The 72089-nt window shown below is 41.6% G+C and overlaps 1 protein-coding gene across 1 annotated transcript; it reads left to right on the forward strand.

Moving 5' to 3' along the window:
* Nucleotides 1-19840: 19840 nt before the first annotated feature.
* Nucleotides 19841-51140, forward strand: LOC141600361 (twinkle homolog protein, chloroplastic/mitochondrial-like). The gene is made up of 21 exons (XM_074420585.1): nucleotides 19841-20223; nucleotides 20948-21072; nucleotides 21888-21943; nucleotides 22011-22068; nucleotides 22220-22327; nucleotides 24097-24180; nucleotides 26987-27067; nucleotides 28414-28479; nucleotides 28547-28663; nucleotides 30787-30834; nucleotides 30919-31004; nucleotides 31093-31153; nucleotides 34874-35056; nucleotides 40450-40581; nucleotides 41238-41299; nucleotides 44102-44185; nucleotides 45948-46079; nucleotides 49937-50033; nucleotides 50102-50236; nucleotides 50312-50379; nucleotides 50842-51140. Exons 1-21 carry the CDS (start codon nucleotides 19923-19925, stop codon nucleotides 50873-50875), a joined length of 2118 nt encoding a protein of 705 aa, XP_074276686.1. The 5' UTR covers nucleotides 19841-19922; the 3' UTR covers nucleotides 50876-51140.
* Nucleotides 51141-72089: the final 20949 nt, after the last annotated feature.

The following is a 72089-nucleotide window of genomic DNA, read 5'->3' on the forward strand; positions in this document are numbered from 1 at the left end:
GGACCACTGACTCGTTCCCGGACGAGCTGGACGAGCTGGAGGACGTACTGGTAGAAGGCAAAGAACTCGCGTCCATCCTGCAAAGTATCAAAGGGCACGAATAAGAGAAGATGCTGCTAACCGTGGTTAAAACAACCGCTAACCAACATGTGACAGCAAAAAGGATGGCCCTATTGGTCGAAACAATCGACGTACAGCAATCAAAACCAACAATTCCTCAAAAATTTTGAAGAGCAGCATGTGAGTGGTGATAAAAGATAAAATAATGACCGCTAGAGGTGAATTCAGCATGAAAACCAAATATGGGAGCATGTATGACTCCTAGCAGTTGAAGATCGCTACTCACAGCACGGGATTTCCCAACAATTCACAGCATATAAAGACGACAGGGGATGGTAACGGCAATTAACAACAGTAATAAGTGAGTATGGACTGAAGTTAAGCAAGCAAGGCAACAGAAAACCGTCTGACAGTCGACACATTCGACTCACAGGGACCCTAATCGCGGAAATCGCGCAAAATTCGAATTTAGCATGTAGAAACAGGGAGGAATTGCGAGAATATCATCAACAAGCTAATCAAGGGCAAATAAACACAATTTAATCGAAACAATTCGACTAGACAAGGAATTTTCGAACCCTAATTCAATCACCTCAAGAAATTCTAAATAATTGAAGATAAAATGCAAAGAGTGTGAAAGGAACACTTACTTGATGATGATGATCCTATACAAGCAATTAAACTTCAAATAACAAGCAACAAAGGCGGATTTTTAATTGAAAAACCGCGAAACCCTAATTCCCTTTGAAAACCGTGAAAACGAACACAAAATAAGGGGAAAACAAGGGGCTATTGAAGAATTAAGTGCTAGTGATAGAATGTAGGTGGTGGATTTGATGATTTTGGGCAAAAATTAGGGATTTGGGGGAAAATGGAAATCGCAATAAGGGGGAGGTTAGACGGAAATTATGTGTGAAATGAAATAAAATTAGGGAAATAAAGAGTTTAAGAAAGAAAACTCCCGTTGTCCCTGTTCATCTCACTCGATCGAGTGGTTTTAATCACTCGATCGAGGACTTTTGCTGTCCCTTTTGCTCGATCGAGTAACAGTCCTCTCGATCGATCAATTCCTCTGTGGCCTTCCTCGATCGAGTAGCCAGCAAGCTCGATCGAACCATTTTTCACTCGATCGAGTACAAAAAGTACTCGATCGAGGACTTCCTCGTGTAGACTTCTTTGAATTTCCGTCTTTTCTTCCTTGATTTGCGTGCATCTTCCCCAAACCTGCGTAAAACATATCCAAACATATCCCAAATACCAAATACGCAGCAAACACAGTCTATAGTCTCAGTCTAAGCTAAAGAAATGTCTAACTAATTGTCTAAATAAAAACGTAATAAATAAATTCAAAAGAAATTCAAACGAAAAATCTATTACAATTTGTTACACGGGGCATTTCCCCGTTTAATTCCCATTAGCTTTCAGTAGCCCCTTCATGGGCTTCTGACTGGAGGACGTCACTTCAGCGATACTGACCGTCCTCTTTGATTTCCATGAGCTTGAATTACTGTTTGCAAGAGGAGGAGGAACATAGTTCCAATCTATGTAGGTTCGAACTGCCTTCGTTCTCGCCCCTCTGTCATCCTCTTTGGCATCCTTGGCTCCAGTTTGATTGATAATGGTCGCACCCTGTCCTTTGACAACTCCTTTCTTGCCTTCATCTGTACCTGCAGTAAGGAAAACAGACGAATTTTCCTCCTTTTTGCTCTCAGTATGAGGCGGAGGGTTAGCAATAACAGCAATATTCTCCAAATTTTCATCTGGAGTGTCAATAATAGGGTCAACAGAAGAGAGGGCATTGCAAGGCTGAGCTTGCATGGGAGCCCTCCGGAACTTGGACTGATGAAACGTCAGCTCCTCGTCGCCTACCTGGAAGGTCAAAGTCTTTCCCTCGACGTCTATTACTGCACGGGCAGTGGACAAAAATGGTCTCCCTAAAATGATAGGGGTGTGCACATCTTCGGGGATATCTAAGACGACAAAATCAACGGGAATAAAGAACTTCCCGATCCGAACAGTACGTCTTCGCTACACCTAGTGGCCGTGATAGACTACGGTCGGCCATCCGGGACGTCATGTTGGTGCAACTCGGCTTTGTCACACCAAGTCTCTTAGCTAGAGACAAAGGTAAAACACTTACGCTAGCGCCTAAATCGCATAGCGCATTATCAATCAATTGCATACCTATGTGACAAGGGATCGAAAAACTTCCCGGGTCTGATTGCTTAGGAGGTAGCTTATTTTGAAATAGGGCTGACCCTACCTCAGTCAAAGCTACGGTCTCATTATCATTTATAGTCCTCTTACGTGCTAAAATTTCTTTCATAAATTTTAAATAAGAGGGTACCTTGGTCAACAATTGATGAAACACAGAAACTTCCAAACTCTTCAAAAGCTCAACAAATTTGCCAAACTGTTGATTAATCTTGGTATTCGTAGCGCCTCGGGAAGGGGAACCGTAATTGGAATCTCGAGTCCCTTGTTTCTCGCCTCCAAAGTGTCTTCCGGAGCAAGTTCGGTGTCCTTCGGACGCTTCTTACCTCTCGAACGAGGCCTTTCTGGTAATTCCTCGCTTAAACGAGCACTAGCAGGCTCTCGAATAAGCTTCCCGTCATCAATGTCACTCGATCGACCAATGTATTCACTCGATCGATCACCTTCTTCAAGCAACTTGATCGATCGAGCAACATTCCCACTCGATCGACCATCTTGACTTCAGTTCACTCGATCGAGCGAGAAAGACTACTCGATCGAGGGCTTTCCTCATCAATTCCACTCGATCGAACACCGTTTTGATCGATCGATTGTTTTGTCGTGAGTCCTTTTCTCTTAACAGAACACTGTTGTTCATCATCGACGTGACTTCCTTGGGTCGATTTACATGTACTTAGGACCTTCATAAGAAAGACCGCTTCTCAACTCTATCGGATGCACCGTCTCATTTGGGTTCTTGTCATTTTGAGTCGGTAGATGCCAAGGCTTCCTTGAAGATTGATTTTATTGAGTTGGGCAAGTTGAGTCTCAAGTGCCTTGAATGTCGTGTCCTTTACGTTGTAATTGCTTTGCAATGGACTCGCATCATGGACTTTAACTCACCTATCTCACTCACCCCACTAGATGACGAAGCACCTTGGTTAGGAGGGTTGAAAGACGGAGGCTTCGAATAGCCTTGTTGCTTCTGGTGTGGAGGAATATAAGGCTGCTGCTGCTGATTCGGAGGAGCGGTGGGGTTAAGCACGTTCTGGTTACTCCACCTCAGATTGGGGTGTATATTCGGCTCGTAATTAGTGTTGTTTTGCCTGTAATGTTGAAAGGCAGCACATTGCTCATAAGGACTAGGACAATAATCAGCGACATGTCCATCTACCCCGCACCTCGTACAGACGAAAGGACCGTCTGTCATAGCATTAACCTGGTACATCCCTGGCTTGAGAGCTCCCCCTAGTTCATACTTGTCGAACCTAGCAGTAAGGGCTTCTAACGCGGCCACTGAAGAGGATTCAACGGCTCTCCTTTGGTTTCCTCTTGAATTCCCATATTCAGCCCTGTGAGTGGCTAAATCGTCTATGATTTTCCACCCTTTGGTGGCTCCCAAGTTGTCAGCGAATCGACCGTTGGCTGCAGCATCTAATATAGCCCTCTGATCATCATATAAACCATTGTAAAAATGGTTACACAGGCTCCACTTTTCGAAACCGTGATGCGGTATGGTCCGCACCAGTTTCTTAAACCGAAGCCATGCCTCGTGGAAGTTCTCGTCAGGCCCTTGTTTGAAACTTGTTATCTGAGCTCTGATGGCTATGGTTCTCGAAGCAGAGAAGTACTTCTTATAAAACGCCAATGCTAGCGAATTCCAATCTACTATGCCGTGAGCAGCTCGGTCCAAATCCCTGTACCACTCCCTTGCAGCATCGCGGAGTGAGAAAATGAACATAGTTTCTTTGATCTGATCAGCTGTCACGCCAGTGGGAGGAGGTATGGAGCAGCAGTAATCAATGAAGGTCTCCATATCTTGAGTGCGTCTTGATTGCGGCTCCCGAACCGATTTTTCTCTACCATATTGATGTATGCGAGGCTTGGGCTCGAACTTCCTAGCATCTCCGCAGATTCGAACCCTTTATAGAGATTGTCGGTGTGGGCTCGGAGTGACTAGCAATGGTTGCTTCCTCGGCCATTTCGGGAAAACTGGGAAGTGATAGATTCAAGTGATAAATCGGAAAGCGGAGAAGACGGCGGATTGTCTTGAAAAGCTCGTTCTCGTAAAAGCGCCGCGAGAACTAGGCTCTTCCTCCGCTGTTGCTCTTGAAATAGTCTCCTTTTTACGTGCAGAGATCTCTCAATCTCGGGATCAAAAGGTAGTAGTGGACCACCTTGCGACATGCGCATAAGACGAAACTACAGACAAGATATGAGAATAGTCTAAGGAACGATGTTCCTTAAACTAAAAGAAGAATTAAAAATAAACAGCTAGTAATTTGAACAATTGCCTCCCGAACAACGGCGCCAAAATTTGACACGTGTCATCGCGTGCACTGTCAAAAATAAAACCTAACGGTCTCAACTAAAAATGTAGTAGAGGCAGTCGAGTATCGAATCCTCAGGGAGGTAATGCAACTACAGCTATCTATTTCTAATCCTATGGTAACAATTGGGGTTGATTAAGTTTTTGGTTCTAAACTACGGAGTTGAAAGGAAAGAGAAATAAACAAAGAGCAGTAAGCAGGAAGCGAATTAAAACTATCAATAAGAGGGGGACATGTCGGGAATTCGGTTCACTACGGTAGTTCAACAACTTAGCAGTAAATGACTCAGACGAACTAATGCGAGACGGATATTAGAAGGTCCTTTCGGTCCACTTCCCACCCTAAAATACCACTAACTTAACTTTCGTCCTCATTAGGGTAGTCTACTGTTTATAGCAGGCCTATTTAGTCCAATCTTTCGATCCAGGATTAATTGTAGCCAGATTAATGGGTGACATAGAAGCGTGCACTCAACTAGGTCGAGAATTACAGTTATATTGCTATAGTGACAGTGTCTCTTTAATCAATTCGTCTAATTCATTCACTACGTCGTCATTATTCTACCGCAGATCCCCTAATCCCAACATGAAGGGTTTTAGCTACTCATACTCATAATTAATCTAACAGCATATAAATTTCCAGCAGAAAACATAACGAAATAATAATAAAATGCAATGATAGAAAAACTAGGGCAGAAGAATAAATAAGGACAACAAGAAATTAATGCAACGAAAGGTTAATTATTATTAAAAGAAGAAAGGGAATTACAATCCAGCAAATTCCGGCGTAAAGAACTCGAAATCCGAGTGAAGCAATTCCGGAAACAAGAGTAGCAGTCGAAGGTTGAAGCAACGTAGAAAGTAAAAGTGTCTAATGTCAAACTTAGAGAGTAAAAGAGATGATAAAAGAGTAAAAGATAAAAAAGGTCCCTAATAACCTAGTAAAACATAGGTTAAATAGCCAAACACAAAGTGTTTATGCGGAAAATATTAAAACACGGACTGATTAAAGCCCATAGAGTCGGAAGCCTCTCGATCGAGTGGGTTAAACCACTCGATCGACCAAGATCTCAGCAGAAACTCCTCGATCGACCAGCAGGGTTCTCGATCGAGGACTTGGTCAAATGCAGCTTACTCGATCGAGTAAGGAATAGCTCGATCGAGTCTTGGGGAGCTTAGGGACCACTCGATCGTCCAATAAACAGCTCGATAGACCACTTGGGTCTTCAATTCAGCTCAGGTCTTCACCCAAATGCTTCGTAATGCGTGCAACGACACTTCCAAGTGCAGCATCTCACTCTGGGACAATCCCGTCTCCTCTAAATGCATGCAAAAAGGACGAAAAGGAGTATGGTTCCGCTACTTCCGCGATTATCCCTACAAAAATGACAAAATACACCAAAGTAGCCAATTCGAGGCAAAATACTATAAAAATAGTATAGAAATGCATAGAAATACGTGCTGAAATAGGCCAAAAAGACTATACATTAGGCACGTATCAGTAACAACAACTTATCTCTCTAAGTTTACTGACTTGAGCGTCGGAGTGAGTTCGCTCGGCCAAAAGCCGAGCCCTCAGTTTGCTCATTGTTTCAGGAGACCGCAAGGATGATTCTACCAAAGACGTCATTCTACAAGCACGGGTGGTAACAAATAACTGCTCTGGAATTACACCTGGAACAATTGGCGCCGTCTGTGGGGGAAAGATACTAGAAGCTAGTCACATTCATTCCCAAAAAAAAAAAAAAAAAAAAAAAGACAAAAACCCACCCAAAAAGCTAAGAAGATGTCGAAACAACCAGAGAAGGTGTTGGTGGAAAACGAATTCTACCAAGACGACACATTCCACAACTCAGAAATCGGGCAGTCTCCCACCGGCCGTATCACTGATATGACGAACAGGACGCCGAAGGAACAAGATATGCCGCTGCCCGCCAACCAGGTCACCATCATGGGACATGTGGTTGATGTGGTAAAACTGAAGCTACTCCTGGACCTCATTGGTAGTACGTCGGCTCACACTGTCACACCGACAAGAGCGACGGAACCGTCCGGGAGACCGGGCCGAGAATGTAACTCCAAGAGACTTGAACGAGCTTTGGAAGAAGCTGGCCTGTCAAGACGTCGGGGAGCCCAGGATGCTAGTGGTAGACTGAGTCCTTCCCGCACTCGCGGGAGGACGGCGTCGCCGCGGCAAAGACCGACGAGGCGTCCCCCAAAGGAGTGAAAGAGGTCCGACTCGCCAGATTCGGAGAAGGAGTCCGACTCACCAGAGTCGGAGAAGAAGCCCGACTCACCAGAGTCGGAGAAGAAGCCCTTCCCGCCACGGGGAGAGGAGCCGGACTAGGGATGAGAGGAGCCGATCGCCGCGTGTCGTTCGACACGTGGTCAGACAGCCCCTCAGCGCCTACGTCCTAGATACCCCGGTGCCGACTAAGCTAAAGTTGCCACCCATAGCATACAAAGGAGAGGGCGACCCAACCGACCACGTTGAGGCTTACGAGTCTCACATGTCGGTATGGGAGCAACCCGATGAGGTTTGGTGCCGAGTCTTCCCAACGACGCTGCATGGGATGGCACAAAGTTGGTACAAGGGGCTACCCGACGGGTCGGTGTACTGTTACGCCGATCTAAAGGACACATTCCTAGCCCAATATTCTTGCAACAAGAGGAGGGCCGTTGAGACCTCGGACCTCCTGACTATCAGACAGGAGGGAGGCGAGTCTCTCCGAAGTTATGTGAAGAGGTTCGACGCCAAGGTTCAGCAGATTCGTGAGCTGAATAGCGAACTGGCGGCCTTCGCGCTGATAAAAGGCCTCCCAAGAGGGGACCTAAAGAATGAGCTCATCAAGTGCGGCGGCCAGAGACTAGACTCCGCCAGGAAAATGGCCGATCAAGCCATTAAGGTGGAGGACTACCACAAAACCTGGGTAGGCCCCAGCGAGGCCGAGCACTCAGAAAGAAAAAGCCGCCGGGAGGACAACCCGGATGAAAGACGTCGTGACAATAATGGGTCACAGTCCGACAGGTCCACCAGGAAACAGAACTCGGCGGACGCCGGGGGGAGTTCGGGAACGAACCGCCAGAAGCGGTACAATGATCACACCCCCCTGGCCGTGTCTGCCGCCGAGGTTTTCGCGCTGAGCAAGAACGAGGGTCGAAGTGGGAGAGGCCTCCCGGCCGAGGAGTGACGGTGACACGAGCCGATCGTGAGTACCACGGCCACACCGGTCACCTTATCGACAATCACGCCGCATCCGAAGAATGCCATTGAGGAACTGATCCGGAAGGGGAGCCTCGGCAAGTATGTTGCCAAAGGCCAAAAGACTGATGCCGGCGGTTCAGATAAGAAATCTGTCTTCGAACGGATAGGAGTAATCCATGTTGTCATCGGGGGTATCATCAGGTGTTCATCAGGTGTTCATGGCCGAGGAAGACATGCATAAATGCGCATTCATCACTGCTAACGGCACATACATGTACAAAATGATGCCGTTTGGTTTAAAGAACGCCGGTGCAACTTACACAAGACTGGTGGACAAAGTGTTCCAAAATAAAAAAGGGCGAAACATTGAGGGTTACGTCGACGATGCTATTGTAAAAAGCAAGTCCGACAGCGAGCACTTAGCTGATTTACACGAGACATTTTGTTTACTAAGGAAGTACAAGATGAAGCTCAACCCAATGAAATGCAACTTCGGTGTCCGGGCAGGTAAGTTCCTCGGCGTACTTGTCAGCGCCAGGGGAATTGATGCCAATCCAGACAAAGTCCAGGCAATCCTAGACCTGCCGGAGCCGAGGAATCGAAAAGAGGTTATGATGCTGACCGGGAGGATGGCGGCTCTAGCCCGTTTCATCTCTCGGTCAGCCGACAAGAGCACCCCATTCTTCAAGGTGTTGAAGGGGAATAAAGACTTCGGTTGGGGGAGGAGCGAGCACAGCTTTCAAACAATCAAGGCTCATCTTCGAGACTCTCCCAACCCCGTCCGGCCGATCGGGGAAACACTATATCTGTACATAGCAGCGATTACCTCGGCCACGGTCGGTCGTAATCGTCGAGAGAAGAGGACAAGCAAAGAAGACCCAATCTACTTTGTCACCATACATTGTTGCCCGCCGAGAGAAATTACCCGCTAATTGAAAAAGCGACCTTTCTTTGTCGTCGTCGCTGCAAGGAAAGCGAAACCCTACTTCGACGCACATCCGTGACGGTCCTAACCGACCAGCCATTGGAGAAAGCATTGGAAAAATTTGAGCAATCCGGCAGACTCATCAAATGGGCAATAGAGCTATCCGGCCGGCATTCAAGCACAAACCGAGGCCCTCGATAAAGGGACAGCACTGGCGATTTCTGGCCGAATGCACATACCAAGAAGAGCAAAACCTCGGAGTATGGGAGGTATACACCGACGAGTCCTCCACGACGAACAGCTCGGAGAGCCGACATACTTATCATCGGCCCAAACGGGGACGAGTTCGAGTACGCCTTGAAATTTACCTTCTCGGCCTCAAACAACGAATACGAATACGAGGCGGTGATAACCGGAGTCGAGCTAGCTAGGGCGCAGGGCGGAGCACATCATTTTGAAAACAGATTCACTTTTGGTGGCTAATCAAATCAGAGGAGAGTACGAGACTCGAGACGACGGAATGGTAAGATACCCGGAAAGGGTAAAAGCGACACCTCAAAGTTGAAATCTTTTCGGATACAATACATTCAGTGTTCGAGAACAACCGAGCCGACGCTCTCTCAAAACTCGCCGATTCAACCATCAAGAATGTCACCGAACGTCTTTGGTGGACATCGGGAATGCCAAGAGCATTACTGAGGCCGTCGGCATGGTGGGTAACATAGGGACCGAGACAACGTGGATGACTCCGATAATGAAATACAAATTGACAAATGAACTACCGGAGGACCGCAGTCTCTCGCATAAAATAAAGAGGATCGCGAGAAGGTACTTGGTGTTTGAAGGGGAATTGTACAGAGGTCCGTGACGAGGCCACTCTTAAAGTGCGTCGGTCCAGCCGACGCGGAGCTATCTTGTGACAGAAATTCACGAAGGCATCTGCGGCCATCACATGGGGGCAAGAACACTAGCCCACAAAGCTCTCCGAGCCGGCTACTTCTGGCCCACCATGCTTGCGGATTCCAGAGCCAAGACCAAAAAGTGCAACAACTGTCAAATGCATGCTCCGGTGATACATGCGCCATCCCGAGACCTGCAGTCGGTACTTAATCCCCTTCCTTTCGCACAGTGGGGGATGGATCTACTAGGGCCATTTCCAACGGCATCCGGCGGAAGAAAGTTCTTGATTGTCGCCGTTGACTACTTCACCAAATGGGTTGAAGCTATAGCGAGACTGCAAAACGACGACGGCGGCCGTAGTAAGAAAGGTAACGGGAAAATGTCATAACTCGTTTTGGGTTACCCCAAGTCATGGTATTCGACCACGGCCGAGAGTTTTGGAGTGACACAATAATGAGTGGGTTGGAAGAACTCGGTATCAAATTTGCATACTCCTCACTTTGTCACGGAGAGCAATGGACAAAGCGGAGGCGCCAATAAAACAATCCTCAACGGTTTGAAGAAGACAGTTGAAGACCTAAAGGGAAGATGGGCCGATGAACTACCCGGCGTCCTGTGGTCCCTGCGAACCACGGAGAAAGAAGCAACGGGGTGCGGTCAGTTCCACTTAGTCTGGTCCGAAGCGATCCCGCCAATTGAAGCAACGGTGCGACATTCGGAACGGCCACCTTTAACCCGGTTGAAAATGAGGAAGGCTTAAGAACCTCCCTAGACCTGGTTGAAGAAAGCCGAGATACAGCACGCCTCAACTTGGCGGTATACCAAAACCGAATGAGAAGAGCTTACAACCGAAGAGTCCACAAAAGGGACTGGAAAGTAGGGGATCTAGTCCTAAGAAAGTCGGCCGCCACCAACAAAGGAAACATTCATGGTAAACTAACGGCCAACTGGGAGGGTCCCTACAAAGTGGTTGAAGAAATGAGGCGGGTACATACGGCCGGTGACCGACATGAAGGGTGTGCCTCTGATGAGCCATTGGAACACTGACAATCTCAGGAAATACTTTGTGTAGCGGCGGAGGTGTCCAAAACAATTGTTGGCACCCCAACGCATGTTTACATCTAATGAAGAATCACCCAATTTTTCCATCAAAGTGTTTATCCCCTCCGCGGTCATATCGAGGTAGACGCCTGATGAGTAGTATTTTGGTAGCTTTTACCCCGTACTTTTACTCTTATTCCGACTCGATTTTGCGTGCTTAAATGTTTAAATAGCTCATTTAATTACTAATTTATAATAATTCGTTGTATTAGTTAAATGTAATAATTAGTCGGTTTTATATAATATTAGTATTATTACTATTAATTTATTATTATTATATTTATTTGATATATAGGTGAGGCGGAAAGCAAGACGAGAATAAAAGTGTGACGGGTCAAAGGCGAGTCAAGCAAGGTGAAATAAGTCGGAGTTGAAAACGTAACCAAAAAAAGCTCAATTGCCAATTACAAATCAAAAGTCAACCAAATCCCCAAGTCAAACTCGTCCTTCATCACCTTCCTCCTTCACAGCAAACACCTTCACCATTTTTAACCATCATTCACCATTACCACCAACTCGCATTCATCATCATTCCAATGACCCGACACCGGAATTCAATATCAACAACACAAAGCGACGACCGCATACATCAACATCCATTTCCGCAATTTACATTCACCCACTTCACACCATTAACGACCTGCAATTCAACCATCATCACCATACCCAACATCCATCTCGCATCTCCCCTGAAATTCAGCCACCTCTCTGCCTCGCTCACCTACATCAACAGCAATCGACATTTGCAGCACTCCTCATCTCAACCCGTGTCCATCTCATTCCACCATTAACCACCTGCTTACCATTAATCAAGCACCAAACCCGTAATCAACCCCTTCCCCAATTTACTGAACTCCAAAATCACTCATCATCATCACGAAACCTCCATTCACCATTGTCACCACCAGACCCGCATCAAACCTGTTCCTGCACTCCACCGTACTCACCTTCATCTCCGTCACAACCACCAACCCGTGCTCCTCTTCCCTGCATTAACCCAGAACCGATCTCAATTTGATTGAGCAGCCCAGATTCGCCACTTGCAATTCGCCACCAATTCGACCACCATAGTCGAATAATCAACAACCACCATCTGCCCCTTCCGATTGCCAGCCTCCGTTCAATTTGTATTCGACTCGACAATCCGAATCGATCCACAAGTAGCCCAGGTTGAAGTTATGTCCCAATTGAATTTTAATTGCAGCTGCCGGGTGAATCGTGCCGCCGAGGGGCATAATGATGCCCGGTCGGGTGAAGTTATACCCGGGCGGGTGTAATGATACCCGGTCGGGTGTCTTGATTGATTTGATCGGGTACAATCTTGGAGGAAGCTTTTTGCAGAAGAACACAAAAAGAATTGAAAAGCTGGGGATATTAGCTGTGTGACTGTGTCCTTTGTGTCGTGTGTCAACAACAATTTTGGAGGATTAGATTATTATTAATATTAATATTATTATTATTATTATTAGTGGTATTATTAGACTAGAATAAAAGAGACACTACATTACACACATTACCTTACCATAATTTAGAATAGAAATTAGATTAGATTATTCTCTCTCAAATATTTGTAGAACCCTAGAAAAATATTTCTCCTCTCTCAATTTTCCTCTTATTAAAGTTGTAAACTTTCCTTAATTAGACTTTAATTACTCATCAAATTAGTTTAGATTTAGTCCTAGTCTTAGTATTTTGGGTTGTATTTGAAGATTTGAAGAAATTCATTCTTCCATTATTATCCAAGCTTGCTACTTTCCTCTTTGTTGGTACAATTCTCATCTTTTGTTTACATTATTTTCATTAGTTTACATTTCTTATGTTGTTTTATCATTATTCATCTAAAGTAGTAATCTTTATAATGTTTACAATGTTTACTTGTGTTTTGTTGCAATTTGTTGTTAATTTCTCACCCATGAACATGAGTGAGTAGTCTTATCTAAGGTCATAGGGGGAATTTGGGTAATTAAGGGGATGAATTTGGGTTGTTAACCTTTTGAATTGGGTGATTATGTGGTTTCTACTCTTAATGCATTTGAAGTGTTTGTGGAAATGCCTCAATGAAAATTGGACATCTCATTAACATGTTTGGCTTACCTTGGTGCATTGTGCTATTAGATGGTTATAAAAGTGTTTATAGATGAGTTTTAATGAAAGTTAGAACATCTCTTTGATGCATTCGGTCCGTCTTGGTGCTCATGCTATTGGGTAGTCTTTATGCTTTATTTGTAGCTAGTTCATCTCGATCAAGTGACAACTTATTGAGGAGCTTAAGGTGACTAAGAAATTAGTCTTAAACCCTTGACCACTATTATTACCCTTCTCTTGTTAGACCTTGTTTCTCCCCCTAATTGCCCTTTGTGAACCCAAAGACCTTAGCCTTCCATCAATTGAATACAATCCCATTTAGTTTAATTTAACTTGTTTGCATCTTAATTTAGATAAATCAACATCTTATTTTGTTTGACTAAACTAAAGACTTAAACAAACCAAGTATCTAACCCCCGCCATCTTCGTGTTCGACACCCGAATAAATACTACTTTTATTTGGTTTTATAAATTGTTTTTGGTACCGGAAGTGACGGCAAAACCCGGTCATCAACGCCACGGCCCAAGCCGGGCAGTCACCCCAAGAATGCTGTCGCGCCGTAACCCCTAGTCGCCTCGGCCCGCCGAAGGCCTGGCAGGGGACACAACGGTCGATACGCAAAGAATCTTTGTCGCGCACAGTAACCCCTAGTCGCCTCGGCCCGCCGAAGGCCTGACAGGGGACACAACGGTCGATACGCCAAAGAACGCTGTCGCGCCGTAACCCCTAGTCGCCTCGGTCAACCGAAGGCCTCGCAGGGGACACAACGATCGATACGCCAATATACGCTGTCGCGCCGTAACTCCTAGTCGCCTCGGTCAACCGAAGGCCTGGCAGGGGACACAACGGTCGACACGCTAACATGTTCACAACGGCGGTTGGGAAGCGCAAATCCGACGCCTCGGCTAGACCGAGAGTGAAAGATGAAGCGACCAACACGCTAACATGTTCGAGAAAAAGACGTTAAACGCAGTTGAGATACGCATTCTAGCTGCCTCGGCTAAACCGAAGGTAAAAATGAAAAAGCGCTCAATTAATAACGCAAGAAGACAAGAAAAGACCTCGGCCAAGCCAAAGGCAAAACAAGCAAACTTTCATTAATGATAACAGATTACAAACGAGAAGAATGCGACGACGGCGGTAGTCCCCATAGGGATAAGCCAAAACGCAACCTACCAAAGTTTTACAAAAACGGGGAAAAGAAAAGCAAAAGGTTACAGACATGATAATTTGAAGCGCCAAAAGATGGCAGGGAGGAAAGGCTCAATAGTTAGCCCCGAACACTACGGACTATCCGAGATGCCGGGTGAGTCCGGTGACGACCGCCCGTCTCCCTATGCTAGTTGTCGCCCACCATCGGCAGCAGCAGCATCATCAGCAGCAGCATCGTCCTCGGTGGCCGGCCCAGAGAAAGGCTCGTCATGTTCACGTGCCTTTAACCTCTCAGCCTCCTCATGGGCCTCCTTCACCTTTGCATCGTAGGCCGCCTTGGCCTCGGCTATCTGAGCCGCCTTCGCCGCCTCCACCTTTTCCGCAGCCGCTTTTTCCGCGGCTTCAGCTATCTCATCCAGAAGCTGTTCAAATTTTGCTCACGGGAAGGAGCCTTCAGGAATGAGCTTCTTGATTGCCTCCCTAGTCGCTTCCTCGGCCTGATCCCGGAATTGAGCGCACATGTTAGGCATGATCTCGGTTTGAAGCACCTCAATATCTTTCTCCCTTTGGGCAAGGATATCCCTTGTATCCCTATGTGCCTCCGAATGGGACAAATACAGTTCTTTCCATTCGTCCCTCTTGGCAACAACGGCGTCATAACCGCCCTTATACCTGTCCCGCTCCTCCAGCAACTGGGCAGAGGTGGCATCAGCGGCCTCAACTTTGGCCCTCTCGGCCGATGGCGCTTCTCGGCTTCCTCCGCACGCTCCGAGCAAAGAAGGAGGTCAAGCTTAGGCTTCCCGGCTTCTCCCTTTGCAGCGGAAAGATCAAGCTTAAGCCGTTGGATCAGTGGCCCAGCCTCGGCCATGGCCTGTTCTTGCTCCATAATGTAGGAGCCGACCAGTTGAGTCCACTTCGCCAGCCACTTGTATATTCTTGTACCCTCTGCCACAAGCTCGGCGGGGGGAACCTTCTGGAGTACGGAGTCAACGGTGACATTCCTATCACCCGCCTTCTCAGGCTGCTTCTCTAATTGCCGCTCGAAGAACGGCGGCCATTGCCGACGGCGGATCTACAAAAAATTCACACAGCGCATCCATGTCAACATTCATTGACACATCGAGAGTCGTCGTCGGGAATGCATAATGAACAGCTAAGTCGAACCACAGGTTAGGTCCGTACAGTCTGGACCCTCTTAGAGGGAGGACCGGGTGAATCATTCTTTTCCCCAAGAACAGCGGTAGAAGCCGGCAGTGGCTCTTTTCTCTTCTTCGGAGGAGGAGGGCCCTTTGCAACGGTCACCACCTCCTCGGAGACATCGATGATCTCCACATGCTCCTTTTGGGCCGTTGGGGTTGAAGAGGGAGCTGGGATTGACGCCGTCGCCAACCTGGACGCTGCCTTTGGTTTTCTCTTCGCACGCCTCCGAGAACCCGTGCTTGAGCCGCCGCCGGATCCAGTGCCTTGTTTGCTTATCCATAAGTTCGTTGGGAGTCGATCTACGATCACGCGCGTCAGCCTGAGGGTGCCGCTCAACGACGTTCCCGTCCTTATCAAGCCCTAACCTCTTCAAGGTCCTCTCAGACAGATCCTGGCCAAACCGGTCTGCAAGAAACCAGACAAGAGTTAAATAAAATAAGTAAAACAAAGCTCTAAAAACAGGAGCGTAACAGGCAAAGATGGGTCTCACACCGACCCTACTCACCCTGGTTGAGGGCCGGTATGAGGCCGACGCGGCAAAGCGGCTCATCTCGAAGAATAATCCGAGTCGGGGCACCCATCCCTTCTCAAAGCATCAAAAACAGACGCATCGCCGCTCCTCGTCCGCACCAAGAGGAACCCTACTGGCATCCATCTTGAGCTTACTCTGGGAGACCCATTTTTCACGCTCCCTCTTACTCTCACACCGTAAGTTGACTTGGTGCTGGAAGGACCGGGGCAACGGATAGTCATCCGGCACTTCGACATACACCCACCGCCCCTTCCAGTCCTTGCAGGAAGAAAGCTTATCAACAGAGAGGACGCCCGGCTCCATCTGCACGCTGTACCACCCCACCTTATCGGGGGTCGATGCCCGAAGATGATGAAGCCGGCGGAATAAGTTAACTGTAGGTACCTCCCCCTTGAAAAGACAGAGACACACGAAGCCAACTATCGTCCTAATGGCCAACGGATGCAGTTGAGCCACGACGACGTTCATAGCTTTGATGATGGCCGTGACGTATTTATTCAAAGGAAACCGGAGCCCATACTCCAGATGTCTGATATATACGCCAATATGACCCGGAGAAGGGCAACAGACCGCCTGACCCTCCCCAGGGATAACAATTTTGTACCCCTCACCGAAGTAGAAATGACCCTCGAAAAGAGTTCCACCGGAACAACTGGCGAATTTATTGGGCGAGGCACGGTCGGGACGATCATGCACGCCTCGCCGTGATCCAGGATATGCGGCCTCTCTTCACCAGAAGGAATCCTTTCCTCACAGTCATCATCAACATCATCATCCTCCCAACCCTCCAAAGCTTTTGGATCGACTTCAGGAGACGGAGACCTAGGGCCCCCAAACCTTAACGAGATGACGTTTAGTATCTCCTCCTCATCAAGACGCGACGGGGAACCCCCCGGCGCAGGCTTACTAGGTCCGACACCAGCAGAAGACATGTTTACAACAAAACTTACGAGTTAAAAAGAGAAAATTTATTTGTTTACCTTGAAGAAAAATGCCACGCCGGAGTAATGATTCTGAAAGCTAGAGAGAAGTTTCGTCAAAGAGGGCTAGAAAGAAGAAAATTTTTGAGAAAATGAAATTGGTGCCCAATTTCAGGGATTAACTGCCCTATTTATAGGGGAAAGCCCATGAAGAAGGACCAATCGGGCACGACCCATGAAACGCCGACCAATCAAAGCAAACAGACACGTGTCAGACATGCAACCACGAAATGTCAATCGTTGCAACAGTTGAACGTCAATCAATGCAACAGTGACCAAACGTCTTCAACACGCCCCTTCATATCTCTCTGCCTGTTCATCTTCCTCAACAAATTCCTAAGTATCCGTTTCTCCGCCGGGCACATGATCAACCAAGCCAGAAAGCACCGGCCAGGGGGCAATCAGAAACAACCGGCACTCTCCACCCTGGTCTTAGCCAGCGTCATTGCCTTTTTCCACATCGGATGTCCATTACACATCCATGTGGAGGGGGGATATGGTACGGCCTAAGCAGAGCCACGCCGAGGTAGAAGAAGCCGGGGCAGAAATTTTTTCAAACTTGCGCAGAATACGCTCAACACTCATCGAAGGTCCATACCATGGCATAGACTACGCTGGGGGCAAATTGATGGGGCATATTCTGCACCCGCTGACCAGTCAACATATTGAGCAAGGTCAAAGATATCCACAGCAAGTCAACGGCTTAGACAGCCTAACCGACGCAGCCTGTCGGCCTGTCTCTTGGGTCTCGGCTGGGACAACTAGCCAGCCGAGGCACACATCCGCGAAACTCACATCCAAGACCCCTCGGCGGCGAGTCAACATGGCCCGTCAGCCCGCCATGGGTCCCTCGGCCGAGGGTAGATCAGTCTTTCCACCTGCTAGCCACTTGGTCACTTGGCCACTACGTGACAAAAGATGAAAGTCTATAAATACTCCTCAACTCTCATTGAGGAGGAGATCCACAATTTAACCTAAGAATCACTATTCATTTGGTAATATCTTCCTTATCTCTCTACAATATATACTTCACCAAGTAACAACAACTTATCTCTCTAAGTTTACTGACTTGAGCGTCGGAGTGAGTTCGCTCGGCCCAAAGCCGAGCCCTCAGTTTGCTCATTGTTTCAGGAGACCGCAAGGAGGATTCAACCAAAGACGTCATTCTACAAGCACGGGTGGTAACAAATAACTGCTCTGGAATTACACCCGGAACAAAAGTAAAACAATTGAACACAAGATTTTTGAATTGGTTCGGCAAATACTCAAGTGCCTACGTCCAATCTACCTTTTTATTGCTTTCTTTTAGTGATCTACTCCGACAACTAAAATACCCTTACAATAAAAGACACCAACCTACTCCGGTTGTAAAGCTAGTACAAGAACTACTCCGTTCTTATGACAAGCTAACTCGCAACCTACTCCGGTTGCCAAGAGTTAAAGACTACTCCGTCCTAAACTCTACTAACATACTTAGAATGTTATAGGATCAAGTTTCCACTAACATATTCTTAGCAAAGAATAGAGATGGACAACTTTTACAAGATCAACAATTCTTAAGCGAGAGAGTTTAGTATTATAAAAGTAACAGTAGCCACGACTGTAACAACTTGAAGACTCTTTAAAGGTTTTGCAAATGACACACGGTTTAAAGCTTTGAAAAACAAATTTGCAAACTTGAAAATAATTTCAGAAAGAAGTCTTGAGATTTTATGAAGGAGAGGCACGGTTTATATAGAAGAGGTGAGTGAAGGGGTTGCTAGAGTTTTGAAGGGTCAAAGACCACACATGTGAAGGACATTTGCAACCACCCAAAACTTGCACCAAAGAGGGCTCTTTTGCAAAGGTAAGAATAGAGAAAGAGTGTTTGAAAGATATCCTTAAAAGCTCATGCAAATTCAGAAAACAAAGAGAGAAAAGACAAGTCACATGATGACAAGTTAACACCAAAATGGCAAAAAGCATTCTTTGTTTTCTTAAAGAACCAAAGGGTTGAATTTGCATAAAGAGGAAACATTTTGAAAATAATAATAATTCAAACCACTCTTTATTGAAGACCATCTCCTTAATAAAAATCTGAATTTTATCTTTGAAAAATAAGAGTCACGTGAAAGGCTTTTGAAAGATAAAAAGGTACTTCAAGTTTTACGAGTTGTGGCAATAATCCAAGCAGCTGTTTACTCGTGAAAGCAACAGTCGTCTGGACTGTTTCTATTACTCTAAGATACTCTACTTTCTCACTTGTACATTAGATGACACTTGACTTAATACAATGGGATGATTAACAACTTCAACACTTCTTAATCCATGCTTGATATGATCATATATCCTGAAAAGTTAAACTAAGATAGCACAAATCAAATGGGCATGTCATCATCAACCATAAGGAACCCAACACCTTGCGTTTTCTAACACATTAGTGGTACCCTTAAACTTATTAAAATGTCTTCAAAATATCCAAACTACTAGAAATCACGTTTTTAAACACTACAATTTTGTAAAGTTTTTTTTTTTTGGTGACGAGGGAACCCGCAGCTCTACCTTCGGTGCACACTGGGTAAACCCTCGGGTGATAGCCTGCAAACTACGTATACCAGGCGGGTGTACGTGATAGCCTGCAAACTACGTATACCAGGTAAGTCACCCGAGGGTGACAGACTCGAAGTCTATTAGGCATGGATTCAGGCCAAGATGCTCCACAAGATTTTGCTCTTGAGGAAGCTTGAACCTGGGTCTTAGGAATTTCACCCAAATTTTAACCATAGATTCCATCCGTAAGGGCAAGAAAATATGTTTACGATTGAGTAAATAATGTTTATGTTAACGGCATGACAAATTATTCCCAAGAAATCAATCAAAAATGTTAGGACTAAACATTTAAAAAAGAGGGATTAGAGCATTTTGGATATTTTAAGATATTTTCATTAAGTTTAGAGCACCACTAATATTTTTTCTTGAAGGCTACCCATTTATAGTAGATGAGTTGGTAGGTGGCACCACTAATATTTTTGAAAAACAAGAAATACCACATTTAATTCAAAAAAATATAAGGGTATCATGTAAAATAAGCCAAATTGTATTTTTAAAGAAATTCTTAAAATTTGATTGAAAGTGTATGGATGCGGCTCAAACCTGTTAAAACCTAGTTAAGCAAAGGAAGAGAGGGGCATAGGGCGCGCCCAATTTTGAGGGACAAAACACCACAAGTGAGAAGGCTATGAAGAAGTGATAACCAGAAGTATACACTTGAGAAATAATAATGCTTCGTCTTCATCCTTTGTATCATTCTCACACCAAAATTCTTCACAAAAAACTTCCTTTCTGCTCCTCTTTTCTTGTTTCTATGGCTATTCCTTCCAATTGCAATTCCTTGCTTTCATCCACTAAACCTTTTTTACCCTCTTTTTCAACTTTTACTTGTTTTAATTTTAATAATAATACCCGCTTTCAAACTCCTCCGAATACACTAATTACCTCTACTCATTCTACTAATTCTCACCCTCTTTCCCTTACAACTTCCCCTATTTCTTACGCTGCTCACTCCACTATTCCTCCACCTGGTAATTTTACTTGACACTTTTTCTTCTTGTTGTTGTTGTTGTTGTTGTTGTTGTTGTAGTAGTTGTTTTTTACCTTTGTCGTGTCGCTCTACCTTTAGCATATTAGCCTGTGGGCTGTGGCCTATGTCGCATTGTAATATAAATTTACCATTTAGGGCTTGCTTGGATTGAGGGTAGGGGAATGAATAGGGAAGTGATATGTAAGGTGCATTGTCCTTGTTTGGCATAAAAGTAATGATTCGCCTCCTGAAACTATTACCCTCATGAAAGTTAATACATTACCCACCCTCCCCCGGGTAATGATTAAGGAAGTAAAACATCTAGGGTAATGATTAAGGAAGTAAAACATCTAGTCAGTAATCATTACCCTTATATACCAAACCTATTATCAATAAACTAATTACTAGGTAATCAACTTCCCTAGTAATTATCACCCAATTAAAAGTTACCCCGAACTATTCCATGGATTCCAGGCAAGCCCATGACAAAATGTTGTAGGGAGCGTTATATTGTTGTTCTGGTTACTTTTTATCAAAAACTAGTCACATATTTATTGCAAATAGGTCACATTTTCTCCGTCATTAAATATTTTATTTAGTGAGAAAATGTCGCTCAAAATCAATATGAGCCTACGCCAGGACAGTAATTCAACGGATAATGTGTTTCTATTTGCATCGGAAGCTACGCTGAATATATCTCACATATTACATCTGTTTTCTTACAGTGTCTTTGGAGGGATCCACTCGTCAGACAGAGAGACTAACAAAGCTGATGATGAAATTAAAGGAGCTAGGGATTAAGGGTTACAACCCTATGCCAGGACAGCACAATAAATTATCGTGCCCAATGGTACTCATTATGTTAACCTATCTGCTATTTCAACATGTTTACGTTAAATCGATGTGGTAGGGTTTAGACATTAGCATGTTAAATCCCATTTAACAGACAGGTTGCATTGTGTCACATTCGGACTATAACGCAATAAAGCAATGATTTAGAAACCGTGTGACACAAATGGCTAATTGAAGATACTTTACATAGCTAAAGACCGAGATTCATTCCCTTGCTGTTCATAAGTACTAGTCATTGGGATAAAACCTGCGATTTGGATATAGTAGCCTCCCTGTAAGGCACTTAGTAGGGAGTAAGATCCCTAAATGTGCTAAAGACAGAGATTCACTCCTGGACTATGGCTACACCATTAAATGTGCCGGTTGATCTTCTAAGGTCTACCTAATAACTACTTAGTTGATTATGATAAGCAGCAGCACCCTAGTATTGTCGACCGTTCTACATGTTGCAGATTCTCTCTCTGTTTTGAAAGAGATAATATGTTTAGGCTGTTTGTTTCTTTTCCTTTATTTACGCACAGTATATTAATCCATATCTATCATGTAGGTGCGTGTGTTTGATTTTATCAAGAATGTGTTGTATATTACATAGGGGGCTTACCTATTTCTGACCTTTGCTTAATGAGTGAATTTTAAACAAAGAGTGTGATACTATGAAACTACTTTCTTTTTACTGAATGGTTTTTCTGAAGCATAGAAGCATCTCATTTTCTTTGTATTGCAATTAATGTATGCTGTGGATGTAATACTATTTGTTGTTTACTCAGGCCTAAGTATTCTTACAGTTGCGTGTTTGTACTTTTTCCTTTGCAGTGCAGTGGTGGTGATTCGGGTGAGAAGTCCTTATCTTTGCAAATAAGTGCTGACGGGTATTTGTTTCACTGTCTCTTATCATCACTATTCATTGTCTTCTATGCCTGATTATATTTGTTGCAGAAATAATGCGGTGTGGATCTGTTTTCGTGGCAAATGTGGCTGGCAAGGGAATACAATGGTAGATCTTTTTCCCATTACTTTGGTTTAGCGTGTTTACCTCTTTGGATTAATATTTTGATATTATTTTTTTGTCGTGCTTTGGATGCTTTATCTTTGCAATATGCTGTTCCTTCACCCTTCACTTGTAAATTTGTGCATATTGTTTGCAGGCTATTGGTGATGTTTTACCTACCTCTGGAAAGTCAAAACAAATTATCAAAGCTACCAAGAGAGTACTTGCGAAGGACAGTCTTAGTCTTGAGCCTCTCTGCAATGAAGTAACTTAATTCCCTTGGCTTTTATTGATAGTCACTTATGTTGTAAGGGCATACTAATGTGTTTGTCCTTCTTTGTGGTGAGTTGAGGTCACCGGAGGTAACCTTATCTCCTGTGGAGATTGTGTCTCCGAGAGCTTTCCACCTAGAGGGAATCCTCTTTGTTGTGTTGTTCTTTCCTGTTCTAATCTATGTTCATAGAGTCATAGGTAACTTCTGTTGTCGTTTTGGTGGAGACACTTAAATAATCTTTATAAATGGTTTAACCTTTATGGGGTCTATGTCTCTTAAAGGGTTGAGTCAAAGTTGGATCTAATCATAATGGATGATTTTTATAAGTAAAGGAGTAAGAGGATGATGCCCTCCATATCAACAGGATGATTATGGAGCTGTCTCTTGGTATTAGGCTGGCACTTTTTAGGGTTATTGACAAACGGATCTAGAGTAAGTGGAAATGCTTCCAGAAGCTACTGTATATTACGTTTGGTATAAGCGCGAAGAGGAGGTTATGAATTGCCAGGACGGTGGCAGTTAATAGTGTGTGAGACTGTGCTGAAAGTTGTATGAGGTAGCGCTGGCGCGCAGACATTTGTTAGAGGCTATTATAGACCATATTCATGTGTTGAAATTTTTTCAAAATTCTTTCTAGCTAATACTTCCTTTAGTTCCTTAGAAATGGGGATAAGGGTAACACTAGAATAAATGGGCATACATCCTAGATAATGAGCAAGATGAGTATAACCTCCTTTATGAAGTCCTTAGGTGTCTTGTTTTTGGAGACTCGAGAGATGGACTTCAAGCATCCAAACATGTATTACAACAGATACAAGTATACAACAGGCCACCAAATTAATATGACAGATTGACAGAGATGTGATGGCCAATATTTATCTGGATTACACTTGTCTTTACCAGCAAATAGGTTAAGGACAGTTGAGGTCTGCGTCGTGTACCTACTGTTGTTGAATAGATTTTCACTCAATTGATGCCGTTTCAATTATTTTTTGGTGACTCTACGACAACATTACCTCAATGCCTCATGCAAATTGCGGGGTAAAACTAAATAGGAGGGGGAGGGTCGGATGTACATAGTCTTACGGCAGTGAGGACCCGGCAAAGTTGACCCGACCCGACCCGAGACCCGAAAGCGACCCGAGATGCATCACCCGAGAAAGTGACCCGACAGACCCGACCAAAAGTGACCCGATTTAAGTGACCCAAAATGACCCGAAATAACTTAATTAAGGCAAAATCATGACCCGAAATGACCCAAACGACCAAGATTGACCTGACCCAAAAATGACCCGACCCGAAAGTGACCCGATAAGTTATTGACCTGAAAATAACCAGACCCAATGTCACCCGACCCGAACCTGACCCAATGACCCATTTGCCAGGCCTCTTACTCTTCTGTTAGCAACACAAAGAGACTGGTTCCGAATGACTCGAGATGAAAATTGCGTCGAGAATTGCATCAAAAGAACTTGTACCTCACTAGAGAAAGAAGCATAGCCAATTTAGCGAGCCATTTTGCTTTATTTCATCATAATCCAGAACCAAAGAATACTGAGTATTTGGTTCCATTGGAAATGGAATGTTTTTGTTTTTGGTGACTATGACCTATCAAAGTTCTAAGATATCCTTTTGTGTATTCAGTTAAAATAATGACAAATTTTGTCTTTGTTGTGCCAGCTACTTGCATATGTTGCAGAGAGAATGTTTGCTGCTTCTACTTAAGGAAAATAATCTTACATTTTTTGTTGTTGTGCCAGCTACTTGCATATTTTGCAGAGAGAATGATAACCGCTTCTACGTTGAGAAGAAATCATGTTATGCAGAAAAAAAATGGCAATAAGGTACATACATTTTTGTTCTTCATCAGGTACTTATTGTTTGGCTAGAGTGTGTAATAAAGTATATCGTTTGATTTCTTGAGTGTTCTTTTTGTTTGGTGTCCTTTTCTGTCTTGATTTTGTTATTTCTTGTTATTTTGATACACGGAAACCGAGTTGTTTTTCTCTCTTTGATCGAACATACGACAAACAAAGGATCATATTCAAGAAACAATTACATAAGAAATGCAGGTTCTTTATTCAGAAAAAAGTTAGTTAGACAATTCTTTTGGGAACCCCAGATTCAGAATTTCTGGTACAAAGTCGATAAAACTTAATGTAGATTCCACAGTTTCCAACTTTCACAGTGTTTTCTTGATAATTTTTGTTTTGGATATGTTTTGTCAAATCCATACGTAACAGAAGATTTTACCTCTAAATGCTGGATTACAATGATATTTCATGGTAGCCAACCCCTAATCATTTTGAGACTTAGCTTAGTTTGAGAGGCGCTAAGGGGGCTGAGACGACGAGGCGCAAGGCGAAGGCGCGCGCCTTTTAGACGTGAGGCGCCCTGTTTTTTTTTTATAACAAATTTTTAATTTTCAAATAAAATTTTAGGCAACAATAGCCTTTTTAGGAGTTTTCAAGCTGGTTAACATGTCAATGAGTAAAGTTAGGAATAATGGGGAAAAGAAATGGTGAGCCTTGTTTAAAAGATATGGAAAGTGAGTACTAGTTAGTCTTGTTAGGTGAGCCTTGTCTAAAAGGTGAACCTAAAATGCACTGCGTCGTTTTGGCTAGTGCCTCATTCAATGCGTGCTTTTTAGGGTGTGTTTGGATTTGGAGATTTGGAGGGAAAGGGAGTGGAGGGATTTGGAATGATGAGAGATCGTTTGTTTGGTTATCAAATTGGAGGTGGAGAGATTTGGAAGGAAGAAAATTGGATTCATCCGTTCCCCCCCTTCATGCCAAAATATTTTCTCTCCAACAAAAGAAAGATGGAAAATCACCTCCTCCATTTTTCCTTCCTTTCCCTCCGTTTCCCTTCCCTCCTTCCCCCTCCTCTCTCTTTCCCTCCTATTTTAATATCCAAACAAGGCCTAAGACTTTACTGCTGTTTGTACTTTTAATATGCCCTTAATTAATCTTGAGATAAATTTATGGAGAAAAAACCCCTTTTTCCCCCCTAGACTTCATTAGTTTTAAATATTCTTCGTGCCCTATGGCTTGGATGTCGGAAATTGGAAGGTTAAAGTTCCTCTATAGGTGAGGGTTTTCTGTTTGACTATGCTGTTGGATCAATGCTATTCTTATCATCTATTTCTGCCTAGTATCACCTTTAGCCGCCAAGTTGCATATGTTCAGAGCTATATGCGCACGCCATTTGATTCTCTCAAACACACAGAATTAGCTAGCAATGGTATGTGTAGGTGCTGTGGTTGCTGTTTTTGCATTTCTGAGCAACATCGTCCAATATTATGAACATTCAGCTTTACATTCATGGTTAGTGAAGTTTAAGTGTTCCCTAACTCTATAGTTCTTTATTTACTATTTTTCTCCCCCTTATATAGTGTGTGGGCATAATCTGACTTTTCACCACCTTCAAACTAGGTTTCGTCTATTGCTGTAAATTTTGCTTTGTTCTTTGATGAGAAAGGGACTCATTTATGAGCAACAGTTGCTGTAGCGGCCTGTATGGTGATGGGCAATTGTCGTGCGTGGGTTGGGAATCTTGGGATAAGTGCTGTGGGTTAGGCGACATCCCTCAACTGCAGACATAGGGTGTAGGAATCTTATTTTGTCCTCTATAGCCTAGCTTAGTTTAAACATTTTGGCGATTTAATAGAAGAGAGGTGAAAGGCGGATGACTTACGTTTGTCAATTATCAGGCAGTGGGATCTCTTCAGATGGTCATATATATACTTACTACATTAAGTTATCCTCTGGGACATTTATGAAGAGCCAACCACAGAATTGCATGAAAATTTTTTAACGGTTACATATATGCCGTGTTACCCAGACTATCCGACACGGTGTCATGTTTGACGTTTGTCGAAGTGTCGGATACAGCTATTTTATGTGAAATTTTTATTTTTGTGGTTTAATGTGAAGTGTTGTGTCGTGTCGGACACACGACAGGGCAACTAAGTGAAGTGTCAGGATAACATAACATATAAGTGTTATTTTGACATCGTCAAAGTAAAACTTTTAGACACTACTAAATATGATTCTTAGTTTTTTCTAGCATACAAGAATAGTAGCAAGAACAACAATAACTACACAGCCTTAGTTTAAAATTATTTAGGCTCCGTTAACATGAAGCATCATAAAAAAACGTTTACTAAAAGGAGGCAGAACGGATAGGAAGGTAGAAATAGACAGACAAAAGAGGAAAGACAAGAAAAACAGAGAGAGCAGGCAAAGGAAAAAGAGGGAAAAATGAGAGTAATCAAAATAAAAGTGAATGAGTTAGAGAAAGAAAATCAAGAGGGTAAAAATGACAAGGAAAGTGAAGAAAGAGATGGAAAGAAAAATGGAAATAATAGTAAAGTATAAAGAGAAATAAAAATGATAATACCCTGTTGATCTTCACCATGCCTTTTCCATATACTTAAGAGATGTGTTGGGCGTCAGCCCCTCAATGTCGTATATATTAAGATGCGTGCTTCTAATTTAGTCTTAGAGATGATCAAATGAAATTGCTACAACATCTGATTAAAGTTTTTGTTATGCTACTAAGATACTTGATGTGTTTTATCATAATGCATAAATGTTATGATTGTCATGAAATGTTAATATTCCATTTCTAATGTGGTACTTTTGGCAGGTCGCTGTTGCATTTACATACATGAGAGATGGAGCTCTAGTTGGTTGCAAGTACCGTGACGAAAACAAGAAATTTTGGCAGGTTGCTGGCGTATACATATATATTCTTTTGCCATCTTGTTTGAAGACAAGTTTTGATACTAATTTCAAATTATCATTATCTTATACTTTACGTAATTGATTTTCGTAGTACGATTTTTACTCAACGCAATACTATTTGCGCAATAATCTCCATTTGCATACCCCTAACCCAAAAAAGCTCTAAATTAAATTCTCTCAAATTCCTACGCATACAATATTTCAAATTAATCAAATCTTGATTTTCGTAGTACGATTTTTACTCCACGCAGTACTCTTTGCGCAATAATTTCCATTTGCATACCCCTAACCCAAAAAAGCTCTAAACTAATCTCAAATTCCTACGCATACAATATTTCAAATTAATCAAATCTCTCCAATTATGAATAATATTTTGAATATAAACATGTAGTTGATTCTTTAACCTCAAATTTTAATCTAATTGAATAATATTTTGAATATAAACATGTAGTTGATTCTTTAACCTCAAATTTTTGTTTATGTTTATTTCAGATTTTTTATTTGTATTTGGTAGGGTTTTGGGTTCTTTATAGGGTGTTGCTTGGCGGCGGGGTTGGCAATGTGGGTTGACGATGACAAGAGGAAGGGTCATGGCTTTCCAGTGGTGGGCTAAGGTGTGAGTGCATGGTGGTGTTGAGGTTGTGGTGAAGGGAGAGAGGGGAAGAAGGTGTTTTTTCATTGGTGAGAGAGGGGGGAGGGGGGTGGTTTGTGGCTGGGATGGGGACGGCCGATGGTTGCTGCGGGTGGCCGTGGTCGCTGGTGGTTGACTTGGGGCAGTGGTTGTAGAGGAAGTTGGTGCCTGGTGGTGGGGTGGTTGGTGAGTTTACTGAATATGGTGGCTGTTTTTTCTCTGCATTATCGTAGTACATCGATTGATTTTATTTTTTGTTTTTGTTTTGTGTTTTAAACAATAGGTAGTTTTGTACAGCGCAGTACAATAAATGAATTTTGTTTTTATTTTTCATAAACGTTCTACAGTGTGATTTATTTTACAATCAATGGGTTTTTATTTCTTGTAAAATTTCTATACGCAATGTAGTAGTAGATGGTGGGTGGGGGTGAGATGGGGAGGAGATGAGGGAGTAAAGGGGAATAGAAAGGACAAGAAATAAGGGTGGGAAATGAGAGGGGCAACATGGTAAAAGGCGTACTGCGATGAGTGAAATGCGTACTGCGTAAATCAATACCCATATTTTAGTTTAATTAGACTGATCTATAATTTGGGACATAACATTGTCTTATTATGAATCCATGACACTTGTGTAAATGGAGCTTGTTGCAGAATCTAATACCAGGAGTAACTACTAAGTCATGTCTTATTGTATGCAGGAAGAAGATACAGAGAAAATATTTTATGGGCTTGATGATATACGGAATGCGACTGATATCATCATTGTGAGTACTCAATTGATCCTTCAGGAATAATATTCATATTAGTTCTTTTCTAACTTATTGCGCATAGGTTGAGGGAGAGGTTGACAAGCTTTCCTTGGAAGAAGCTGGCTTTCTCAACTGTGTAAGTGTGCCTGATGGAGCCCCTCCCAAAGTGTCTGGAAAAGACCTACCATCTCCTGATCAGGTTTATATCCTACCTTTTTTTTTTTTTTTTTTTTTTTTTTTTTTTTTTTTTTTTTGTGTGTGTGTGTGTGTGTGTGTGTGTGTGTGTGTATGTCATCTTGGGTGTAAACAGTATTCCTTAGTTTTATTTATATATTGTCTTTTTCTTTTGTTTAATTTTAAATGTTGTTTTCCTTCGCTATTTCCTTTCCATTATTTTACTTCTCAGTGATGGCTTGAAAGGATATGTTAGCCTACCTCAAATCATTTTGGGACTAAAGCTTTGTTGTTGTTTCTTTATTATGGGAATGTGCTCTGCTGATAATTGCTGTATTTATTTCCCTTTTCTGCTAATTTTTCTGAACTTTTTAAAATGTGAGCAGAATAGGAAAAATCAGTGACATAGGGAACATGCTTTTACAGAGATTTTGGATGATGTAACATCGAGGAAAATGAAACCGGGATAATGTATTGTTTGTATCAATGTTCTTAAGGCTGAGGGCCTTACCCCCTTCCCCTCTACAAAAAAGAAAAAAAAAAAAGAAAAACTAACATATAAAGGAGATGTAAAAGTTGAAAATTTCCTTCAGGCCCTGCTAAACATCTATTACTCATTTACCCAGCCATTTGCTTGATAAAGTAAGAAAAATAACACACTTGACAATTATCTCTATGGAATCAGTTTGGAGGATTTAGGATTTTTTATGCTGGGATGTCCTCCTATGCAATGCTGTGGAAGCCATATGTACGTCTGAATGGTTGCTTGTAAGCTGTCAAGAAATTAACTTTAGCTGGAGCTTTAAATGCCTCAAATGGTATAGGGCTTACCAGATGAACAATAAGGCTTTATGTTTCTATTCTTTCTATATCTCTTTTGTAGTTTTGTGTGAACGATTTTGTTGCAACTTGACAAAAAGTTGGATAAGATGGTTACATGATAGGTTCTACTGGAAACTTTATGTTTCGTGTGAGCTTCAAGGTTTCCAGTTTGAAAGAAAACCGAGCTCTCCCAGTACTACTCTTCTACCATAGGAATTTATTACCCGTCTACCTCAACTTTAGGAGATGTTGGGTAAATAAAAATTGTTGAAGCCCAAGTCTCTTTCTATTACCATTTGGAAGGCCTGCTATAGGGTGCACATATTTAACGTATTGGATATTACCCAGCTAGTTTGATTCGATATTTAGGATTTAATACTCAGATACGGCCCAATGTACCAGATTAGATCATAGAAGTTGGACACCTCTATTTTAACTTTTCATGGCCACCCGGAGTAGCTCATTTATTCTGGACTAGTGAGATTTGAAAGAAGATAGTCAAATTTGTAAAATGGCTCAGCGCAACAACACTACCATCAATGGCCTACATATAATGAAAAAATGAGAGAAGCAAAAAAAGGTTAGTAGAACACGATAACAAATATAGTGGATATACAAGTAAAGATGATTGAAAAACTTTTTTTAAGCAATTTGAAGGAACAACATCAACATATTTCCTCCACACTGCTTCTCCAACCCCATATTTTATTCTGTCCTTGGAAAGCTCAAGTCGTTTTTTTTGTCACATATATCCTTGTTTTATTGGGTCCTCCCTTGCCCAAAACAATCTTATCTTTTCCCTCATGCTTTATGGCTCAGAATTGGGGTCTCACAAATCCAAACCAACTTACAAACTTAACAACTTAGACGATTTACCTGTATCTCATCTTAAGTAGCATGCAATTCCTACTTTCTCCTTAATCGCCACTTTTCTTACTCGAGCCTTCTCTGTATGATCACACATTCACCGCAACATATGCATCTCAATATTATTCGTCTTTTACAGTGGCACTTTACACCCCGTTACATGATACACAAATTAGGCCTTTAGAAATAAAATATATACTCAGTATGATTGAATCTCTCAAATATCATAGAAGTATATTTTCTTGCTCTAAGGACTCGATGGGGGATAGTGAGAAGAAAACATTAAATAAGAAGTAAAAAGTATTTAATGACACCAATATTTTGTGTTTCTGTCCGTAGTTTGATGATTTTTAACAATTATTTTGTGTTACAATTGTGTGTTTGATTACTTCTTAAAAACAAACTACGGTAGCTTTATTTGACATTGTCAGTGCTTTCCATGTATTTTGGTGAAGCTAGGACACAAAGTATCAGTATCTGTGGAATTGCAAGGAGTATTTTGAGAAGGTTAGTAAACTACTACGCTTGATTTGCTTCCATTGTAAAAATAAATGATTAACAAAACTCTTTACTCTCCCAACATTGTGTTAGGCTTCTAGAATTATTCTAGCAACCGATGGAGACCAACCTGGTCAAGCATTAGCTGAAGAGCTTGCACGTCGTCTAGGGAGAGAGAGGTTAATTCATGGATGTTTGTCTGATCTGTTTCACTGCCCGCTACTTGTGGAATTGAAGTATTTCTGACATTCTGTCTTTAATTTGTAGATGCTGGCGAATTAAGTGGCCAAAGAAAAACGAGGTTGATTATTTCAAAGATGCAAATGAGGTGAGGATGTTTAGTACTTTGGTTATTGAATTTAGTCCTTGTCAATTTGTCGAGTCACGGATTGACAAGCTTTAAATATGCTTTAAGCTGAAATTAGACCCTGATTGCTCCTGCATTATATCTGGTTACTGGAAATAAGTTTCTATGACCACTTTCTCTGTTACATATAAACACAAGTTCTATTGACATTTCTTAAGGCATCGTGGCTTTCACGGGCCTTTTGTTTTTTTGTTGATGCTCACAAATTTTAGGTTTAATGGTTTCCTGTAAATCGTTTCTCTGCTTTCCATAAGTAGTGCAGTAATTAAATCGTTTCTTCTCCACATCCATGAGAGTGGGAGTAATCTGCGGTGTGGCTGCAGCTAGATGTTGTCAAATAGTATCATTCACCTGTTGGTGCAAGTGAAACTTGATAATAGGCTGTGTTTTGTTCCGTGTTTGTCTCAAAAATGGCTTAGAAAAGTTTTACTGTATTTTTCAGTTTTTGTATCTGATTCTAGTCATGCTGTGTTAACCTACCTTACCTTTGGTGGCACCTTAGTATCTAGTCATGCTGTGTTAACCTACCTTACCTTTGGTGGCACCTTAGTATGTAGTCTGTTTACTGAACTCAACAATGTTTTTTTTTTTTTTTTTTTTTTTAATTTTTTTTTATTTTTATTTTTAAGAATGTATTAAATGTGTTGAAGTGTGTCATCTTCATCTTGGAAATCTTAATTGATACGAATCCTGATGATTTAATAATTCAGTACATCAGTACATAGGGATCGAACACGGGTGAGCGGAGTTCGGATTATAGGGAAGTAGTTTAGATAAATAAAAACTGATCAGAATTAGTTATTTTATGAGTTGTTAGATTAAGTTTAGGATTATTTTATTATTTTTAATTAGGTTAGTCATCTTGTCGGTTAAGAAAACGGTATCTATTTAAGTAGGATATTGTATGTTATTCTCATTCATTGAAAGTTAATAAAAATTCCAGAAAAAAAGATCAAGGTTGATCAGAAATTCCAGATTTGAAACGGTACTTCAAATCTTTAATTTAAGGTAAATAGGTCTTTAACTTAAGCACCCATTGTTAGAGATATAGGTTTATTTCGAGCAAATGTCCCATTGACTTGAAGTCTCAGCGCACTTTTAGTCAAATAGCCACACGGAGTCAAACTTGTCCCTCAGTCTCACGAGTCACGAGTTCGATTCCTAGCACAAATATAGTTCTTTTATTTAAGCCGCTTCCGCATTCATATCATTAATCCTATTAAGTATTACCCCATTGAAATAATGGTGCTAGCTGTGTTGACCTGTTTAATAAATTAGGTTGAAGAACCTTAGCACTAACTTGCTGATTCGTTTCCTATTCGTTGCTTGTCGCGTCAAAATGTCAGCTCTAGCTGTCAAGCATACATGTTGGCTACATTTTCACATTGGCTCGACAGTAAATCATGCCTTGTACATAGTCACTTTCTAGGGTCTCGCAGGGCGGTTCTATGATTTTAGAGGGTTCTGGGAAATTGTCATTCATCTGAGCTGTATAGTATAAGTCGACCATTTTGTGGGCTGAGATTGAGGATTGGAGAAGAAGGTTTGGTAATGTCAGACGAAGATCAGCAGTTGGCCTTGTTAGGACTTAGGAACAGACTGGCAAGTAGGCGGTTTGGGTATGGTCATTTCAGGCGGTTCATTGTGGGTCCAAGTTTATGGGGTAATTTTCGGGTCGGGTCATTCAGGTCGTTTTGGGTCAGTTTGAGTCATAATTATAAAAGATTATGTTTGTTTTGGGTCATCTTAGGCCCGGTCATTTAAGGTCTACTGATTTTCGAGTTTCGAGTCAACTTCGGGTTGTATTTTTGGGAGCTTCGCCAGGTCTACTTAGAAGGCTCTTAGAAGGCTCGAAGATTGAGGAACGGAGAAAAGGGTTCACCCATGTGAGGTCGGGATGCTCGAATTATGTGCTTTATTGTTCTTAAGCACGACTTTCATGCGATCGCTTTTGTTAGTTGTCTTATTTTTTTAAAATACTTTACTATTAAACTCTACCACATGTGGCCACCGCTTTTTTTTTTTTTTTGAAAGTAAAATATATTCGTCAATAAAAAAGTCCTATAACATGATTAAAAATCAAAAATAACAAATACAATAAAATTTTGTTCAAATGAAAATCTAAGATGATAACACCAAGACCATTGTAGATTGACACTTGTGCGTACCCTCTTTTACATCGTTGTATGATACAACTTTCCACGAGGGGCTCTTCTGATCTAAAGTAGTTTTGACATAGAAAGAAATTTGGAGTAATTGATCGTAGACGTAGAATTGACAATAGATCCCACACTCCATAAATCTTCATTAAGGAACCTATTTTACACAAACGAAATACAAATTTAACACCACACTCGCCAAGGAGAGAAATTAACCCAATAGATGGGTAGACATAACCCAAAATTGGGTAAAGAAACTCTCAAATAAAGAGAAAATGAAGACAATTATGATACATGAATATTAGGATTATGCAAAGTAAATGGGGTTTATCACCATTAAAATTGAGGAATGATAGCCCCCAAATCAAGATTTAAAGGGTGTTTTTTGTTGATTTTTGAGAGAAAAAAAAAGCATTTACTCCATCCGTCCCGGTCAATAGTTTACACTTTCCATTTTGGGTGTTCAGTCAATAGTTTATGTTTCCATTTTGAGTATGCTTTACTCTCTCCTAGTCAGTGCTCTTAGAATAAATTTGGACCACACAAAGGTTTACTACTGCAATTTGGACCACACAAAGGTTTACTACTGGAATTTTTGTTTACTTTCTCTATCTTCTTTATCAGGCTAGCTCCGCCATAGGTCATTATTGAATGGAATTTGGAAATTAGAACCCCATCCTAAGGTCTGTGTTTTATTTGACTATTGTGTTGCAGAAATTAGTCCTCATCACGCATTAGCTTGACATAGGCATATCCTAATGTTTGTTTAATGTGTTGGAAGGGGAGTGAGTGGGTGGATCCCTTTCTTTCCCTTCAGTGGGAGTCTGCTTATGTTATCTGGCAAAGATTAATTGGAATTGGAATACACGAAGAGCCATAGGCATATCCTAATTCTTTTGTGGAGTTTTTTTTTGCAAATGTAGTTCGATGGGACGTGAGAAGAAAGGACTTTGGAAATGTGCAGTTTTAGCTGTTTTCGGCTGTGTTTGAGGTGAATGAATTCATGAATATAGCCACTCCTGAGATTTTGTTTTTGTTATGGTGTGGGTTACCCTTTTGGCTTCACTAGGCTAAGGCATCGTGTTTTTGGGTACCCAAGTTACGTTCCTCAAATGATTGGAAGCCCTTGTAACATCACAGCTGAGAGAACGTTTTGTCATGTAACTTTGATTTCTTTTTATTGAATTTTTTCTTTTATAATAAAAACTGCTTGCTTAATCTATTCTTATCCACTTTCTAGTATGTCAGCTTATTGGAACAATTTCTGAAACTTCAACCTACTTTATCAGCGATATATTTATTGGTCAACCCATTTATTGGAAATGGAGTTCTTTGGTGGCATTTCTATTTTTCTGTCAGATTGATTTCCTTGTCTCCTTTACATCGACAAAGAAATGTTCGTTTGCTTGCTTCTCTTGTTTATGAAATCGAATAACGCTTTGTACAAATTCCATCTAGTCATTCATTTGTTTTACAGGAGTATCTTTTGGTTTAGTTGATTTCCTCTACATGATGTTGGCAGGTACTTACATATTTGGGGCGTGAAAGACTTAAAGAGACAATTGAGAGTGCCGAGTTGTATCCCATTCAGGGATTATTTAATTTCAGAGATTACTTCCCTGAAATTGATGCATATTATCATAGGGTCCTTGGTGATGAGCTCGGTCTCTCGACTGGTTGGAGGTGTTTGGATGAGTATTACAATGTAAGCATATCTTAACTTTTGTACTTACATGAAGTTAATATAAGATCATTGATGTATAAAAAGAAAGTTGTAGAACGGATTGAGGCGCTTGGATTAGTATCAGATTTCATGTGTTATCTCTCCAAATTAATAAAAATCTGATGCATAACAAACTATAGTAAATGTAAGAATAGTATTGGGTAGGCTATTTGTGGATGACAATTTGGAAAATTTAAACTTGAGAGGGAAGAAGTTTGCTTTAACCACACTGATTGCAGCTTTTATATAGCTTTGTTAAGGCTAAGAAAGCATATCTTAACTCTTCATTTACTCCATTAGATTAATATAAGATCATTGATGTATAAAAGAAAGTTGTATAACGGACTAAGGCGCTTGGATTAGTATCACATTTCATGTGTTATCTCTCCAAAATAATAAATAACTGATGCATAACAAACTTTAATAAAGGTAAGAATAGTGTTGGGTAGGAGGGAAGAAGTTTGCTTTAACCACACTAATTGAAGGTTATACAGATTTTATAAAGCTTTGTTAATGCTAAGAAGGTGCTACCCTTAAGGTTAGTTACGACAAATCGACATTATGTAAGCATGTTATAAACTTGATTTGTTCACTTGACTTTTATAATATACATAAAGAGAAAATTAATAAATATTCTCTTTTTTCAACTACTTTTCCAACACTCCCACCTTTTCTAATTTTTTCCCCAAAACTCCCACCTTTTCTGAATAGATCCTCTAAATCTCATACCAAAAGACCATTTCCACCAAAATAATTGTCATTTATTTTTCAGCAAATATTGATCATGAAATATCTTTATTTTTGTCCAAAGGGAACATTTGGTAGATGGGACGAGGAATCATGATTGATATTGATGAAAAAGTGTCTTTTTAGTTTCTGCAAAAATGAGGTTTTGGTGAGAGTTTTGAAAGTAATGTAAGAAAAGGTGGGAGTTTCGAAAAAAAAAAGTTAGAAAAGGTGGGAGTTTTATAATGAGGTATAAAAAAGGTGGGAGTTATGAATTAACTCTAAACAGAATTCGTGAATTTGTGATCTTAATATCCTCGATTCTCTTTAAATTTAAATTACAAAATACTCCCTCCTAGTTAGTGTTTTGTTCCCTCTTTCCTATTTCATGCTAGTCGGGTTTTGTTCCCTCTTTCCTTATTTGGAAACCTTTGTATCGTCCAAATTCAGTTCCATGTGGGGTAGGGTGTTTTCTGTGGTCCAAATTCATTCCCTTAATTCTTGTGTCAAAAAGAAAGAGGAACAAAACAACGCCTAGGAGGGAGTATTTTTTACAAAAAATAGCTTTTCATTAAATTACAATCCTGCTGTAAAACATTAAAAAAGAATGAAAAATACTAGCCAAAAATAAGGAATATTCAAAAAATTGTAATTCTAATCTAAAGGATATTTTTTAATATTCCTTCATCTTCTTCGTGAACAAGACAACATAAAAACATCTTACTTTCTCTTTGTAATGAATAATTTGTGGATTGAAGCCTCTAAGCATGGCGTTTGGTTCCACTCAAACTTTGTATATTCCTATATTTTCTCTATTTGCCTGTTACTACGAATGGTCATGTTTGACATGTACAAGAGTGAGATAGAATTTTGAAAATTTGGTTATACGGATTTCGGTCAAACGAGTGTTTGGCCGATTTTGTAGACATGGATATGGCCATCTCATAAATTTTGAAGAGAAGATGAAGAAATAATTACCCTTTTAAGTTATATTTTGTTACAATTTTCATTTTATTGCTTCAAATCTCATTTTATGCGTTATTACAAGAAATAGAAAATAGCATTACTAGGTGAAACAGAAGAACAAAAGCAAATAAAGTGAATAATTAAACGCCAATTTAAAAACAAAACAAAAAGCCATTTTGGTATTATTAGTATATAATCTCCTTCTCTTATCTCACTCTTCTTTGACACCCTATAACTAAATCAGTTGACATTAGTGAAGTCTGCGCTGTGTCTGAAATTGGTTATCTGACGCGTGTCATGTGTTGTCGGCACAAAATGCATCTCGGATACGCCAATGAAGTTGAAGTGTCAGAGTAACAAATTTTGGCGTATTCAACGCTAATTCGGGTGAACTAATTTTCTAAATCTGGTTAACTAATACATGAATTTGGCATACTACACGCTAAGGAATTGGTGATCTGTTCGTGATTTGTAGGCTACTTGAGTGAATCCGGTAGGTCTGGTTTGAATATGTAAGCATGATATTAAATCGTTGCATCAGTCGTGGTGGTGAATCGCAATTGCGAATCTGTCACAATTCGTGATTGGGTATTGACCCGGTACTGAGTGCAATGTTATGGTTTGTTGCCTCTTAATTTTTATATCTTTCATATAAGCCTTATTGACCTAGTATCGACTATAATTGGTAGTTCTTTGTATATCCGCGCAGAAATTTAAAAATTGTTGACTTAATAGCCAATATGCGACATTGACTGTTGGCCAATATTTACGTAGTTGCTCTTTCATGGACAAAGATTATTCTTTCATGGACTTTCTACCATTACTTTTCCATACATTACCCTCCCCCCTATAAAACAAAATAAACAAACTCTCTCTAATTCTCTTCCTCTAAACAACCCTTGTCTCCTCCATTATCACCGACTAATCAAAGATCCGATCGTGCTCTGTTTCGCCTAGGGGTGCTAACGAGCCGAGCCGAGCCCGAGCTTGGCCTTGCTCGGCTTGTGCTCAAGAACTAAAACTCGAGCTCGAGCCGATCTCGAGCTTACCCGAGCTTGAAAAAAATGTGCTCGTTATAAAGCTTGCGAGCTTTAACGCGAGCTCGAGCCAAACTCGAGCCCAAATCGAGCCTATATAAAACTGTTTATTTTTTTATTTTTTTCTTTCGATATTTTCAATAACAAGGCTCAAGGGTTATAAGTAAAAATATTTGGCAAATCAGCGTGACATTTGATATGTGTGATACAAAAATATAATTATGATAAAATATTTTTATAAAGTATCAGTAATATCTTATGTAATCAAACAAATTCGAGCTGCTCGCGAGCTTTTCGAGTCGAGCCAGCCTTTGCTCGGCTTGACTCGTTAAGCTCTCGAGCCGAGTCCGAGCCCGAGCCGAGCTCGTACGAGCCGAGCTTTGACCGAGCTTTGACCGAGCCGATCTCGAGTAGCTCGCGAGCTGTCTCGGCTCATTAACACCCCTAGTACTTTCGCCTCCTCCACACATGAAAGTTTGAGAGACTAATGAGTTTTTATTAGAGACTAAGCCGCATAGGCCCGCATTAAATTTCCTGTAGTTTTTATGCTTATTGCCTCTTGCTTTATCTTGGTTATATTGAGGTCTCCGGTCAACTCTATGATGATTCTTCCTTGTTTATAAATCAGATTAACCTGAGTTTTCAATCTATCTTCATTTTGATTTATAAAATTTGTACCTTTATTAGTTATTTTAGCCTTAGTGATAATTCCAATATATAATTGTGCATACTTTCTTCATTGGTTGGTAAAATTGAATCAAAGCTTGATTCTTTCATGCCATTGAGGACATGTGAATTATGTAATCGGGTAACTACATAATTAGTGATTGGTGAATAATGACATGGGGGACAATATATAATTGAGCAAAAGAATGTCGTAAATCCCAATATATAATTGTGCATACTCATTAGCCTTGTGTATGTACGGTGCGCTTGTTGGAGAAGTTGTTAAAGCCACACACTTCGCCGCTTGGGCGACGATGACGGTGTAAGTAGCGGCGGTTGACGGTGGGGGAAGGGTGGTGGCTCGGTGATCGCCAGTAAGGGTAGTAGTGGTTGGGAGGTGGATGGAGGATGTTGGAAAGAGAGAAAATTGAAATGAGTAAAAATTGGAAAAGAGAGGTGTAGATATGACAAGGGCATAATGGTCATTCTTGTCCATGATTGAGTAAATCATGTCCATGAAAGAGCATAACGCAATATTTAATTCCACTATTGTATGTTCTCAGAAACTTGTTAATTCATACCTTTTGCGGGCATCGACACGGTGATGTTAAGCTGAAAAGCATTTCCAGATTATTGTATGTGAAAATATGACGGGCAATGAACCTTGGAGATCCAACTTAGAATCCTTTTTTTTTTCTTTCAGTTTAATAAGATATAGTACTCCCTTACTTTCACTCATTTTGCCCTATTCGCTTTAGGTACAAAGTTTTAGGATGTAAAAAAGGAGGAAAGTGAATAGGGATATTTCTGTCATTTGAATTTTCTAAAATAGGCCATTTTCAGCCACTTTAGAGACAAATTAATGACATTTTTATCAAATACAATAGTGCATGAGATGTGTAGAATTTCACCACAAAAGGATTACTACTCTTTTTAGCCATAGGGCTAAATGCCTAAATTAGTGAAAAGAACAAAAAAGGAATATGGGGCTTAAAGAGTGGAAAGAAGGGAGTATTAGTTAAAGGAAACCAACCGGGTGACCCCATACACAAAAATATGTCATAGAGCTGACGGCCATATACAAAAAAATAGCATGGGGGTGATGGCCATATATGGTATGAAGTAAATATATTGTTTAAATTTCCGTAGATGAACCTATTTATGTTTGTGGCATTATTTTGAGAAGCTGGAGACACGGCTTCATGGGGAGGAATTGCTTACATGGATGCCATTCTTATGCTGACAGTTGGTTTTACCCTTTTAATTGTTTTGAACCTTTCAAGCTTACGAAATTCATAGGTTCCCTGTAATTAATGGGACAAGCCTTTGTAGATTTTCCCAATGTTGATGTGATTGCTTTAGAAGAGTTGGGGTCACCCAAATAAGCTCGAAGATGACTGTGCTGGTAGAAAAGGCGATTGAATTATTTTACTCCTGATGTTTGAAATATGTCTTCTTTCAACTTCATGTGGTGTAATTCGGATGAAGGGTATCATCAGTAGATATTATTTATCTTATTTATCTGTGTTAAAAGTTTTTATCCCCAACGCTTGCTTATTGTGTTAGACTTAAACTTCGACTTGATAGCTTGACAGAAAACCAGTTTGTATGGTTCTCTGCTGTACATGATTGTGCTATATTCTGTTCTGTTCATCAAATTATTTAGTTTTGACTATTGAAGAAAGAAACTGTAGGCAGTCGATACTACAATGAGGACTGAGGAGAAATAGTAATTTGATCTTACTTCTATTTTGACCTTGGAGCCAAGCTTGGTCCGGTCCCTAGCTGGGGGCGGAGATTTAATTATATGAAGCTTGTCCCCCTGTTTGAATTCTATGCCAGTCACTGCTTTATTTAGCTTCACCTTTTACAAGTTCAGTCAGTGATATATTCTGATTATACCTCATGATAATTTTAATGTATTTGTGGATCTCTTAATAAATTATAAACCCATGATTATTATGATTTCGGTTATGATAGGTTGTACCTGGAGAGTTGACCATAGTTACTGGTATTCCCAATTCTGGAAAAAGTGAGTGGATTGATGCTTTGGTGTGCAATCTAAATGAAAGTGTTGGCTGGAAGTTTGCGCTTTGCTCCATGGAAAACAAGGTATGTCTATGAGATAATCTTTGTTATGTAACAAGTAATAATTCTCTTTGGAAAATATTAGCAAATAAATGCTGATGCATCGCTGTATGGCTTAAAATGAGGTGTGTGAATGTTGTACCCATGACCCATGTGCGAGTGTCGAGTGTTGAACACGGGTATGCGAGGGTATTAGAAAAGTAGGAGTAATTTTTTTATTACGCGGGAGTAAAATAGTTGAAGTGAGTTGATCTATGTCAATGATGCAGCTTGGCTTCATTTTTTCTTATTTTATTTGATTTTATAACTTTTCCAATTTCATTTGATATTTCCCTTGCTATATGTTTCAATATTTTGCATTACATTTTCTTATTGTTTTTTCTTGTTGCTTGTTCTCTTATTCAGATCTAGTATGTATGTCTTTGATATAGATATAATTTCATCGGTGATAGCTTATATAGCAAATTAGCAACAGTATGAGTCTATGAGACAAGATGTCCCTTGTTCCTCTTTTTAGTTGTTGTCTTGTTTTTATAAATTTTCACACATGGAAAGGCCCATTGTATTTTAAAAAATATTTTGCATTTATTTATATAGTTTTTATTATGTAGGTAGTTTGACACATGCTACTCTCATCATTGTGCTAATACTATTCTAATAATGGCCAAGTTTTCATACAGGTTCGTGAGCATGCAAGAAAATTGATGGAGAAGCATCTGAAGAAACCATTTTTTAATGTCCGGTATGATTCAGCTAGTTTATCTGGTGTTCCATTCTATTTTAAATTTTAATACCTTAATTTTCCCTATTTTTTTTAATATTTTATTGATTGTAACTTGGCTATAAAACTTTCCTAAAAGGGATGGGCATCTTACTCTCTTTTAAACTATATGGAAAGGACAGCGGCTGTGGCTGTTTCCTTTGTTTGTTGCAGAGTCGCTTGAGGTCTTGGCCCCACACCTAAAATTTACTTAGTAAATTGTGCTTTGTTTTTGACTAACCTGATAAAAAGGTCTATAAGCCCCTGACCTATACTATTAAGTGTCAGCAGTCACTATCGACGTACAAAATGACAGCTAGAGAAAAAAAACAGTGTATATCAAAAGATGGCAAGTGCTGAGCACATGGGCTTCAACTGTACATCTTTTTGAAGTTTCAAACATGATTTTTGACTCTCACAAACATTGCAATTAGATTTGCTGTCTCTTACTAAATAGACAGTTTAACTGTCTTCATAACTTCTACAAATAATCCTTTCTCATCCTGTTTTGTGCGATAAGCACATCTTTGACTTTATGCTGATTCAGTTTGCAAAACCTACTTGTAAGAATTTTCCATAAACATGAAGTTTTGTATATTTGTAAAGATGCTCAATGAACATGGTTTGTAAAGTGAGGCCAAAAATAAAATATATTAATGGTATTGATGAGTTGATGAACATTGCTATGATTCTTTAAAACACTACTGTCCATTCACAACATTCTTTAAACTTCAATTTTTATTTTGAGTTTTATTTTGATAACTATAGAAATTTATCAGAATATGAAAATTTAGTAAAGGATGAGCTATGAACATTTGCTTTTGTTTTTTATGATTCACCAGCCTTTTCCTAACAAAGCCTAATGTTAGTTTTGACTGTTCACATTACCTGTCGTACCCTTGTTCGACAAGCAACACTCGAAGCCTGACTAAGAAACTGACTCGCCGTTCGACATTATTAAAAAGATTTCCTCGATACTCAGCCCTTGTTCTCATTTTTAGTAGAAGTTTTGTTCCTTTCAACCTTGTACAAGAACGAGCAGATAGTTGCCTCATGACACAGGAAAACGAAAGATGTGTTGGGGAAATTATTCTTTTAGGGTTATAATGGTCCAATGTTGCCTTATGATGGACAAAGGTATATATAACTGACGAGTCGTGAAACTCAGTATGCCTACGGCTCATGGCCAGTGTGAAGTATAAACTATAAAGCATTGCTTGAGCATGCTTGTGAACTATGTTAATCAGACTCGGGTATGAGTGTCTGACACAGTGACACGGGTGTGGATCCAAGTGATGGACTCGTCATGGCTAAATTTTTTAGACACAGGGACCTTGTCCTAAAATAAGGATACGGGTGCGGGGACACGCCTCAAAGCGAAAATACACTAGAAACTTGAAATATTTAGAGTTTTCGAAAGTAAAATGTAGAGTAATTTGACATCTGAGGCTTAAAACAATTAAATATTATACTAGATGCTTCATGAACACTCTTTGTCTCTATTTTTATAATCTAAGCCTATTTTTTCAGCTCTTCCAAGGGAAGTGTCAGATTGAGTGTCGGGTGCGGATTCCATATCCATGTCGTGTCGTGTCGGACACGGGTATGGCTCTAAATAGAAGAGTTGAAGTAACATGGCTTGTGAATATCACGAAGTCCGTCTATGCATTAAATGGAAATCTTGTCGAGTTACATATAGAGAGTGTTTGATTAAACATAACTTCAGAGGGAAACTTTGTATGTTTTATAGTCATTGCGGTTATATGATCACTGTTGATATATTCAGTCATATTTTGGGGAAGCATCGTTTTATTTGATAAGTAAATGAGAATATTCATAAAAGGACACCGAGGTGGTACCGGTCGTATTTTATGGTAGCATCTTACTAGATGAGGTCTGTCTTACGATCTAGTGGTTCACATAAATTGAAGTCACTTGATGTAGTTTATTGCGCACAACGTAATCTAAAATAATCCTGAGCTAACCTTTCATTATATTTTCTTGATGAAGTTGTGATTTGAGCTTTAAGACAGTATTATAATGGAACTTCCATATTTGAAGGAACCTTCTAGTTGTGCTCATTGCCTCATTGTCTAGACATTGCTTTTTGTTGGTAATTGTTTGCATCCATGCTCTTGTCCCACCTAGGAACTTCTCCAAGATGTCTGAGATCCTCAAAATGAAGGAATTGGTTTGAATCCTTTTGGGTACGCTCAGTACTTATGAAGACTAAATAATGCAATATTTCTCTAGTATTGAGTTTTAGGCTATGGCAGTGATGGTACCCTGAGAGCCTTCTTTCAGAGTGATTAGGATCATAATGGTTATCCCTGGATTCCTTTATGGCAGTAAAATTTATGTCAAATACTACTCAAATTTAAGGCCAGTGCTTGGTTTGCTACTTTACTGCTGAGGGTGAACATGGCCGGCATTTTTCCCTAATACTTTTTACATGAATGATGTCGTTTATTATAGAGATCTCTATTTTTTGATTGGGTAATTTGGATAATACTTTTTACATAGCTTTTTTATGTCTAAAATATGTAAGTATATCATATGAATGATGTCTAAAATTGTGTTCAAATAACTTAGAGGAGACTAATGTGAAGTAATGAGACCTTCACTGCTTGACTCAGTTGAGATAATAGTTTAGGCAGGGATCATGTTTGATTTGCCTCTTACAAGTACATATAAGTATTTGTTACATTTATTTGATGGCCACACATAGCCTTTTTTTTTTTTGCATTCCTTTTTTCACCTGTCTTTCTTGCTTTCTAAATGCAGTTATGGTGAAACTGCTGAACGAATGACGGTAGAGGAGCTGGAGCAAGGAAAAGAATGGCTGGACAATACATTTCATCTCATACGGTATGCTGTCTCTATCTATAGGTTGGATCGATTGGTCTTATAATTTAGTGGGCTAACTGGTGCTTTCTAATAGTGATGCTTAAAAATGTCATTAAGCATACACAGCAGTTGTTAGCCTGATGGCCGGTGTTGATTAAATATTGTTACTCTTAAGTGAAAAAGAGTGCTTCAGGCCACCTAGCTGCGAGATTCGCGGAGGCACTAACCTAAACACCTAACATTATTCTTTTGTTATGCATTTCCTTTGTGTTGCCATCCTTAGCTTTTACTTCATTTAGTAGTTCATTTATATCTAAGCTCTCTTTAAGTCCAAAAATGAGACTCGGTTGCAAAGTTTTCTCTTGAAAATCGCAAAAAAAAAAGGTACGTGGTTGAGGAGGTTTTCTGGGAAAGGAATACAAATAATTTTGCGCGTCACTGCTATGCCACTTTTCTCTTCAATTTTATGGCCATGCCCGAGTTGGTGGAGAGAGAAAAAAATGCATGACAAAAGTAGAGCAAGAGTATGGTATATAAAGTATATAGTAGGATGTTACGATTTTTCATTTTATTTTTAAGTAATCTCACTATTTCTTATATTTTATCACATTTGTGTTTTAAAGATTGTATCCTCGTACCCGTGTCCCCGTGTTAGAAAAGAGTCCTTGTGTCTCTAAATTTTAGTGAAGGTGAGTTTGACACTTTGATACATAGCCTTGTCCAACACCTGTATCCGAGTACGAGTGACATAGGTCATTTGTCTTCACAACTTCTAAGTCTCAATCAATTTAAATATCCAACTAATTGCAAATGAGTTAGCCTTGTTGAAGCATGATTAAGAAGAGTTAGGATTAATTCTCTTTCTCCCTATATATCGTTCCCCGTTTTCCTGTATTAGCAATGTTCGAGTCGTACCATTGGAATGAATACTGATTATACAACAGCAACATCACTACATCAATGCTTTGAGGGATTCAGCAAACAGTATGGTAGTAATGGCCCATGTATGCAGCCTTATTCCCCTATTAAAAACATAGAGAGACATATCTGGATGACCAATAATAGAAAATGCTTCAAATGACTAACTGCACAATAAGTAGAAGTGCAACCAATTAATTGAAGGGTTTTTCTTTATTCCCTCATATCCAGAACTAAATAATAGTGTGTCTTTGGCTCCATTGCTATGAAATAATATAATACTCCCTCCTATTCTATATATTCTTCCCTATTTCCGTATTCGGTTATTCGGGTTTTCTTCCCTATTTCCTTTTTTGGGTTGATTTGTGTGGTCCATATTCAATGGTATGTGGGGTAGTGTGTTTTGTGTGGTCCAAATTTAATTTCTTATTTCTTGTGGCAAAAGGAAAGGGGAAGAATATATAGAATTGGAGGGAGTACTTGATAATAATTAGTGTTTATACTTTATAGTGAGTAAAAGTTGAAGATGCCAGGAGCTTGCTGCTCTAAAGGAGTCTCAATCAAGAAGCGCAAAACGACAGTAATGTAGTGTACGGTTGTCTGAGCTCATCATCTTATAAGTTTGGATCACATGTCAAAATTGGGAAAAAGGACTTGCAAAATTGAATACAGACCATTTTCTTATTTGGATCTTCACTTGTTCTATTTTCTAAGCTGATTTAAACTATTTGTCAGTGTGATACTAATCACAAGCTCCTGACGAGATTATATTCCTTGTTAAAGTCTGTGTATAGTATCCTTCGTATATTTCTTATGGAGGCCTCAGAACTGTCTGCTTGTATTTGACCCGTTTTCTACTTTCCAGGTGTGAGAATGATAGCCTTCCCAGCATCAAATGGGTTCTTGAGCGTGCCAAAGCTGCAGTTTTGAGATATGGTGTCCGTGGCCTTGTGATTGATCCATACAATGAACTTGACCATCAACGAAATAAGAGCATGTGAGAATCTTACTTGTGTTAAAATCTGATATTATTCATTTTTTGTGCAACATTTCAACATGAATCTACCTCCTTGTAGTTTGCTCGATGAGTTTAGATTTACGGGAGAGGTTATCTGATTAGGGTAGGAAGACAAAGCTAAATTAATCTGCTACTTCTCGAACTTTCTATAGAGTATAGCACCAAATCTGATGGGTTCCGGAACTTGCAAACATAATCTCTACAATCAGCTGCTGATGGGTGGCATGCCTTCTTTAAATTAGGATGTCTTTTTATATGCTAAATGAAACAAATATAGGCTCTTGTGATATGCGTGATTCTAGTTTGAATCAACAATACTACCCCAATGTGTTAAGGGTCTCCAACCTAAGGTGAGGTATAAGGGTGGTCGGACTTGGGTGAGCAAAAATATACGATATGGTTTTATAATACGAAGGTGATATGTATATTGTTTAAATTCCATGAATTTTCGTTTATACGATACGAATTGTTCTAAATCTCAAGATTTCCGTATTGGCAAATTTTGAAACTGAGTATACGGTATGTGGTACGGTTTTTGAAAGAAAGAGAATAAAAATCTTACACTTCGGGGACGCTTGGTTCGAGAAAGGGTAAGGGAATGGAGTTAGGGGAAAGCGATAGAAGGGGTAAGGGAAAGAATGCCCTTTGATTTGGCAAGTTGTTATGATATGAACAAAAAAAAAAGAATGATAATTGTTAACATCTCAATAACCATCACTCACAACCACCTCCGGCGGCTCCCTTGTCTTGTAGCCGACAGTCAGACACCGTCATCTCCACGGCTGCTACAATCTCGTTGAATCCCAAACCACACCACCAAACCGCGTGCCCCACCCTTAAGACCCCCTCCCTCACCCCAATAACATAAGATCTGATGTTATTGAAGTGGGAAGGGTTTTTTTAAGCTATGTTACCCCGACTCGGCAGAGAAGTGTCTGGCATGGCACGTATGAGAGTGTCTGACAAGGAATTTGAAAAGTTGGCAATATAGGAACTCGGTCAAATAAGTGTGTGACCAATTTTCTAGACACGGATACTACATGTCTCATAAATTTGTAAGAACTTTTCATTTTGTTTCTTCAAAATGTGAACCCTATAAATTATTGTGATCTCTTTCTATGTGTTATTTAAGAAATGAAAACTTCCTCAGGTGAAACTAAAGAAGAAATTAAAAGGGAGTTGAATAAGTAAATGCTAGTTGTTAGAAAGTTTAGAAAGCCTCTTTGGGCTATTATTATTTATTAGTATATATTCTCCTTTTACTTTTTCTTTCTCATCTATCTCTTCTTTGAAACCATTGAAACCAAATTAGGTGACATTAGTGAAGTGTTGGTGTCGAAATTGGTGTATCGGAGGTGTAAAACATGTCATGTGTAGGACACGATAGGCCGATTAAGTGATTAAGGGAAGTGTCGGATTAACATATGTTTTAAGGGTGGGGCTGGCGGTTTTGGTAGTGTGGCTTGGGGTTTGCAAACGTGAGGCTTGGGTGTAGATAAATGTCTTCGGCTTGGCCTTGGAGTCTCAAGACCGAACTCCTCCCTCGTGTCAAGGGATGCCTATTTATGTGAAAAAGGCTGTCTAAGTCCTACCAAATGACTATTCCAGACTGATTCACTACCGGGCATCCGGGTGTTGCCTTTAGGTTGGGCAACTTATACTGCTATCAAGCAATCAATCCCTCTACATTCCCACTCAAGCACTATAAAGGCTCTCTTGAGCAGGCAATAAAAGAGGTGGCAGCGACAGTGGTTGACATGGCAGAGGTAAGGAGCCGCGATGTTGGGTGTGTTGTCGGCAGGCAGGTGGTGGGAGGTGGGGTTGACAGTTAGCAGTGGTCGTTCATGTTAGGGACGAGGATGGGGCTACAGTGTGGATGAGCGTCATCGGCGAGAGGACGTCGGCATGACGGGGAAGAGGTAAGGGAAGCCGGCAATGGTAAGTGGTTTAGCTGGTGCCGGCAGATGGGTGGTGGGGTCGCCTCCCCTTAAACCTAACCTCCCTTTCCCTCCTAATCTCCTTCCTCTACCACCTCCTATCCTCAACCCTATCCTCCCCACTCTTCCCAACCCACCCTTACCTTCCCCTAACCTCTTCCCTAACCTGCCTCCTCTTCCTCCTTTCCCTTCTCCTCCCTTTCCCGAATTCCCTTTCCTTCGCCGCCGCTTTCTACCTCCTTTCCCTCACCTCCGCCACCGCAGCTGTAATTTGTGTCCCCCACCCCACCCCACCCACCTTACCACCCACAACAGCCAAGCCCACCAAATCATTATTTTTGGGGGTATGGGGAGGGAGAAAGAGAATGGGAAAATGGGGTAAACAAGCCTCAACAAAGGGTTTTATTATTTTTGATACCCTTACCATTCCTTGGGACCGACCGACCGACCCCCCCCACCAAAAGTTTCCTTACTTGCAGTAGCGCCAACCTGTGATGCTCGGACTCGGATACGAGGATCCGACACGGACACGGATCCGAGGGTCCGATCCTTGAAATCTCAAAAACAAGGACTCGGATACGAGGATCCTAATTTGAATTTGGACTCGGCTAATGTTTTATTTTTTTGAAAATAAATTGATTATTAGTTAAAAAAGTCAAAGAAAAGAAAGGAAAAGTAGTTTTTTCATGTTTTAACATGAATGAAGACTTTATTAGAGCATTAAAATTCATGTCAAGATCACTCTTGATATAGGGCTGCTGTACAAAACAGAGGTTAAAAACAACACTCTCACACCGATTTCTCATAGAAGGATCCGTCAAGGATCCATGTCCGGATCCTGTCCACCGGATCCTCAAGGTCAGGTGAAGAGTCCGAGCATCACAGGCGCCAACTCCTCAATATGATGTGTTATCCAACAATAACAACTAGTTACATAAGGGGAAAAAAAAGAATACTCCCTCATCTTGCTGGTGGCAGCGTCATTTCAGACATTGGATTGTTGTAACATTTGAAAATTTGATCACTTGCTCATTTATTGGAATAATTATATTTTACGATGCTTGGTATTTACTTTGAATTTGTGATTCTCGAACTTTTTTTATACCAGTGCATATTAAGAATTTTATCATCATTTTTAGGTTTTCTATGGCGACTGGACGTATTATGTTTTTATTTTGTGTATGTGGAAAATGAAAATCGTATATACGGTTTATAACAGGAATGATACAAAATAACCCGTATATCTGAAAACTGTATTCCGTATCAAAGTTGTGTACCAATTTTTATGAATTTTAAAATCTTATAGATGATACGGTTTTACAAGCCATATCGCATACTTAGTTTTGCTCACTCCTAGTCAGGACTGACACAACCTTACCACTACGTTTGATCACATGAAAATTATTTCCAAATGACCATAAGCATTGAGAAATGCATCATCGTGCTGCTGCTGCTCCATTAGTAAAAGAATAGGTAGCAAGCTTAACCAGCTATTTTGTAGTTTTTTACTATTCCTGTATGCTCCAAAGGAAATGGAGAAATCCCGATCTCAACTTGTATCTAAGTATTTAAAGTATAGGTGGGTTATGGACTATGATATGAGTGATGGGTCATATCATATGATTTTGTACTGTTTTAAACCTCTCACTAATTTTTTTTTTAATTCGGTTTAAGAAATCTAAATATTTTCTTATTTTTTATATTTTGTTCTGACGATCTATCTTTTTACTGAGATATGAGGTATCCTCATTGGACTAAGTCCCTGTGTATAAAAATTAGTCACGACGAGTTGGACTCTTGGAATCACATGTATCTGACTCTCGTATATGAGCCCGAGTAACTGGGCGGTTATATCGTGTGTGTGGAAATAATAGTTTTTTATGGTAACATATCTAACAGGACAGAGACTGAATATGTAAGTCAAATGCTCACGATGGTCAAGCGATTTGCTCAACATTACTCTTGCCATGTTTGGTTTGTAGCTCATCCAAAACAGGTGAGTAAAGAGAAATCACTTTCGAACTTATCTATACAACTATCTTGTGATTTCTTTGTGATTTACAGCTGCAGAATTGGAGTGGAGCTGCTCCCAATCTTTATGACATCAGTGGAAGTGCACACTTTATTAACAAATGTGACAACGGGATTGTGGTTCACCGTAATAGGGATCCTGAAGCTGGTCCAATTGATAGAGTTCAGGCAATGAATTCTGCCTGCGTTCCCCCGTCTTTTCTTTGATCAATACTCTTTACTCACTGTTCTTTCTTCCTGCAGATATGTGTAAAGAAGGTACGGAATAAGGTTGCTGGCACAATTGGCGAGGCTTTCTTGACCTATAACAGGTACAACATCTACTGTATACATCTCATTTATACTGTCCTCTTTGGATTTTGATGATCAACTTTCACCATTAATCACTCAAAGAACGATCAGAGTTTCTTTTTCAAGGTAAATGGAGTAAGTTAATTAGGAGTGGAGACAGGACTACTTCTAGTCTTATCCCTTTTGTGCACAGTGATTATGACCCTGAGAAACAAATTACCAGATGAAGATCTTTTATAGTATCAGAGGCCTTGCCTTGTTAATTTAGCAGTCCGTTGATACAATTCTCGATGCAAATTATTGTTTGATGGTAATCTGGAAACAAACGTTGGACTTTGTACATATGATCTCTGGCCTAGTAGCCCATACCTCCTATGGGGCCGGACCTTTGAGGCATTGAAAAATTTCGTTTTTAGTGTCGGAGGATGCTTGGTAGTTGCCCGATTTGCACTAATGTCAAGTATCTTAAACTGACAATGCAGGATAACCGGCGAGTTTGTGGACCTGAGAAGCTAATTTCAGCAGTGTAGGTCCCTAGGAATTGCTATGGCTGTGACTGGAGTCTGTTAATGAGTTTAGGGTAAAGAATTTTGTTGGTATAATCAAGATATTATTATTAGGTGTGTCCATAGTGTATGTGAACTTGCATTTGCTTAACCGATGTAATCATAGAACAGCGAAAGACGAGTGTAACCACAACACATTGAATTGTACATTTCACTTTTTGTTTGACAAAAGTATTCCCTCGATGATTAATGTGCAATGAAACATTTTTATGCTCTTTCTTTACTATTCTTGTAAATTCTTGTGGTCAATGTGAAATACTCGTTCGTCTTGGTCATTTTTACCTATTCCATTTTCTGATATCTTAGTCATTTGTCTATATTTCTATTTTAGGAGGGGTTTTAAAGGGTAATCTGATCATTTACATAGCTTATTGTCCACACTTGTCACTTGTAATAACACTCTCAAATGGTCCCTTTGTCTCAATCCTTAGTCTTTGTGCCAAAATTAAATGTAACCAAATAACTCGAGAAGGAGTAGCAAATTACAATATCTGGCCTTTTTTTATTGACAATTGGAAAGATAATAATCAAACCTACAATTTTAAAACTTAAACAATGAAAAGCTTGACTAATATCAAAAATATTAGTAAACGATCCCAAAAATCTGTAAGATGACTTGAAGATGGTCTGAAAAAATAACCAAGTGATGAATACCATTCCTCATAGCCTAATTCATCACCTAATGCCAATAGCCTCCGCTTATTCCGCAGATTCCGAACAAGTCTTGAATTAGAAGACATTCCCAGTGAACACATATGAAGATAACGAAGATATATCGTCCTGACTCGAGGCGGTCCATCCTATACCAATTTTAAGGTCCGACTTCCATGGAGCATCCAAAGAAGTAAAGCGTTTAAAGCAATTATTCGAATTACCAATAAGGTCAATAAAATAGCCTTTAAACCATGTTCATCCTTAAAACACCCAACTCCATTCTTCAATTTATCCATCCTAGATCTAAGATCAATATTATTAGCTTCCCAGGAAACAGACAGCTCGGTTTCATAAATTTTCATCATCCCAATCAAATTGACAATTTTCATCATCCCAATCAAATTTAAGCATTGTCAAATCCTATTCTAATCTTATTTCTTGCCATCCATATCGCGGAGACAATGCTTAAAAAAAAGAGAACATAGCGAAGCTATTTTTTTATCCAACTTAGAAAATTTATCGAATTAATAACCCATTGCTTGACGCTGATGTTTCCATAGCTATGACAATTAATACCCAAGTGAGAGGCTTTCAAAGTCTATTAGAAAAAAAACAATCTCTAAACAAGTGATCAATAAACTCCATAACATTAGAGTCTTAACAGAAAGCACTCGAGTAGTTCCCATCTGTAGAGAATCAGTAATAATTTTCCATATAATTATTCTCTACTTCTTAAGTCCTGGTAATTGCCACAATTTTTTCCTAGTAAATACCTTCTCTCCTTCAAACAATCTCGTCTTGTCATTGTGAGTCCCTTTCTTATAAAAAAAAAAGCCCGGGCAGCCAATCTATGCCCAGTTTTAACACTATAAATCCCACCCCTGATTTCCTTCCAGTAACAAGTATCAAGTCCATCGCCTCAAGGGATTAGAGTAGCCAAACCATGTGATAATTCCAGACCTTATGAGGAGTAATAAAATTTCCGATTTCCAAATTGCTCAAAGAAGGTTCGCTAACCATTAAATTTTCATGTTTAGGCTTGGTGAAAAACCATCAACCCATCAACCCATCTAGAAGACCACATGTCAAGACTAGAGTTACAACCAAAATTGCATGCTAAATGAGGAGCAATGAGAGACCAACCTCAACACAGGTCGTTACCTCCCTACGAAGAGCCAGAGACATATAGATGCCAAATGTTGTTGATTAGAGCATTCGAGAAATTGTACTTCGGGCCTAGAACTTGTGAGATGAGTGAATTGGGGGAAGATGTTGGAATTTTGGCAGCGGAAGTATTGTGAGCTCGATATGCTCAACATGGATGATTTTATTTATATGTTGAATGTGTTTATATTACATGATATTTGGGGAAGACGGTATTGGTGAGACCTATTAGCTCCATATTTGAAGCCATGGCTACACTCTCTAAATGAGGCCTTCATGGCAATTTATACTAGTCCTAACTTGGAGGATTATACTAGATTATTCTTAGCAATAATACAACATGAACTTTCTAGATTAATCTCAATGCTATATGCTCATAGTTATTTCCTAGATTATTCTAGACTTCTCTTTACTCTTCTTTGTATACTTCACTTAGTTAATGATACAAGAATTTTCTAGATTAACGTTTTTAACACTCCCCCTTAATCTGGAAATTCTTGTGCTCTTGTATTTGAATCTTGTTTGAGATCGTTCCCCTTTACATCTTCGATTGTCTTGAATTCTTTGTACTTGAATCTTCTTTGTGAATTTAGTTTAATTTGATGTTGCTCCTCCGTAAGCTTGAATTTTTATCTTCCGAGAAACTTGAGATTTTGCACCTTCTAACCTTTGATATTGGTCCTCTCTGTCTTTGCTTGTCTTCATTTCTTGGTCTTCATGTGGTGCTCCTTGATGATTTCTGGTTCTTGATTGTGTTTAACATACTCTTCCCTTATTGTTGCTTACCTGTATTTGTCGGGTTCGTTGCCCTTTTGTTTGTCGGGTCTTGTGCCCATGTTGTTTTCGGGGTTTCATTGTATCGCCCCATGATTCTTTCGGGTTGACAGTTTTTTTTGTCATCCTTGTTTGATTTCGGGTTAGCCCCATGTGCTACCCTCCCTTGTTTATTTTTGGGTTAGCCTCGTGTGCTACCCTCCCTTGTTTAATTTCGGGTTAGCCTCATGTGTTACCCTCCTCGGATTAGCTCTTTTGCTATCCGAATTTCGTGGTAACCCTTTTTTTTGTTTACCCTTGTCGGGTCAGTTTTCTCTCTTTTTTTTTTACTGCCCGGATTTCGGGTTAGCATTTTTGTTTTTGCTACCCTATTTTTGAATGAAATGTTCCGGCTCATGTCCGTCAACAATTTCACTCGGACGTTTTTGCCCCTTTTCTTTGTGGGAAGAGTAATACTCCCTCCAATTCGGTGTTTTCTTCCCTTTGTTTTGGGGCACAAGAATTAAGGAGGGAGTTAAAGAATGAATAAAGAAAGATGGTGAGATTTGTGGATTGAAGAGAGGAATGAATAATTGGGAATTAAATAAAGAATTGTGAGTTATGTGGGGTATGGTGATAAGAGAGAGGATGAATAAAATAAGAGTAAAAGATAGGTGGGGTTTGGTGATATGAGAAATGAATGAATAAAATAAGAGTAAAAAATTTCTAAAATAAGAAAGGGGAAGAAAACCTGAATAATCCGTTTAAGGAAATAGGGAAGAAAACAGTCAATAGGAGAGAATATTTTTTTTAAAACAAGTGTAGGAAGCAAATATGTTTTTTTTTTTATTTTGAATTTTTTTATGGAACGGAGGAGGTAGGATCGTAATATCATCGCCCAGATTTGACAACCATGGGCTCTGATACCATGTTGGAATTTTGGCGGCGGAAGTATTGTGAGCTCGATATGCTCAACATGGATGATTTTATTTATATGTTGAATGTGTTTATATTACATGATATTTGGGGGAGACGGTATTGGTGAGACCTATTGGCTCCATATTTGGAGCCATGGCTACACTCTCTAAATGAGGCCTTCATGGCAATTTATACTAGTCCTAACTTGGAGGATTATACTAGATTATTCCTAGCAATAATACAACATGAACTTTCTAGATTAATCTCAATGCTATATGCTCATAGTTATTTCCTAGATTATTTTAGACTTCTCTTTACTCTTCTTTGTATACTTCACTTAGTTAATGATACAAGAATTTTCTAGATTAACGTTTTTAACAGAAGATATAATTCTCCGAGCTTGCTTTTCAAGAAGCGCTTGGTTAAGGCTAAGAGAATTCCTAATACCAAGTCCTCCACAACTTTTTTGTTGGGACACAAACAGTTTACTACACCAATGTATGCCTCGCCCAACCTTATTACCAAACCGTAACATCCCCATTTACTAAAGAGCCTTTAGCGAGGCTTTCCTTAGTAAATAAGCGTGTTACCATCTCGATTGCCCGAGGTAGTACATATCAAATAGACCATAAAGAATCATTTATTAAAGTAAAGTAATGATAATGTGATTACAATTTCTAATCCAAAAATGCAACTCATAAATCAAAATGTGATAAATGTCTAATAACCCAGCGGAAACTACGAATACAATAACTCCTCAGGCGTCTCATCCAATCCCGCACATAAGCTCAATCATCAACACCTGCTAGACTCACTGCTCCCCATTTGACGGAAATATCAAATGGTTCACCACAATTTTGAAACATACAAAGGCCAGTAATAGTTATACAACTAATCATAAGTATAGAACATCCACATTTAATTCCATACAACAAACTAATCCAACTCTGTCAACCCTGTACACCATAGTAACTTGTGTCCGAACCGCAGTGCAGACGCCACTGGCTCTCATCGCAACGAGTATCCTGGTTCCCATCGCAATAGGTAACCAACCCCTGCCGATGCCAGACCGCAGCTGTAACACCCTCATACTCCAAGTGCCTTACCAGGACCACTTAAGGCATGAAAGTGCTACCATCTCGGTTACCCGAGGCAGTGATAATCATAAGACAAAAACGAAACATACTTAAAAGTAAATAATGTTTAACGTGATTACATGCTAATACCAAAACTGTTAAAAAGAAATACAAGGTTCTCAGACGGTCTACTGATAAAACTGTCAAAACTATAAAACATCGTTAGACACAGCGAAAGACTTCTAACTGCCACTTGATGACTCATCCCAGCTATCCCACACGCATCATAACATACCTGCTCAATAACTACTCACCATCCCCGAATGGATCACCACAGTTTTTAAAACATTTAAACGGGGTCAGTACTAACCACACAATACAATCACAATAAGACAAGAATCAAACAGCTCAATCGTCACACCAACCCGAACTCCATCATCAACTCCTCAATACTAACTACACACTAAAGTGTGTAGCCCTGCCAGAGCACCCATCGCAACAGGTTACTCCTCACCGCCAGTGGGGGACCGCAGCCGTTCCCACCTAAGCCCGCTCATCTCCATCGAGCGATAAACCCAAATCCATTAATGTGTACATCCCTTCTGTGGCGGGTTTCACATAAGGCGAATAATGGGCGTGAAGCCACTCTCGCAAGTGACTCCACTCAGCCAGGGACGCATGCCGAAGAACACAGACAGATACAATCACAACAATCAACAACAACCAAATCCAACAACCGTCACAATATGAATATGATACTTTACAACAATCACAATCAAAACACCAATCCACATTATGTGACTAATACTGAGTAGGGAAACCCTACCTGGAATAACAATCACCAAGATCGTCACAATCAGCTAATCATTATCATTCTTCAACGAAATCATCTCCTATAAACATACAATCATACAATCACAATCTAACATCAACAATACTCCCCAAAACCCCCAAATTACTCAATTAGGGTTTTAAACAAACTCAAGGAATCGTTCTAAAAATTATATGTAGAAATTACCCTTGACGCAAAGATCACAACGGTATAAAGAACAAAGGAAACCGACACTTATAGCTCCGGGATTTGCTAATAATGCGGCGAGGCGTAACTCCAAATATTCTCTTGAAAGTTTTTAGGTTGTAAAAGTGTTTTGAGAAAAGTGACGAAAGGCTTATATACCATTCCCGCATTGTTAACAAAACCCGTCAAATATTACCCGTAAAACCACTTACTCGATCGAGTAACTATCGTACTCGATCGAGCGCCACTTACTCGATCGAGTACCAAGGCTACTCGATCGAGTACCCTACAGACAGAAAACTATTTCGTAACTCAAAACACCCTTACTCGACAGAGTACCCAGAGACTCATAAAACCGTAGTATTACATAAAACCGTAGTATTACAGCAGCACTAGACATCAAAAACCCCGCTCATCTAAACGAGCGAACCCAGATCGTTAATGTTCACATCCCCTTGAGACGGGAGTCACAAGAGGCGATACATGGGGGTAGAGTCCATCTCCTGACATGACTTTACAATCACAACCACAACCTCCGTCACCATCAACAACACAATAATAATCACGATAATAGGAATCACACAATCATATAATCACAGTATCACAACCAACTCATAAATTAAGGAAACCCTACCTTATTCGCAAATCCGACTAGCACGCAAGCAACTATAAATGCCCCTATACGAAGTCATCGCCTATATAAACAATGTAATTACAATTACTACAACAATCACCATGAAAATATTATCAAAACTCTCTTATTCCACCCCATTAGAGTTACGTCAATAACAAAACGAATAAGAAAGAAGATCGAGACTTACAACACGATCGACACGACGAAATGTGAAATCCGAATGACAAAGACCCAATCCTTGCTTAGATGATGATTAGGGTGATTAGGGAGAGTTTAGGAAATATTTTAGGTTAAAATGACGTTTAGAAACTGACAAAAGTGGTTTATAAACCTCCCATAATCACCTTTAATCAAACCGCAGAAAAAAAGCTTCCCGACCGGCCACTCGGTCGAGTGTCACACCCCACTCGGCCGAGTGGCACATATTCGGTCGAGTGCCCAACTTACTCGACCGAGTGAACCAATACCAATAGCCTCGAAAACTCTCAACTTCACCAAAACATCGACTCGATCAAAACACTCGTCCAAGTAAGACGCACTCGGTCGAGTGACCTCCCTACTCGACTGAGTGCCACTGCATAGAAAGGCGGAGTATTATAGTCTTCCCCCCTTGAAACGAACTTCGTCCTCGAAGTTCAACAAAATACCTCTAAAATAACAACTAAGAAGTACACCAAAACCACTAAAAACAATTGCGCTCTCTCCTACCCCCCCCCCCCCAAAAAAAAAAAACAAAAACAAGATTACGACCCCGCAACCAAACATACTTGCTCAAAAATATGTGGTAGAGTTCATTCATGGCATCCTCCGGTTCTCACGTGGCCTCCCTGGTTATGATTAGACCATAGCACCTTAAGTAGCGTCGTCTCCCGATTCCTTGTCCTGCACACCTTTCTATCCAAGATCTCCTTAAGTACTTTCGCATAAGTTAGTGCATCATCTAGCTCAATCATCTCAGCCTCAAGTATATGTGTCGGATCACTTACATACTTCCGTAGCTACGACACATGAAATACGCTGTGAACACAATCAAGTGCCGGGGGAAGTGCTAAACGATAAGCCACTATCCCGATCCTGTCCAAAATCTCATAAAGGCCTATAAAATTTTGGCTAAGCTTCCCTCTTTTGTCGAATCTCATCACTCCTCACATTGGTGACACCTTCAATATGACTTTGTCACCCAAATCAAACTCTATATCAAGACGATGCAAGTCCGCATAACTCTTTTGCCGGTTCTGCGCCTGATAGTAGAGTAAAGTCGTCACACCCTTATCAAAAACAAATTTATAAAGCTCGATACCTAACTAGTAATGTCGGGTAAGTCGAGGTCGATCATAAGGATGGTGGGGTTAGAAATGGTTTATAAGTCTCGGTCTTTGCTTTAGTCTAGCCGATCAAATATGAGAGGTTTGAACTAAACATCTAATTGAAATGATTAAAAACATGAAATAAATAACTAAATGACAATTAAATAAAACTAAGATGAATGAAGCAACTAAAATAAACAAGGAAATGAGATTAAACTTAATTTAAGAAAGATGTTGGAGGATTTACGAAGTTCAAGCCAAGAGGTGATGATTTTCTAAAGGCTAAAAGATAGACAAGAATCAAGGTAAAAGTGTGCTAGTCAAAGGGGCGTGGTCAAGCCTAACATAAAGCTAGAACAATCGTCCACTCTCGTGACCACAATTGCCTGCACCAAATCCCAACAAAGTCACCACTCACTCTCGTGACAATGGATCCTAAGTCCCCTTTCTTGATTCTCCCTTTCCCGACCCAAGTCTCCTTGCGGAAGGGTAGTGGTATAAAATGCGGGTCCTAGAGGCCTACTAGGTGCATTTAACAAACTAAACAATCAAGAAGGCAAAACCAACCACAAATTAACCTCAAAACTTGTTGATGAAATATCGACCTAAAGAAAACCATACATTCAAGGCATAGACTCCAACCCCCAACAAATAAAACAACTCACTAAACATGTGTAAAACTATACTAATCAAACAATCCACTAACAATATTTTATCACCAAACATGATTAAAACGATAAAGATAAGTACTTTAATCTAAACAAATATGATTGAAACAATAAAGGTAGGAACTTTATTCTAAACAAACAGTTAAACTAGATTTGAATTAAGACAATAAAATGAGAAATGGGAAGAAAATTATACCATTGATGAATAAAGTAGGGAACTTGGTTGAATATAACTGTAAACTATTGATAATTGTGAATATTGAATGAACTAAAGAGTAATTAAATTAATGATGAAGAAAGATAAAGACTTTGATTAATGAAAATTAAAGGGAGAAATATTAGGGTTCTTGTTACAATAATGGAAAGACTAATTTTTCTAATCTAATTTTTGAGAGAGAGAGAGAGAGATAGAGAGAGAGAGAGAGAGAGAGAGAGAGAGAGAGAGAGAGAGAGTATTCTAATCTAGGGTAAAACTAATGTAAGGTAGGATTAATTCTATTCTAATGTAGTGTAGTGTTCCTTATATACTAGTCTAATAAGAGTATCACTAATAATAATAAGAATATTAATAATAATAATACTAATAATTATAATAATACTACTAAAAATAAACCTAATAATACAAAAACAATCGACCCAAAACAAAACCAACATCGACACAATTGAATTGAAGGACAAAACGAGCAGAGGGCCTCCTGCCGGCAAGCCGGCCGCCAGCCGTGTCACCGGTAGCGAGACTAATGAATCAAGGGGCAGAAATTGATGTGATGAGCGTTATGGCGGGGCACCGGTAGAGGGAACAAAATTGATGCGAGATTGTGAGGGGGAGTTGCGTGTGCCGGTCTGTCGGCTGCCGGTGTCTATGCCGGCAGCGAGATCTTCAACAAAAGGAGGAAAAATTGATGTTGTGCCTACCGATAGGGGATGTCGACTGCCGGGGCACTGGTAGAAAGTACATATTCTTCAAATCAGCTCGGTTTCGAGCTCGAGTAGACGAACGAATTGATGGTGACTGATTGTTGTTGATGATTGCTCCTGCGATTGTCGCGGGTTGCTGCTTTCGTGTGAATGGTGGTTTGCAGGTGAGATGGTGGTCGGAAATGAAGGGGACGACGTGATGGTAGAGAGTGTCGTTGCTTGTCTGGTGATGAAATGCAGAGGGAAGGAGGACGATGATGAATGATGGTGAATGGATGATATGGTGAATGTGAACAAAAGGGATGTTGAATGTAAAAAGGAAATGGTGATGGCGGAAATGGTGGAAGAAAGGAGTGTAAAGGTGATATGAAGGACGAAAATGGCGATGTTGAGCTGTTGCTTGTGTTAATGGTGGTTGGTTGTTGTAGATGAATGAGATGCAGGGATGATTCAACTCGTATGATTTTGTTTTGGCAAAATCAATAGTGAACTTGACTTTCTCACGTGATTCAATCACCTTTTCTTCCATCTTTAACCCCGTCTCGCTTTCCCGTTTCACCTACACATTATTATAATAAAATGATATTAATATTAATACTAAATAAAAAACCGGCTAAATAATAAATATAACTATGACGACTAATTATTATAAATTAGTAATTCAAATGAGCTATTTAATTAATGAAACACACAAAATCGATTTAAAATAAGAGAATAAGACGGGGCTAAATCGTCCTAAATTAGGACGATATCAAATCTCCCCACACTTAAAACCTTACTCGTCCTCGAGTAAGCTCTTTTAAACTAAACCGAGACCCTTAATATAAATGACTAGCTAAACTACTAATATCCGACGAAAGGCAATTAACGGGCCTTCTGATAACCGGTTTTTGCCGTCACTTCCGGTACCAAAAACTATTTGTAAAGTAACCCAATTTAAGTAGTATAAATCAGGGTCGAACCACAAGGATGGTGGGGTTAGGGTACAAGTCTATTGTTTAGTTTTAGTTTAGTCGGATGCAAAACCTGTGAATGAATACTATGCTAACAAAATAATCTAAGAATATCAATTAAACAAACAAACAAGCACGAAGACAAATAGAGTAAATGCTAGGGTTTCGGGTTGATTTAGGTAGGGAGAGGGAGATGCAAAAGTCTACGAGAATTGGGTCACGATTTCGGTCAAGGAATCGAAGCTAGTTTCCTAGTCACCTTAAGCTCACCATAAAACTTTCATATTATGTCAAACTCATCACATACATGCTATCAAACATTCTTATTCACTCTCATGTAAAGAAATGTTAAGCAAAATTCAAAGAAAGGTAAGAACTTTCATTCACCCATTTCATCGAACACCTTCAATGCAAGTATGTAAAGACTCGATTTTTAACCCATATTCAAATGTAAACAACTCATTATCCTCCCTCATGTTTACCCAAACTCCCCCTTTAACCCTAGACTAATTATACTCAAACATAGTTAACACAAGAAATACACATACACCAATACTAACCATGCCAAACATGGTTAGCAACAAGATTAAACAAACAATATAAGATGAAATGAAAAACGTGTAAACAATTGAAATAGAGTGAAATTAAGATAAGAAATATACCAACTTAAATTGAAGGAGCAAACTTGGATTGGAAAATGGAGGATGAATGTCTTCTTGTCTTCCAAAATTACAACCCAAAACTAATTGTAAACTAATGAATAATTGTGGATTTTGCATAAACTAAAGATGGATTGAAGATTAATTAAATAAAGATTAAAACTTTATTGATGGGGCATATTCTGCACCCGCTGACCAAGTCAACATATTGAGCAAGGTCAAAGATATCCACAACAAGTCAACGACTTAGACAGCCTAACCGACGCAGCCTGTCGGCCTGTCTCGTGTGTCTCGGCTGGGACAACTAGCCAGCCGGGGCACATATCCGCGTACTCATATCCAAGACCCCTCGGCGGCGAGTCAACAGGGCCCGTCGGCCTGCCATGGGTCCCTCGGCCGAGGGTAGATCAGTCTTTCCACCTGCTAGCCACTTGGCCACTACGTGACAAAAGGTGAAAGTCTATAAATACTCCTCAACTCTCATTGAGGAAATGATCCACAATTTAACCTAAGAATCACTATTCATCTGGTAATATCTTCCTTATCTCTCTACAATATATACTTCGCCAAGTAACAACAACTTATCTCTTAAGTTTACTGACTTGAGCGTCGGAGTGAGTTCGCTCGGTCCAAAGCCGAGCCCTCAGTTTGTTCATTGTTTCAGGAGACCGAGAGGAGGATTCAACTAAGGACGTCATTCTACAAGCACGGGTGGTAACAAATAACTGCTCTGGAATTACACCCGGAACAATTGGCGCCGTCTGTGGGGAAAGATACTAGAAGCTAGTCACATTCATTCCCAAACAAAAAAAAAAAAACAAAAACCCACCCAAAAAGCTAAGAAGATGTCAAAACAACAAGAGGTATTCGTGACTGACGAAACCGAATTCTGCCAAGATGATACCGTCCACAATTCGGGTTGCGCGAGCCCTCCACCGGTCGGGTAATTCAACCGGAGTACGGGATGCCAATAATACCAGATACGCCACGCCCGCCCGACCAGGTCACCATCATGGGACATGTGGTTGATGCAGCAAAACTGAAGCTACTCCTGGATCTAATTAGTAGTACGCCGGCTCACACATCGTCACACCGACAAGAGCGGCGGAACCCGTCCGGGAGACCGGGGCCCCAGAATGTGACTCCAAGAGACTTGAACGGAGCACTTTGGAGGAAGCGGCCTGTCAAGACGCCGGGGAGCCCGAGTGCTAGTGGTAGACCTGAGTCCTTCCCGCACTCGCGGGAGGACGGCGTCGCCGCAGCACCGACGAGGCATACCCCAGAGGAGTGAAAGATGCCCGACTCTCCAGAGTCGGAGAAGAAGTCCGACTCACCAGAGTCGGAGAAGAAGTCCGACTCACCAGAGTCGGAGAAGAAGCCCGACTCACCAGAGTCGGAGAAGAAGCCCTTCCCGCCACGGGGAGAGGAGCCGGACCAAGGATATGAGGAGCCGATCGCCGCGTGTCATTCGACACGTGGTCAGACAGCCCCTCGATGCCTACGTCCTAGAGGTCCCGGTGCCGACTAAGCTAAAGTTGCCACCCATATCATACAAAGGAGAAGGCGACCCAACCGACCACGCCGAGGCTTTCGAGTCTCACATGTCGGTGTGGGAGCAACCTGATGAGGTTTGGTGCCGAGTCTTCCCTACAACTCTGCAGGGGATGGCACAAAGTTGGTACAAGGGGCTACCCGATGGGTCGATATACTGTTATGCCGACCTAAGGGACACATTCCTAGCCCAGTATTCTTGCAATAAGAGGAGGGCCGTCGAGACATCGGACCTCCTGACTATCAGACAGGAGGGAGGCGAGTCTCTCCGGAGTTATGTGAAGAGGTTCGACGCCAAGGTTCAGCAGATTCGTGAGCGAGCATGAACCGACGGCCTTCGCGATCGATGAAAGGCCTCCCGAGAGGAGACTTAAAAAACGAGCTCATCAAGTGCGGCGGCCTAAACTTAGACTCCGCCAGGAAGATGGCCGACCAAGCCATAAAGGTGGAGGACTATCACAAAACCTGGGTAGGCCCCAGCGAGGCCGGGCACTCAGAGAGAAAGAGCCGCCGGGAGGACAACCCGGACGAAGGACGCCGTGACAATAATAGGTCACGGTCTGACAGATCTGCCAGGAAGCAGAACTCGGCGGGCGCCGGGGGGAGTTCAGGACCGTACTACCAGAAACGGTTCAATGGCCACACCCACTGGTCGTATCTGCCGCCGAGGTCTTCGCCCTGAGCAAGAACGAGGGCCAGAAGTGGGAAAGGCCCCCGCCGAAGGGGGACGGTGACACGAGCCGATCGTGAGTACCACGGCCACACCGGTCACCTTCGACAACTCCGGCATCTGAAGAATGCCATTGAAGAGCTGATCCGGAAGGGGAGCCTCGGCAAGTATGTTGCCAAAGGCCAAAAGACTGAGGCCGGCGGTTCAAATAAGAAATCCGTCTTTGAACGGATAGGAGTGATCCATGTTGTCATCGGGGGCAACGAGAACGGTGGGTTCACTCATGGGCACAAACGGCACCTGAACGAGCTGTATCAGGCCATCAACTTTGTGCCCAAAACAGCGATCCCCGCTTCTAACGTCCCCGATATGACTATTGGGAAGAAGGACTACGAGGGAGTCATCGCCCCTCACAGCGACCCACTTGTAGTCCACTTGGACATATCCAACCACCTGGTCAAGAGGTGCCTGATTGACACAGGCGCCTACACGAACATCATGTTCAGGGAGTGCTTTCTCAAACTCGGTCTGAAGGTTGAAGACTTGAGCCCCTGCACCAATCCGTTGTACAGTTTTTCCGGGGCCGGCCTGGTACCCCTGGGGTTGATCAGATTGCCAGTGATGTTCGGCGAGGGAGATGCGGCTAAGAATGTCCTAGCTGAGTTCGTAGTCATCGACGGCTCGTTCGCCTACAACGTTCTCATAGGCCGAGTCACTCTGAGCGAGGCCGACGCAGTGATGTCCATCCGGGCCCTGACACTGATGTATGTCTCGGACCGGGGGGAAGCGCATAAGCTCGTCTCCAAGGACGAGAAGGACGAGGTGGTCAACATCCAGATATCCGCCAGAGGGTGCAACATGCAATCCCTCAAAGTGGCAAAGAAGTCAGAGAAAGGGAAAAGCCCATCCTTACAACAGGAGGGCGACCTCATGGATGCAACTGACGGCTAACTGGGAAGGTCCCTACAAAGTGGTTGAAGAAACGAGGCCGGGTACATACCGGCTGACAGACATGGAGGGTGTGCCTTTGATGAGCCATTGGAACACTGACAAGCTCGGGAAATACTTTGTATAGCGGCGGAGGTGCCCAAGACAACTGTGGGCACCCCGACGCATGTTTATATCTAATGAAGAATCGTCCAAGTTTTCCATCAAAGTGTTCATTTCCCCCCCCCACAGTCACTATCAAGAAGTAGACGCCACGACAGTCACCCCAAGAAGTAGACGCCACGGCAGTCACCCCAAGAGGTAGACGCCACGGCAGTCACTCCAAGAGGTAGACGCCACGGCAGTCACTATCAAGAAGTAGACGCCACGGCAGTCACCCCAAGAAGTAGACGCCACGGCAGTCACCCCAAGAGGTAGACGCCACGGCAGTCACTCCAAGAGGTAGACGCCACGGCAGTCACTATCAAGAAGTAGACGCCACGGCAGTCACCCCAAGAAGTAGACGCCACGGCAGTCACCCCAAGAGGCAGACGCCACGGCAGTTACTCCAAGAGGTAGACGCCACGACAGTCACTATTAAGAAGTAGACGCCACGGGTGTCACTATCAGGAAGCAGACGTCACGGCAGTCACTACCAACGCAGTTGATACTCGCGAAAGCGATCAACATGCCTTAGAAACGTTAAACACAGTTGAGATACGCACTTAAAAGCGCTCGGCCAGGCCGGGAAGAAACAAAAGAAGCGCTCAATTAATAACGTAAGAAGACAACTCAGACGAAGACAAGAAAAGACCTTGGCCAAGCCAGAGGCAAAATAAGCAAACTCTTATTAAAAATGATAACAGGTTACAAGTGAGGAGAATACAGACGACGACCGTCCCCATAGGGATAAGCCAAAACACAACCTACCAAAGTTGTACAAAATACAAGGAAAAGAAAAGCAAAAGGTTACAGACATATCATTTGAAGCGCCAAAAGATGGCAGGGAGGAAAGGCTTAATAATTGGCTCCCGAACAGCTGAAGCTATCCGAGACGCCGTGTGAGCCTGGTGACGACCGCCCGTCTCCCTATGCCTGTTGCTGCTTGCCATCAGGAGCGTTAGCAGCATCATCTTTGATGGGCGACCCAGAAGCTGTCTTGGCAGCCTCGGCTTCAAGCGGCCTCGGCCTCGGCTTTCCTAGCAGCCTCGGCCTCGGCGGCCTCAAATTTGCGCTTCATCCTCTCGGCTTCCTCCTTGGCCGCCTTAGTCTTCTCAGCAAGGGCTGCCTTCTCCGCGGCCGCCTCTTCCTCCTTCTTCAATTCACCCTTACCTCCTCCTTGGCCTTCTCCTCCGCGGCTTTCTCCTTAGCTTCGAGCTTGTCATCAAACAGCTCGTCAAATTTGTCCCACGGAAAGGAGCCATCAAGAGGGAAGAGCTCCCCGATCACTTCCCTGGCAGCTTCTTCGGCCAGGTCCCGGTATTGGGCGCACATGTTAGGGAGGATAACGGTTTGGAGCGTCTCAATGTCCTCCTCCCTTTGTCGATGATAGCATCCTTGTTCCGAACCACCTTCCCCTGGGCCTGAAACATGCCCCTCCATTCGTCCCTCTGCTTAATATAAAGGTCGACGTGCTTCTGAACAAGGTCACGCCCCTCCAGCAGCTTAGCAGCTTCAGCCGCCGCAGCCTCGGCCTTGGCTCTCTAAGCAAGGACCTCCTTTTCAGCGTCCTCCCTGAGTTTTCTCTCAGCACGAACTGCCTCTTCAGCCACAGCCTTGGCCCTCTTAGCCTCCTTGTTCGCTGCGTCGAGTTCAAGCCTTAGCCGCTCGAGCTGTGGGGCAGCGTCAGCAATGGTCTTCTCTTGCTCCACAATAAGAGCACCGGCCGTATCAGCCCACTTCGCCAGTAACCTGGTCAAACTTAGGCCCTCCGACCTAATCTGGAGGGGGGTAGGCTTCGGGAAGGAGGTGACAACGGTGGCATCTTGACCACTTGCCTGCGCAGTTTTCTTCTCGGCACGCCGCTCAATAGTGTGACCGGTAGACGGCAGCGGTTGATCTACAAAAAATTCAATTAAAGCATCCGTGTCAACATACATGGACATACCGGAGAGCCTATCATCAGGAACGCCTAATGAACCGGCTAAGTCTGAGCCACAGGATAGATCTGTACCATGCTTAGCCTTCTTGGTCGGAGGACGCATTTCCTTGCCGGCAGCAGTATCAGCAGTAGCAGCAGAAGCATTAGCGGCAGGAGCAGGCTCTTTCCTCTTTCGGACAAGGGGAGATCCCTCCACATCGGAGTCCCCCCCATTGGTAATGTCAACGATCACCACCGTCTCCTTCTGGAGTGAAGGGATGGGAGGTGGAACTGATGTCGACGCCGTCGCCGCCGAATACTTTGTTTTCCGCGTGCGGCGCGGCATGTTACTAGCAACCTTAGCCTGGGCCGCCTCCACATTCAAGCCTTTCAGCTGCTGATCCATGAGATCATTCGGCGACGTTCTGCGATCACGGGTTAGAGCCTTAGGATGCAAATCAGCAACGGTCTTATCCTTGTGCAGCCCCATTCTCCGGAGGATATCCTCAGACAGGTCCGGTCCAAAGTGGTCTGCAAAGGAAACAAAGCAAGAGTTAAGTAGAAGAAATAAATCAAAGTTCAAGAAACAGAAACATTGAGAGCAGAGATGGGCCTCACACCGACCCCACTCACCCTGTGCTAGGGCCTGTATGAGGCCGACATGGCAGAACAGCTCATCCTGAAGAATGATCTGCGTCGGGGGAATCCATCTTTTCGGCACCCCACTCTTGTCCGCCTCAAAAAGCCTCATCGCCAGCTTCTCATCCGCATTAAGAGGGACCTTGCTGGCGTCCATCTTAAGCTTACTCCGGGTGACCCATTTGTCATGCTCCGCCTTAGTCTCGCACCGCAAATTAACTTGGTGCTGGAAGGACCGGGGCAGCGGATAGTCATCCGGCACCTCAACATACACCCACCGATCTTTCCAGTCCTTGCAGGAGGAAAGCTTATCAACGGAGACGTAACCCGGCTCCATTTGCACGCTGTACCATCCGACGCGGCCAGGAAATGACGGCCGAAGGTGGTGAAGCCGACGGAATAAATTAACCGTTGGGACCTCCCCCTTGAAGAGACAGAGCCAGACAAAGCCGACTATGGTTCTAATAGCCAACGGGTGCAGCTGGGCCACGGCGACGTTCATGGCTCTAATGATGGCCATAACGTAATCATTCAGCGGAAACCGGAGCCCGTACTCCAGGTGCCGGATGTATACGCCGGTGCAACCCGGGGGAGGGCAACAGACGGCCTGACCCTCCTCAGGGATAACAATTTTGTATCCCCTGTCGAAGTAGAAATGGCCCTCGAAAAATGTTTCACGGAACAATCGGCGAACTTATGGGTCCAGGCACGGTCAGGGCAGACCTTACAAGGTTCGCCGTGATCCATGATGTACTGCCTCCCCTCATTAGGACGAGCCCTTTCAGCATCATCATCGTCATCATCAACATCATCATCATCCTCCCAACCCTCCAAAGCTTTTGGATCAACTTCGGGAGAAGGAGACCTAGGGCCCCCAAACCTTATCGGGATGGCGTCTAGTATCTCCTCCTCATCAAGACGCAACGGGGAACCCCCCGGCGCACGGTTACTAGGTCCGGCATCAGCAGAAGACATGGTAGCAACAATTAACAAAATAAGTGAGAAAATTTGTTTGTTTACCTTGAAGAAAAGCACTAGCCGAAGTAACGACTCTGAAGATTAGAAGAGAAAGAAGCCCTTGAAAGTTTAGAGAGAAGAAAATTTTAGAGAAAATGAAATTGGTGGCCAATTTCAGGGACTAACTGCCCTATTTATAAGGGAAAGCCCATGAAGAAGGACCAATCAGGGCACAGCCCATAAAACGTCAGCCAATCAGCGAACAGACACGTGTCAGACATGCAACCACGAAATGTCAATCGTTGCAACAGTTGAACGTCAATCAATGAAACAGTGACCAAAAGTCTTCAACACGCCCCTTCATATCTCTCTGCCTATTCATCTTCCTCAACAAATTCCTAAGGTATCTGTTCTCCGCCGGCCACATGATCAACCAAGCTAGGTAGCACCGGCCGGGGGCAATCAAAAACAACCGGCACTCTCAACCCTGGTCTCAGCCAGCGTCACTTTCTTTTCCACATCGGATGCCCTTTACACATCCATGTGGAGGGGGGATATGGTACGGCCTAAGCAGAACCAAGCCGAGGTAGAAGAAGCCAGGGCAGAAAGATTTTGTCTTACGCAGAATATACGCTGTCCACACATCGGAGCCCATACCACGGCATAGACTACGCTGGGGGCAAATTGATGGGGCATATTCTGCACCCGCTGACCAAGTCAACATATTGAGCAAGGTCAAAGATATCCACAGCAAGTCAACGACTTAGACAACCTAACCGACGCAGCCTGTCGGCCTGTCTCGTGTGCCTCGGCGGCTGGGACAACTAGCCAGCCGGGGCACATATCCGCGTACTCATATCCAAGACCCCTCGGCGGCGAGTCAACAGGGCCCGTCGGCCTGCCATGGGTCCCTCGGCCGAGGGTAGATCAGTCTTTCCACCTGCTAGCCACTTGGCCACTACGTGACAAAAGGTGAAAGTCTATAAATACTCCTCAACTCTCATTGAGGAAATGATCCACAATTTAACCTAAGAATCACTATTCATCTGGTAATATCTTCCTTATCTCTCTACAATATATACTCGCCAAGTAACAACAACTTATCTCTTAAGTTTACTGACTTGAGCGTCGGAGTGAGTTCGCTCGGTCCAAAGCCGAGCCCTCAGTTTGTTCATTGTTTCAGGAGACCGAGAGGAGGATTCAACTAAGGACGTCATTCTACAAGCACGGGTGGTAACAAATAACTGCTCTGGAATTACACCCGGAACAATTATTAAAGGAAAGATTGATAGAATAGATAAATTAATTAGGGTTCTTACATATTCGAGAGAATGATAGAGGGACTAATTTTCTAATCTAATTGTTAGTCTAATTCTAAGGTGGTGTGAATAAAAAATCCTTACAAAAGAGAGAGGAGCTTTATATATAGCCCCCTCTAATTATAAGTCTAAGTAGACTAATTACAATAATAATCTAATCATACTAATAATAATTCTAATTCTAATAATAATAATATTAATTAATACTAATGATACTAACTAATTACAACGTAAAAACAAAACAAAAACATGACATTCAAGTTTGAAAAGGCAAAAACGGAAACAGGGGGTCCCTGCCGGCAAGCCGGCCGCCGGCTATGGCACCGGCAGCGAGGGTATTGAAGAAGGGGAGGAATTAGGCGAGAGTTGTTGTGGGAACCGGCTTGCCGGCAGCCGGTTAGCCGGCATAGACAACAAACTTGATGCGGGATGCGAGTATGAATAGAAGGAAGTGCTGCGTGCCGGTTGGCCGGCCGCCGGGGTCATGACCGGTGGGGAGTCTTCTGGAAAATTGAGGGAGTTGTGGGTGTCGTCCCATCCGGTCGTGGTGGCGGCTGCCGGGCTGCCGGCTAAGGGAAGAAGATGAGTGCGAAAACAGGGGAAAAACAGCGCGCAAGGGGCTCGAAAACTGAGTCGTGGCTGCCACCTTGGTGGTCGGTGGTGGTCATAGGTGGTACCTTTGTGGAGATGGAAGTGGGGCGAGGTCATTGGTGGTCGTGGTATGTTGTTACGGTGGCTGGTGGTGGCTTTAATGGTGGTTGAAAGATGGGTGCATGAGATGGGTGTTGTTTGTATGTTTGTGGCTAGGGGTGGAAGAAGGGTTCGTGGTGGCTGTTGCGGTAGTCCATGGTGGTAGTGGATGATTGGGATGTGATGTTGGAAGTGGAGGGTGGTCATTGGTGGTTAGTGGTGGCTGCCAAGGTGGCCGGAGGTGGTAGTAAAAGCTCAACAAAGACCGTCTGAAATTAGCAGTTGCTCCTTTACTTAGTTTATTTTTCCATGATTTTGCCTATTTCCACTTCCGCTATTTCTTCTCATAATCCCGCCTTGCTCTTCCGCCTCACTTTCCCGTCTTGCCTGCACATTAAATTAATATAATAATAATAGTACTAATATTATACATAAATACAATTAATTATTAATTATAAACTAATACGACTAATTATTATAAATTAGTAAATAAATGAGCTTATTAGACAATTAAGCACACAAAATGAGTCGGAATAAGGTAATAGGACGGGGCTAAACCGTCCTAAATTAGGACGATATCACCTTCTCCATCCCTTCAACTCACATTGAAATACAATGAGGTATGGATTCCGATGCAAGGCAAGTGGGGGCTTGCGGAAAATTGGACACATCTTGACATGAAGCACATAACAAGTAATAAGATGCATCAACAAAAGTAATAGCCACTTCCTCATCAAGTGGCGGAGTCAACTAAAAGGGAACAAATTTAAGAGCATATACTCCGTCACCAATACTAGTTCAACAAATCACTAAGGCTAAGAGGATGGTACTAAATCACCTCCAAATGGTGTTAAACTAGATCACTACTTTCATCCTCAATTTCCAAATACTTTCGTCATGAGCGATCAGATGGCGTGGAATGATGATTCCCATGATGCTAGTAGCATATGACATGACAAGTCTTGAGTTCTCTACAAAAGTAATGGTCATGGATCGTCCCAAGCTCGACAAAGTGGCTTGACAAAAAGGTTTTTGGGAATAAAGTGCTCAAATCATTGTAAACAAGGGTGGATATGACTAGCATTCAAAGTTTGACCTCACTTGACTTTCACATTTCAAAATTATAGATGGGGTTTATTCCTTCCGTGCTAATGTCCTTTGCTTTTGCCAATCGCTTATTAGGCAACCGGTTAACCTCTAGACAATAGTTTTTCGGGGTGATAGTCACTCTGTCTTTGGGCGGTTGAATTCACAACCGCGTGGGGGGCCCAATTCAACGGATCCCTCTCCAAAGCACATCGAAGTGGTACGCCTCCATCAAAACGACTAAAATTCTCAACATTTCAACATTTCAAAACATTTGAGGTTTTCTTGGCAATAAAACGTTTCCACATAACAAAATTTTTGAAATGAGCACTTCAAACTTATTAATAGAAAGTATTTTTGGGTCGCCATACCACAAGGTCAGTCAAGGTCACCTAGACAAGTTAACCAAGTCTATATCGTATCACGGGGTTGGATAGGTGACTCACATGCAAACCCTTGACTAGGCTTTGGGTCATGGGTGGAAAGACACTAGTATGACACAATCTAGGGTGTTTTACATCCA

Source organism: Silene latifolia, chromosome 9, assembly GCF_048544455.1.
Source record: "Silene latifolia isolate original U9 population chromosome 9, ASM4854445v1, whole genome shotgun sequence".
Taxonomy (NCBI): domain Eukaryota; kingdom Viridiplantae; phylum Streptophyta; class Magnoliopsida; order Caryophyllales; family Caryophyllaceae; genus Silene; species Silene latifolia.

Excerpts from the sequence above, each read along its gene's own strand:
- LOC141600361 (XM_074420585.1), top strand. The coding sequence starts at position 19,923 with ATGCTTCGTCTTCATCCTTTGTATCATTCTCACACCAAAATTCTTCAC. Across the intron at positions 27,068-28,413 it reads AAAACAAGAAATTTTGGCAG|GAAGAAGATACAGAGAAAAT; the intron begins GTTGCTGGCGTA and ends TATTGTATGCAG. Across the intron at positions 50,237-50,311 it reads GTCCAATTGATAGAGTTCAG|ATATGTGTAAAGAAGGTACG; the intron begins GCAATGAATTCT and ends TTCTTCCTGCAG.